The sequence below is a fragment of the Xiphias gladius genome, chromosome 10 (assembly GCF_016859285.1).
Source record: "Xiphias gladius isolate SHS-SW01 ecotype Sanya breed wild chromosome 10, ASM1685928v1, whole genome shotgun sequence".
NCBI classification, from domain to species: Eukaryota; Metazoa; Chordata; class Actinopteri; order Istiophoriformes; family Xiphiidae; genus Xiphias; species Xiphias gladius.
The window spans coordinates 8,620,166-8,692,254 of record NC_053409.1 but is presented as its reverse complement, the minus strand read 5'-3'; positions in this window follow the sequence as shown (position 1 = coordinate 8,692,254).

Genomic DNA, 72,089 nt, shown 5'->3' with positions numbered 1-72,089 from the left:
TCGTCCAGTAGGGTCTTAAATCCTAGGTTATTGGGCTAGACTTTCATGCAAGGATGATTGCATCCCACTGCAGATGTGCAATTAACATTAACAGTCATTGTAGTTGCCTAACCTTAACCATACTTTAACTCTAGTTGAGTTGCCATAATCAAAAAATATTTCTAAACTTAACCATAGTTGCAGATTTTGTAGAGCGTGAGAATTCGTAAAATGTTGACAATTTATTTATTCTGGGGTTTTGTAGAATCATTCAGTATTGATGCTCATGTTTAGAGAAATGATTGGCTTAGATGCTAACCTGATTCTCCCCATTCCTATGCTGATTCTCCTCTACAACTTTTGTTATCACACAATTATATAACCTTTAAGCATCACATTTACATAAAAGTTACATCATTAGATGTTTGTCAGTGTACCTCCTTGTCACTGGCCATTATTTTGCAAAACTCAAACTAAAAAACTAGAAAAAAAAAAGACTGACACCAGACAAACAGGAGCCTGCTAGGTTTACAGTGAGTAAGTCATTGTAATTTAAACTCGAAGGCCCACACTCAGACTGTTTGTTGGTTCCACCTGTCCATGCTCCTTTCTTGTTTACAGACAACTCTGGTTTCCCTCTTAGGGTGTACCCTGCCCGAGGATAACGTTGTTCATATGACGTAGCCTTGAGGGTGCTCTAACAGGCTTTTGTCATATGTCCCCAAGGATATGTAACGAAAACCTGTCAGACATACAGTCCCCATTTGTTTTGCATGTTAATGCTTAGGGATAATATCTTTCAGCAGCATAAAAAACACTGTTGATCATCAATCAGCCTGACATGACAAAAACTGTAACCTCATTAGTTATTTGCAGTTAGGATCTAATTGTACTTTATGCCAAACGGGAACTAAACAAATGCCCAAACTATGGCCTGCTGTGTTTTCCTGTGGCACAGCTGTATATTTGCATGTGTGAACATTTACTGAGCAACATTTGCAAAGAATCCTGAAAATAATGTATACAATTCCTGTATACAATACAATTGTAGAGTACCACCTGTATATTCGGGTGCATATACTGTATATCTTTACAACATGTTTAAAGTGTGTTTGCATGTAGTGCAGAGACAGCTGCCTGTGTCTGGGAAACTGTAAGAAAGCGACACATTTTCCGCTGGATTTAGTGTGATAGAAGCTGAGCGATTTAATCCTACAGTGCGTAGAATTAATTTGGTGTTCCTTGACTCCCTGGCTCAGACCGTAGGGCCATATGGCACGGTTGGCCACTGTGGGCCACTGGAAGACACAGCTTCAAGCCAGAAGTTAAGCAGAGTAGAGAACATGGTGACCACTGTAACACCCCTGCTACAATTTGAATTACTCAAAACTATTAGTCTGGAAAGCAGGAGCGACACTTTGCCTCTGAGGAATGCCCCAGCCATTTCTCTTGCAACACTCTGGCATTTTTGATTGACACTCGTCAATGCTGCCGCTCCCCTTGTGTCTAACTTATTGCAGTTGTCACCGTTCTCATATCACAGAACCACTGGCTATTCAGAAATTTGTGTTTGTGTGGGCGCCCTGGTATGACAAGTCCTGCCTCTTTTGAACACACTGTGACTCACACATAGTGGATGAACATTTGACACCTGACCCCGGGGCTGGAGGGAAATGGTACTGACATTCTGGTGCCTCTGCTGCTCCACTCTGGGCATTACACGATCCGCTTTATACTGGCGCTGCAGAAAACTCAGCTGTCAAAGCACTTTGACCAGCGCTGTTGGAGTTTACTTAGCAGTAATGAGTGGAAATAGGCTGTTTTTGGATTCTATCATCCCACTGTTTTTTTTTTACAACGAAGAGTGACTGAGTGGTTGTTGATTGTATCGCCACTATCTCATGCACCAGAAGTGACTGAATGGTCCTCCTGCCGAAGTGAGTATTATAAAGAGACACGTTTCATTCTGGGATAACAAGTTGACGTGCTACAGAGACACATCGGAGTGTCACTACAACACGACCCTCCCACCATCCTCCTGCGGTTGCTCCTGGCAACAGAATTTTCCTGAATGTCAGGAGAGTGCGAGATGGGGCCGGGTGTCTGACTACGACGGAGCGAACAGGCTACATGCCTAGAAACAATGCAATTATCTCCTGCGTCATCTCAACCCGCAAGAAGGCGTGAGGATAGGAAATCGAGTGTGTTATACGTATGTTATGTCATGCATTAGTCCGATTGATAACGGTGGCTTTTTTAATACGCTGTCAGGTTTGCATACGAATGGAAAGTTGAGAGACAGTATGTTGTGCCATCGCATTTATCAATCTATTTCTTCTCTTCGTATGTTTCTCTTGGGCCATTTAATAATTTGATGCATTTTCCTCTGTTGTCTTCAAAACCAAGTCTTTTTTTCTTATGTACAACATAAAACATCTCATTAAGACATCTTTTGTTGCAAATGACACCTCCCTCTGTCTGATCCTCATTCTCTCAATTCTCTCTTTTTATCTCATTCTCCTCTGGAAACCATCTAAAGCGCTCCTCTGGGATATTGGCTTTGCTGTAATTCAGGAGTAGATTAAGAGAAGATATGGTATCTGAAGGCAGCAGGCCTGAGAGAGACAGCACTTGATAGACAAAGACAGGGAGAGAATGAGAGAGAAGAGAAAGACAAAGACAGAAACAGAGAGGCAGAGACTCGTGGTATAGTAAGCAGAAGCGGATCAGATTAAAAAAAGGAAGAGGGACACAAAAAGAAAAGAGAGACACAGACATCGATAGACTCAGGCAGACAGGCTTGGTTATTGGCCCATAGGGACAAAGTTACACCAGAGCCACTCAATTCCTCTTAGTCTTAAAGACTCTCTGTTAGTCAGACGACTTCATACAGTTTCTCCTGGAGGAGCTTCCAGATGCTCGGCCCAAGGCTTGCACATCACAAGCTCCACATTGTCACACAGGACATAAGGATTAGGACCATAGAAGCACCAAACATCATATGATAACAGTGAATATCACAGATAAGACAAACATCTATAAAAAATTACTTGTCCGGAAATAAACTGCTATTTTGCTTCATTTAAGGGACTCAGATGACGATTGGGTGTCGAGGATCAAGCCAACATATTGAAAAGACAAGACACAGAGGCCCCTACAAGGTCAGGAGTTATGGGCAGAGAATTTCCCTGTGAGGATCAGTTAAGTAAGCCTGGTTCCTGACCACTGAATCATGTTGTGCTGGCAAAAAATGAGCAAACTAATCTTTCACGTCTTGGTATTTGCCGTCTCTGCAGGTTCTCGTCTTCTCCTGCCTACTTGGCTTTTATATGTTACCACAATAACTGCCAGTGATCCAAACTAGAACATAACAACCTTAAACAGTGTTAGAAACTCACATGAGTGGTGTGTTAGCTTTAAGCGGTGTGGTGAGTTTGAAGAGGCTCACTGCTTCAGTTTGGTTGATAGTTAGAATACTTACACTGCCCATTAGTGTTAATAATTGTTTGCACAATAAATGAAACACTTTTAACATATCCAGTTCAATTCTTACTTTTGCTGCTTTTATGTTACAACATATAAGCTAGTTGGTAGATTTTGGTGTATTTAATGGAAAAACAATACACACGCAGCATGTAACACAATTATCACAATATGTAAAAACGTCATAAGTTATAAGTTATAGTACAAGTTGTCAACTTAATATTTTGGGAGGATAATAAAACAAAAATTGCTTTACGTCCACTTGATACCTGTACATCCTGTTAATATGTCCCACACTCTCATGGCCTGAAAGGTGCGTCTAACACTGTCTAACATTTCCTGGCACTAGAATCACAGTCTACATCGCCTGTTGTTTCAGCGAATCAAATGCTCAGTGCCGACTGTTTTCCTGAATGGAAAACAACCAACCAATCGGGGTTTTGTAGGTGGAATTAAAGCTCAAGTTATACCTTTGTCATCCACCCATGCCCCCGAATGACTGTACATGCCAAAGAATATGTCTGAAGATGTGCATGTATGCAGACACCCAGTATAATATAAACAGAACTGCCTGCACATCTGAGTCCATTTGTAGAGTTTGAATGTCATTTCAAAATGGGGATGTCATCGTCCTTTGCCAGAACCAGGAAAACATATACATCCATGAAAAACAGGGACTGAAAAAAGGCCATTAAGGGGACAATAAGTATGGAAAGGACTGACAAAGCTTTACAGATTGTTGAAAGTTGATGTGCAGAGATAAAAAGTTTGACATCTGCTTATTTCTTCTTCCTGCTACTGATCCGTTAGGGCAAAAGAAAACAAAATAACCTCCCTCAAACAGAAATCAACTGAATAATGAACTGAAACTAAATGGAAATTCAACCTAATTATCAGGCTACAGTCATGAATGACATTACTGTTAAATCAGCAAGGTGCACCCACTGAGTTTGTTCAGGTGCATTAGTTTTGCCAGCAGGCTCCCGCTGCTCCACCTGCAGCCTCATTAAACAACCACGACACCTCAACCTGCACAGCTCGGAGCGGCTCGCTCCGGTTTCTCTCCCGCTGGCCCATGAAGCATGGTGTCCCACTGAGCGCCACCATCACTCTCACTTCGTAGCTCTGTGTGTCTCCAGCGGCTGGGACACAGGAACAGTTGAGGAAAGGGGTCTCCTGGCCACATCCCAGCGCACTGCGGCCAGGCATGGCATCCTGGGGCAAAGATGAGAAGCCGTCAGATTGTTGAACCGGACATCAGTAGCAGTAATACCAGCAGCTTGTTTGCTGTGGTCACGATCAACATCCACCATTAGACATGCTGTGCTGCAGTGACTGGAGCTGAGGTGGGAAAAATGCACAGAAACTGACTTCATTTTCCACATTGTGGTTGATATCTGCATGTGACTCTTACATGTTGGTAAACTGATTTACAACTTTGATACAATGCAGTATCTGTCTCGTATTGATATGCACAACACATCAGGGCTACATTCAGCTAGCATCTGAACTGGATCGATACTGCATGCTGGGTAAAACAAAAGAGAAGATCTTCAATTTAAAATTTCTCTGATATTAGAAATACGAAGAAGTACTTTCGCTGTGAAAATGTCAATATTCAGTATAAACCCCAGTAATGTGTTATGGCTCCGTCTGCCCTCACACTGTGTAACACGCTGTCCAAAAATCACCATAACATGATACCACAGTCTGCCCCAACAGGCGGCACCCTCTCTCCTCCACTCTCTCTGTCTCCCTGTTTTTCATGGGGGGTGGGGGGGCCCACACCCCAGTAACAGGTTTGATTGGAAAGCATCTAGCCCCCAGCAACCAATCCCCCTGCAGTACCGCACACACTGATACACACACGAACACACACACACACACACACAGAGTTTCCGTGGCAACTGTAGTGCAGGGGGTAGACAGAATGATTTGGTCTATGGCGTGAGCCAGACTATGATGATGAGGGGACGAGGCCTCCACCAGAGAGCGAGGGGGGGGGGGCATGGTCGAGAGAAAACAGACAGAGGGAGACAGAGGAGACAACTTAGGCTCAGTAAGGGAATGATTTGTTTAAATGTGAGAATGCATTCACAATACCTTCTGAATTCAGTTTTTTAGGCTCATGAGGTCCAAAATGTTAAATAAGATCTAAAATGGGGATTTTAATAGTGGTTAAATGATGGGGGAGTAAACAACTCACGGAGCAAATCCGTCTGCAAAGTTTTTATCTCGCATTTATTTTTCAGCATCTCCTCTCTGCGTTTGTTTCACAAACTGTTGGCTGTTTGTTATAACACTGCTCTTTCCTTTAATTTAGAACAGGCGATTTTCAAAACAGGGCTGTAATGGCCAACTATCTGGCTCTCTGGCCTGTTCTACTTGGAGCCGGATGTCATGCAGCTTCCAAAAACTGGGCTTTTTGGAGATTACCGACTCTGAACCAGTTCTCTCTGGTTACTGGAATGGGATTAACTGTTGCTGCTGCTGTGTTTGAGTGTGTCTCTCTGTGTGTGTGTGTGTGTGTGTGTGTGTGTGTGTGTGTGTGTGTGTGTGTGTGTGTGTGTGTGTGTGTGTGCGCCTTCGGTATGTATGTTAATGAATCCATGCACATATGTGCATGTGTGAAAAAATGGGAGAATGAGTTAAAGAGATCAAGAGAGAAAACGTGTGTGTTTGTGCTTTCCCAGCATCCTTTGTTGTCTGGCCTGATAAATGTGGCTTAGCCCAGAATCGTCTGTTTAATCTTGCCGCCATTTTGTCGTCTGGTGGTGTCTATGGCTCTTCTCTATCTCTCTCATGGCAGCCATAGTGGCAGGCTTAACTTCCCAGAATGGTTACCATAGCAACACCGACAGAGGTCTATCAGTGGCTATGGCGACAGCTGATGCACTGAGATGTGGCTCGCCATGGTTTTGGGTTGCAGGGGGGGAAATGGGGGGAGTGAGAGGGGATTGCAGGGAAGGAGGACTGCTAATGGCAGCCACACCTTGACGAGGAAGATGGTGAACGGAGCGTGATCCAAGATCCAAGTTGTGAAATTAAAACCCTTTTTTTTTTTCTTCATTTACCACAAAGTCACCAGCACACCAGTCTGTGCCTGGTTTATTTCCAAACAGCAGCCGGGGCATGCAAGCATGAGTGGAGGGGATTTTTTTTGTGTTTCTCTGGCTGTGTGTCAGACAAGCTCATATGTGTGTTTATATATGTGTGAGACAGATTGGCTGTGCAGTGACTAGTGCTGTCTGGTCTTAAGAGACTCAAATATTGCCTCTCCACTGAGGTGAGAATTCTCAAATCAATTTCTCTACCATTTTCCCTCCACCTCCAATGGATTGGATTTTTTTCTCTCTCTATCTCTCTCTCCTCCACTGCAGCCAAATAGTAATTTGAAAAGCGTTTGGTGTAAATACTGCTATTGTTGGAGGCGTAATCAAACATTCATGAGGGAGAGGGATCTAGGGAGAAGCAGAGAATCTAGGTCACGGATGCGCTGGCAAGTCTCTGAGATGGCTGCCTCGCTGAGTACGCCGCTCTCTCTTTCTAAACCTCTCCTTCACTCTGTATTCTCCTCTTTGTCTTCTCAGCTATCTCTCCTGTTCCTCCACTCCCTCACTCTCTCTTCCCCCCTCTTCTCTTTCTCTCATCTCGTTCTCGTCATCTCCCCTTCTCCCTCATTGCCCCCCCTCTCATTTGTATTCCTCTACTCCCTCTCTCCTCTCATCTTCTGCCCTCTCATCTTTCCATAGCTCCTCTGCCTCTACTCTCTTCTTTACCTTGTCTTGCTCATCCCTATAAGCATATTTTTCCCCTTTTTGCCATGCATCTTGTATGATTTTGACCAGTTTTTGAGACATTACCACATCAGTCTTAGGGAATCCAAAAGCACATCTGCATCCACATACAATCACGGTGTAACGCCTGCAGACAGGTGAGCCAGTAGCTCATATTTCTGGCCCTCTTCACCATCATTAGTCAAGGAGAAGGTCATGTTGTCAGTGCTTTCACAATCATCACTAAGCCCACTGTGGCGCACTGAGCAACACATTAGCAGAGTCTGACCTTGTAAGTGTGTCCACAGTGTCAGCGAGCATAAGACAGATGCTGCAGGAGAAGCATTAAGAAGAGGGAGACATGCTCCAAAAGGAGGAAACCAGCTCTTTATCTGCCTGAATAGCAAAGTTGAGAGCCGAAGGGAAACCTTAACTTCCAGGCTCTGTTGACATTTGAAATAGTGTAAAAAAAAATGACGAACAAAATTCAGCCTTGAAATATAACTTTACTCAACAGGGCAGGGCAGTTAAGTACATTTGTCTTGACAGTGGTGATACTTTGTCATAAAAACAAATTAATATTGTTGTTAATATTCTTGTTCATTTAGTATTAAATCTTTTAAGGGCCTTTACTGAACACCATGTCCCATAAACCCTAAATCATGCGGGTTAATGACACATGATGTTTGTGATTTGTGAGAGTTCATGTCTTCAGACAACTTAAGACATATAATTAAAGAGTTGGCCATGTGAGGGTTAATATAACACTAAATCCATTCAACATTGGTTTAATGATCTTGCATGGCAGACTCTGGCCACCATGAGGCTCATCAGCTCGCCTCAGCAGTGGGGTGACAGGAGAGAGACGGCTGAGCGGTTTCGATGTTTAGACATCAGAGATTAGCTAACAAGTTGACAAAAATGACGTCAGAGGGGAGAGTTGGTGGATGTCACGGATATGGAAGAAACCAAGTTACACTGACGAATGTGCCTGCGCTGGAGCGCTCGCACGTTCATCACGGGAGCTCAGTCGCTGTACAGTATACGTGACAATGGTTATGGTTACAAAAGACAATTTACTGTTCACCTTCAATCTCCCTTCCCAAATAACTTACGAACCTGAAAGCCTTTCTTAAAACACATATGACTGTCTAACTGCTCGTGTTTATCATGTTTCAATATCTCATTAATTAACTTGTTGTCATAACCAGTAGGACTGTTTTCCTCTGAGGGCATGTTGATTTTAATTCTGGCATCACCATATTCCAGCTGATCAAGAACCTAAATCCCTGGATCTGTCCATCATCCACCCCTCCCTTCCGTCCACTCCCCCTGAGGTATTAGAGGGTCCGAGCCCACCTGCCACTCCAAAACCCAACAGATCCACTAGCATTGAACCTTCTCCAGCTAATCCATTTGTGTATTTTCAATTACATATCGGGGGCTGCGGAGCAAGTGGACAGTAAGCTCTCGCCCTATGTCCTGGAAAACGCTGTCCCCTCATGACCTAAATATCAAGCTAAAGAAGAGGGGGGGGGGGACGCTCACAAACTGAAAAAAATAGGTCACAAATTTTCGCAGTTCCACACCATAGAATTGGATTGCGCTGAGGAGAAATAATCATGGTCATGTTTGAATGTGACAGGCAGATTGCCGGACGGCCATTCCTCCTGGTCATCTAGGACAAGCCAACTGACTGAAGGGATGACTCAGTTTTCTGCGGTGAGTGTCGGTGGAGTCACACACTCCGTCTTGGCTTGAGTGTAACCCCAGACGGCAGAAAATCAGAGGGATGTAGCCCACATTCTTCAACTTCAACTTGTGGAATTTGTGTGGTGGTACAAAAAGGAGTTTGCACATAAAAATAAATGGCATGAATAGAAAAAAAATCCATGGTTACATGGTTGAGATGTCCAGAGAATTAAAATCAGCTGTGCCACATTAAAGCATATGACCAGTAGCTGCCACATCAGTTTTTATCTCAGATATTTTCAAATCTCTCAACTCCATTATTATTTTCTCATTTTAATCTCACTCCTCCTTCTCTCACTCCTTCTTTTAGTCTAGTTTTCTGTCTGGCTTCCACTCCTCTGTTCCTTTTCCTCCACTTCTCTGTCTCTGTTCATTATTCGCAGCTATCGGGGAAAACGCTTTCAGGCTCAGCAGACCTCAAGCCGAACCCGTCCTCTCACCCCACCCCTCCCTCTTCCAAACTCCATCCCTTTCTTGCCTCGGCCCCCAACTCCTCTAGCTTCCCACAACCTGATGAAGAGCAGCCTTGACAGGCTCATCAATAACGCAAAGATGCTTAAACACACCTCCACATCCAGCGCCGAGCCTTTTATATTTAAGAATTAGATGCTGATATCTCTTTTCCACACTATTTCAGTCTTATTATCTTTAAGCCTTCACTCCTCTTTTTCTCTTTCCTCCTCTTGGGTGCCAGATCCATTTCCGACACCACTGCTTCTCCCTTTTTCTTTGTCAAGCCTTCCTCTTCCTCTTCCCTCTGGAAACACAAGAAAAGATTGACCGGACGACCACCTTCCATCTTTACTCCCTACCTCCTCCTCCCCCTGCTTCCTTTTACCATCGTTCCTTCCATCAACCAGTCCTGAAGGCTGGACTTCAATAAATGTCACATCACATTCAGCAGAGCAGGATCTGTGGAGCAGACAGACGCCAAAGGAAAGGGAGAAAGAGAGAACAGAGGGGGCAGACAAAGTGTCCCCTGCCTCCCCTAACCCTTGATATAAAGCAACGTCAGAGGGGTGGAAAGCGAGGAGAACAGAATGACAGTGCGATTGAGTTCCCTTCCTCTTTGGCTTTTCCCATGTTAACCTCATTCTTTCTGCCATATCCCTGTGCAGCGCCCATGACCTTTTCACCTCTGTCTCTAATTCAAAAGTGCTCTGTTCATGTGTTACACCAACAAACCAACATGGTTCTTTGTGTCTGCCTCATAGTCTCCCTTCTCTTTTTTGAAGAGGCGTGTGATGATACAAAGCAAATGATTGTGGAGGAGGTGAGACCTTGAATGTCCCCACGAAGATGCAGAGTGAGAGTTTTTTTTTTTTTCAGTATTGTAAAAGGGTGATGAATGAAGGAGGAAGAGAGAGAGTGAAAACAAAGAGTAACAAGAATATACATGCAGGTCTCTAGGGTGTTTATGTACATTAAATTCAAACGTGAATGCTTCGTATACATCAGCATAATAAGTATGTTTTCATGTTTGCATTCCTTCCAACACTGGAATGTACGTTTGACTGCTGGCATGTAAGCGCATGTCGCAGCGTTTACACAAAGCTGACTGGGTGCCAGAGTCAGCCCCTACTTCCTGTGCCTCATCAGGCCAACCCAAAAACAGAGGCGAGTTTACCTCCACACGCATCAGTGCCTCTGCATCGAGTGCGCTCCACCGAGCAGGGGAAAGTTTTTCATGTTTGGCATTATTTCAAAGTGCTCCTTTAGAAATGACTCATGCATCAGTAATTGGCAGTCCTCTGAGTGCGGCTCTACAGAAGCAGCTAGTTTGACCGTCCGTGCCCCATATAATGTAGTGTCTGACGACGGGGAATCACGGCTAGACGCGCTTCAGGCTTTTAAAAAACAAAGCTCGGATGCTAAGTAGAGGGGGCTCTGCTGCCTCGCTGGTGTGTCTGAATGAAGAGTTCCCGTTCAGAGAGGGATAATATTTGTCCGACAATCATAGCACTCAAACTCTGGTCTACACTCAACATGACAACATGACAGTGTTACACCAAAGTTTAGTCTTCATCATAACGAAATGTAAAACTTTCTTTAAGGCCTACTTTGAGCATGTTGTATTCCATTGCTGGTGAATTAATCATTTCAAATCCTTTATAGATCAGTGATAAGTCTTTCATTTTTGGTTGGTTGAATTCGGGTTGCCAAGTTGCGAAAAATCAAGAAACTCCTGACATTTTATTTATGAAATGCTCCCTTTATATAATATTTATTAATAAATTCTGCAGTTATAAATATCAGTTAGTTAAAGCGTCATGGATCTCTCACTTTCATTCATCTTAATAGCTCTGAATAGGCCACGAAGATGAATGAAACAGCTATATAAAAGTTATACAACCTGGCAACCGGAATGTTGTTGTTAATGACTTATTAGTCATTTATAAAGCATTCAAAATAATGTATTTCCATTAATAAATTAAATATAACTTAAAAAGCCTTTATAAAATGTGTCTTATAAAAAAGTGGTATCAGTAATGTCAGTAATGCACCAATAATAATCCATCTACCTGACTGTGACCATACTGAATATCAATAAGGCAGACTGTGAGGGACAGAAGATCCTTGCAAGATCTTTTAATTCTTGATGAGGTGTCCACAGGGAACAGGTGGGTGGGTCTGTGCTCTGTCTCTCAGGTGGTGTCGGGGGGGGGGGGTTGTTCTGGCTGGACGCTGCTTCTAATTAGGCTGTCTCAGTGACAATTGTATCCACAGCTTTCCCTGGCCACGCCACACACTTCCGGGCTTAACCGAGCAAGTAATGGGCGCCCAGAGGGAGCAACGTGACCTCACAGCCCCTCCCCTCCGAGTACGTGGCAAATTGGATGAACGCTGGGTAATAACAGTCTTTGTTTATCTCTGTGTGCAATAGATAGAGTGCTTACATTCATACGAGTGTGTGTGTGTGTGTGTGTGTGTGTGTGTGTGTGTGTGTGTGTGTGTGTGTGTGTGTGTGTGTGCGTGTGTGTGTGTGTGTGTGTGTATTTGTGTGTATGTGTTTGTAGGTTCACACTGATGGAGGCCAAGCACTTGCCACCTGCTCAGGAAACATTTTTAGGGCAGCATGTGTCAAATGATGACATTAGCACTTCTAATGGATACACATGTCCGGCCTTAGGTCTACTGTTGGAGTGTATGAGCCAGCTTTGTCAGCTAAATCAAATTTGTCATGCTCCATGGATCCTCTATTAGAACAGGCTATTTCAATAAAACCCAAATACCTCCCACTTTGACCATTTTGGAAACACCAATGCTTATGTTGACTGAAAATAAGTCACATATGCCCATAGGTTTGCTCCTGGGTGGGAGACTAGTGGAACATATACACATTCACACACACACACGCATGCACACACAAAGGCACCCCTCGGCAGCTAAGTAGCTAAGCAGGGCGCTTAGCAGAACCAACAGCAAGGGAAGGGAAAACAAACACAGGGGCCACCAGTAAATCACCTCCATCCGCAGCAGCTCACCAGGGATTGGATGGCACTGGGAGGCCCTGTGAGAAACAGCAACCAGGGAGGAGGACTGGGACCTGGGAGGTGACGGAGGGGGACCCACAGTCCGGGCGACCAGGCCGAGGAAACTTTAGTCGGTGGTTGATGCTGCCGGGAGATCAAGAGGCAGAAAGAGGATACTCACAATACACAAAAGCTCACCCTGGCTAATTTTTCCATGCAGGAGAAAAGAAAACGAAGAGGGCAGGGTGGGAGGAGAAGAGAGAAAGACAGGGGCATGGTCACAGCTGCAACCCTCCCTCTCACGCCCCCGACTCTCCTTCTCCTTCACGCTCCTCCTGTCCCATCATCCGGAGTGGCAGGAAGTGGGGTGTTTGCCCTTTGACCTGTCAGGAATGTTTTTCTCCTCTATCCCGGCCAGCAGCAGCAGCAGCAGCAGAAGCAGCAGCAGCAGCAGCAACAGCAGCAGAAGCAGAGCTCCCTGCCCGTCACAAACTGCACTGCCCATCCACTCACATCCACATCTATACATGTGGATGAATGTGCAGAAAGCGTCGCTTTTATCCCCGCTTTTCTAAATCTACGAGATAATCACATAACTCACAGTCTGTGTCATTCCACAAAGTGTGAATGAATGTCAGAGAGATGATGCCTCTGATATGGTGTGACAGGTAGTCTGGCAGGCTCACATCGGAGCCTATCTGTCCTCATGGCACACTGCCAGCCACCGAGTGAGGTATTGCACCATGGTCCTGGTTGAAGTGACTTTGGTAATGACTGTGAATGGGCTCTATCTATGGGCCATTACTCTATGGACTCAGCTGAAGCAGCAGGGTAATGCTTACTAATGGAGATGAACTCTTTGAGTGATGAATAGTGTAGCCCACTGATGAGGCTGTGTAGTGGCCACCATCCCTGTTTCCTCGCACTTTCCAAAGTAATGACCATTAAAAAGGAAAATTGGTTGGCATGGAGCTGTAGATAACTTGTTGCTGAATGGAACGGGAGTGTTCATTCTTGCTGGCTGTTAAACAGTGAATCTATTAGAGAGTGTAAACGAGACAGCAAATTAATTTGGAGCTGTACTTTACTCACTCTGGTGGGGCAGCGGTATTGTTTTTCCTGCCGTACTCTCTTTCTTTATGAGATGAGCTGAGGGCGATACTGCACATATCTCCAGATATATGAGCTGACAATACACTTGATTACCAATTGTTGAAGGGCGTCAGAGTGTGATGTTAAAAAGGAATGCCCTCTTAATACCTCATACAGTAACATATCAGGCATACATCAATGTTATAAAAGTGACCTCCTGCTTACCCCCTGCCCTCCTTCGCTGACCACTTCTGGCATGAGACCCTCAGGCACTTTTCAGGCTGCCTCAGTTTCCTCTTATCACCTATTAGATCCAGATGAGACCCAAGCCTCCTCCTCCTTCCTGACCACAACCCTGTCTCAACTGTTCACAATTCAAAGCAGATGGCAGCTAACACCAGCCAAAGCCGCCCGCTGAAGCTGCTGCGGTGCGCCTGTGCCAGGACAAGACGGGGGCCATGTTTGCTAACTCACAAAGTCTCTTCCATTAAAGGGAGTGTGATTGAATGTCAGGGGCTGTTAAGCTGAGCTGAGGCTCATGTACTGGCATAATAGTTTGATTTAAAAACATGGATATTAACTGCTGTTTTCCTGTCAGTCATGCAGTTTGGCTGACGCGTGATCTCATAAAGGTTCGTGGGTAATATGAAAAAGAAGATTGAGAAGACGCCTCCTATGCCCTCCTATCGGGCACATCATTTTGAGGCTGCGTGATACTGTCACACCCTCCTAATGGCTCATTTATATGTGTGTAATATTTGCTCTGAAGTTGCCCTGAAGCCTTTTCCTTACATTCTGATATATTTGACACACCTTTGTAAAAAAAACAGTGTATGTGCAGACAATCTCGTGCCAAAAATTCCAGAAATTAATCTCAGCAGTAAGGGCCATCATGGAACATCATTCTAATAAAATTATTAAGTTTGGGTTAGCAGCTTTTTAAAGCAGGGTGAAGCTGTTTTTTATTACCGGTTTTTCAGACGGAAACCCCTAAAGATGTGAGTGAAATTATATCCTACATCATATTGTTGTGGGTAACTGTTAATTTTGGCATCTAATTGTTTAGTTTTAGTCTAGTCTTAAGATGAAAATGGATATTGGCTATAGTCTTTATTCCCATTTTCATGGGGCATTTCAAATTCTGATGTCTTCCAGGCATTCTGAGGCTGCAGCTGTCGCCATCTTTGATGTGTGCAGTTACAATGGTTGTAGGTGTTGTTCTCATCTGTCGCAAAGTTAATAATTAAGTCGACTTGTTTTTACCAGCTAACAAAGCCAGATATTATACTTCGGGATCTGGTGGAGACCAAAAGAAGGCCTTGGAGGAGAGTAAATGCTGGACTTATGTTTGGAGGTGGTTGGAAGAATGACTCAAAACAAATGCTAATGTTGCGCCTTATCTAGATAGACATTTAAACATAGTAGCTAAATGTGTAAATAACTGTTTTTTTGGCCAAAATATTACTTACTGGAGGACAAGAAACGTCTAGGAAGGGATTCACAGTCCCTAGCTTATTCAATTTTGCACTTGCAATTGCTACTACTATTCCTAGCCTGTAAACACAAAAAACAGCCAACTGCATATTATGTTAATGTTCATCCTCATCTATTGCCCTTCATTGCTGCTTCTTGTTTAATTTTAGTGGTGTTTAATGAATTGATTTAGTCTATAAATCTGGGAGGTTTTCCTTGTTGCAAACTGGTAATAATAGCTCACATTACTTGCAGAGAAACAACAGTGCTGAACTTCAAGATTCTGATCGTCAACAGTGAAATTAACACTGGTGTGGGATGACACACTCAGCCAAATTTCTGATTACGATTAAAAGACCAATATCAGCCCAAACCCAGCCAAATACTGACATTCCAGGCCCCTATTGCTGTCACATTGTCAGTGGCCACTCCTCTTCCCCTCACTGCTTGGAGGTCGATGTTGGTCTGGGTGCTGACATGCTGGGGGTCTCTGTCCCCTCTTTAATCTCTGTTTATGTTACTGTCTGTCCCGTGCATTCAACACCTAATCGGGATCGCCCCTGTGCCGGCCCCCATCATATCGTAAAACAGGGCTTCCTGTCTGACTTTTAGTGACTGGATGACCTTTGACCTTGTCTTTCCATATATGCATTCGCACGCATACACTACCATGCCTCCACATACACTACCATGCCTCCATATGTTATGCAGTCCAGGACGCAGCTGCACTCGTGCAAAAGAGGGAAAGAATGGAGCGATTGAGAACAGACGAGTTATTTGCTGCTTGTCTGGTTTTAACGGGGGATCTTCATATTTGATGTATTGTGTTTTCATCTCTCTGTCTATCTATCTGTCTCTTTACTCATCCTGCTCCTCCTCTTGTCTCCCTCTTTTTCTCTCATACCCCAATCTCGCCTACAGCAGTTTCCTATTAAGATTAGACCCCAGAATGGAGGACGGCCAAAGCTTTTACTCTAGTAATGTGATAAATGACTTAGAATTAATAGGATGTAATAAATAAATAGTAATGAGGCCAGTACAAAGATAGCGTATCACATGTTTCCATGCAGAGCTCTGGAACTCATCCTATGGGAACTGCAGTTTTTCTCCATTTAACCAATAATTTTCAAATCACTTGGGGACAATCATCTTTAGATAAGCCATCTCATATAAAATGGCTATGACCTTTATATTACCCAAGGTTTGGAAGTCCATGTGTGTGTATGTCTATGTTTTATAATAGTATGTAGGCTGTTTCCTACAAATTCATGCTGATAAATTCAGGCTCTGTGGCCTGATGAGCTGCAAATCACTATGATAATTGTTTTCATTTGCTGAGAAATGTGTGATTTCATCTCTTTATTTCCTTCGAAGGTTGGTCAATGACGACTTTCAAAACCTAAGAAATAAGGATAATATTCTTTTTTTGTTATGATTAATAGGCAGCAAAATAATTAGAGTTAGTGTTTTGGTGTGACATAAGCTAATGCTTTCGAATCAAATCACGTCAACAATGTACTTTCTATTTATTTTCTGAGCTCGCTCATTTCAGATACTGTAAATCTACAGAACTGCACCTTTCTAGCTTAAATTCTTCACCCGCAGAATGCACCCAGAAGAAAATCCCAGCTGCTGACTGTGTACTTAGCTGCAGCCGTTATAATTGTTTTTATATATTTTTTGTTCTTTTCTGACAAAAGGCCTTACACATTCAGGTACCTCATAATTTTGAAAATTGAAGGAGAACATTTTGCGGTGTGGCTATGAATGCACTTTTGATCATGCCTTTGAAAATGAATGTTGAATCATGGACTATTTTTTTCTCTCGTGGAGGGCCATTAATCTCAGTCCATTCTGATGCCACCAAACGTCAGCTTTGAAATCTGTTTTTCTTTTGTCCCCAGACAGTTTGGCTTTTGTTAGTGAACATGTTCTGCAGCTGCCTCTTCCATGCTATGAATTGGAAAATATTTTAATGAAACAGCCACAGGTTCATCTTCAGGGAATGATAGCAGATGTTCAAGTTCAAAACTGAGAGACTACACTGAAATATTAGCCACATTTTTTCTATATTCCATACAACATGTTTGTACAATTCATAACTTAATTGTCTTACCATAAAAAATCCTCTTTAATTTCTCTCTAATTTGCCTTCCTCCAAAAGGAAATACATTATTTAACTGCTTTTATCTCAACAGAGTGCCTACCACAGTATTGTACATTATACAGTAAAGATGGAAAACAACATCTGGACATTGTGTACAAGAGCATGGTATATCAATTTTAATACTTGCTACGCCACAGCATTACTGCGTTTCCTTGCTGTCCTTAAACAGGAGGAATCCTCTCAGGCAGGCGGCAAGGACGTCTCCGTGTAAAGAGACAGCAATATTCATTGGAGTGCCGACAGACCTATTCATTCCATTACACACAAGACAGAGCCTATTCAATATCTACTGTACGACAGGCCACGACAAAGGAGAAGCTTTAAGAGACGTTGCCAGAAGGAGGTCAGACGTATCTTGGCTGCTCATTTGCGTGTATGAACGCTTTGATGCACACGTGTTTTATTAGGTTGCACTGAGGCCATAATTAGGAGCGCCGAGGAGTGTTTTAGCTTTTGTGTGTATGTGTGAGAGTGTGTGCATGCGACAGTGTGTGTGTGCAGTGAATTGATTGCGCTGTAAGCCTGGCGGCCGGCGGTGAGGTAATGCCGAGCGCCATCTGAACCCTCTGACCTTTGCCGGCTTGACCGACAGATCAGGGAGAGGATCAGAGAGCAGCGGGTTAGCTGCACACTATACACCCCAAAGACAGCAAACAGCATCTCAGAGCTTATAGAGACAAGAGCCACAAACTTAATGCAATTGTTGTCTAACCACGAGATGGTTTTAATGATTTACGGTCACGCAGTAGACATGATGGCTGTGTGATCACATCTGGCTCCAACTACTCTCTCAGCTATCTCCACATCTCACCAGTGAAGACTCCCCACAATGCCACTACAATGGCCCTGTTAGCAGCTGCACACACCACAGGAGATTTAAGGTATGTCAAGTGTGTTGGGGATAAATCCAAAGCCAAGGAAACATTTTACACCGTAAAACACTAAAATGCTGATTAATTGTACATCTGCTGCAAATCCAATGAATTCTTTCAGAGGTTGTCCAGCTTCTTTTTTTTTTTACTGCATACATAGAAGGTTTTCCTTCCTCTGGGGACTATTGACAATACAGCTTTTCAAATCGCCAAGGCAAACACTCGCTATTCCAATCCTACTCCGCTGGTGCAGCCCATCTTGAAGGAAATGAGAGCACAACATTTAGTTTTTGCTGAGCTCAAGATTTTCTTACATTTTTAAAGAAAGAAACAACATCTCAAGGCAGGGGGGAAGTAATGACTGTGAAATTGTTCCAGAGTAAACTTTCTTTACTTGGGTCCGCTCCTGCAGTCCCAATCGAGTGGATTTCCTCACGTGTCGTTCATTTAGACTGTCCATGGGGATTGGTGTGAGGCGATGCAGCCTAGAGCAGCACACTTATCTTCTATTGCTCTACAGACTGCTATCATGTAGGGTTGCTCAGTTTAGAAATTTCAAGTCAAACTGAAATTTGAATTCTCACATTTTGTATGAAGAAATATAAGCTATAATGATATTGCATTAGCAATGGTGCATTAGCAATGGTTGAATGACTTTTGAGAGCCAGCATTCTTAGAAGACATGCTCCCGTCTTCTATGGTGTGCTACTGACTGGAGCACATCACACTGTACAGCCTATGAATACAGGACATTTTTTACATTCCACTGGTTATTTACCGTTTATCATTTTACAGCATTTAACATTTAGGAGGACCCATCGTGCTGTTATGTTTTTACTCCACCCGGAAAGTGCAAGCTAGCAAGTTAGGCTAAGGGTCGAGTTATGCTTCTTCAGAAGTGGTTCGTGTGACGTGTTGTCCGACCACTTCAGAAATCACTCCATTTGGCCACCAACTGTCATAGAGTGGGGGAATATGCAATATTGTAGAGAGCTTTATAGAGAACTTCAAACCGTGGTTGCTTTTTTTATCTCAACACAGCTGGAGATAAAATTCATGGGGTGAATTGTCAGACACAGCTCAGTCCGATTTCGGAAAGGTATGGCTATTTGACTATCCGATAAGGAGTCGGACTATAATAGCAGCTTAAGCCTCAAGCCATTGCGTGGCATTTGTCTTGGTAGTGGTTGACTGACATTTGACAGCGGTCAACTTCTGTGGTGTGCCACTGACTTAAGCGTGTCATTCTGTATATGCTACAAATCTTAATAAAGCCCACATAGCGTTAAATTGCTTGCTGGTACAGAAGGATTTAATTTTGACCACATAAATACATAGGTCAAAACAAACATCTAGATATATATACACTGATTTCTTAGCAAAAGTGAAATTTGTATTTCAGTTCAACTTTAAGGGAATCAGTGCTCTTGTGGTGCTCACATTCAGACTCCATTAACACCATGAAGACAACCGGTAATAACCACACATTTTGGCTATAGCAACTAAGTTGTTTATTTTTGTTATTATAGTCATTAAAATTTCATATCCATGGGAAGCAGAGGGCTGGACATTGGTATGTCAACACTTGCCAGAGATATCATTTCAAGTATTTCCTGCAGTTTATTTACATTCCGTCTGGTGGTGAAATTGAGTTTTTTTTCTGTATAATTACTAATCTACATGCAGTGAATTATTTTCTGTGATTAAAGGACTAATTAGGAAATGGAAAAAGCCAAGGATATGACAAAAAACAACGCTATTTTTTTTTTTTTTTTGAATGTACTCAGCTATGAATAAATTGTTTTCAGCCAGGTTTAAACAGCTGGGGGCAAGTACGTATGTGTGTCTACTTATTGCATATGCATTACTAGTTGAATGGAGCACTGATAGGAAGCTAAGTTTGACCTGCTCGTGTCCTTGCTTTTTTTTGTGTGACTCTGAGCAGTCACCGTTGTGTTTACAGCAGCACAGCAGCTCAGAGGCAGCAGAGGAGTTGCTGCCTGCTTCGGAGATCAAAACACACACACAAATAACCACTTGCTTACACACACAGAGAGACATGCAGCTGGAACTGAAGACCTGTAATGTTTGGGAATGCAAGTTATTGACCTAACATTTAGAGAAATGTACACACATACACCTGTGGATATGAATGAAGGTAGAGCAGGTACACATTTGTGAGATACGGAAGTGCAGGTTTAAAACACACACACACACACACACACACACACACACACACACACACACACACACACACACACACACACACAGTACACCCATAGCCTACCTTCACACTTTTTGTGAGATTCACACATGTGATGAGGCATCCTAAACAAATACTCAGCCAGCTCTGTGTATGTTCTTATAATAAGTGTAAGGTCAAGTACGAATACTTTACTGCTACGTGTACGATGTGGACATTTGGTTACAAACAAATACAAAATCCTAATCCAGGCTGATGGTTGCTTAAATCCATACATCAAATTTTTCAGAATAAGCATACAGAATATTCCCTGGGTTCATCTAAAGGTAAGTTCATTAAATAATTATTGTCACTCTTTGGTAAATTTAGAAAGACAATTATTATCAGAAAGTGATTTAAAAATCTCAATTCTGCGAAATGTGGTCAGGCGAGGTGGCTCGTTGACATCACTGATTGTCAGGAATCTCTTGAGTTGACCACAGTGAGCTGTCGCATAGCACAATGTGGTTTTGAAATCAACAGACAATATATAGTTGTCTATATATTGGGAGCTAAATATATGATCAAAAAACAGCAGATTAGTAAAAGGAGAAGGTCTTAAAATAAATAACCAATGGGACTTTTAGTCTAACAGACCAATGCAAATTTGGCATCAATTGATAGGGTACAGATGACGAAAACACTTGCTAATATTTCTACTTTTAATGATATTTTTGGTCATGCTCGTGGCCTGGCTCAGTGGATGGCAGTGTCTGTCTGTCAGGCGGTCCACCGCTTTGGTCCAGACTCTGTCGCAACATCTACAGAATGAATAGGCACAAAGTTTTGTAAGAACATTCATGGTCCCCAGAAGATGAATCCTAAAGACTTTGGTGATCCTCTTGTCTTTCCTTCTAGCTCCACCATGAGATTGATACTTGTGGGTTCAACTGAAATGTTTCAACAACTTTTGGATGGATTGCCAGGAAATATGGTACACACATTCATGGTGCTCAGAGGCTGACCTGTAATAAACTTGGCGATCCCTTTACTTTGCAACTGTCGCCACCATCAGGTCAAAGTTTCGATTTGTCCAGTAACTCAGGTCAGATTTATGATAAAATACCTGGAAAACAAATCACATTCCCAACAGCTGTAGCCATACTTTGCTTTTAGTGCTAATTTGTGAATGTAACCTAAGATGATGGCCATGGTACACATGTTAGCATATCAGCCTTGTTATTTTGTGCATGGTAACATGCCTACGTTGGCATTTAGTTCAAAACAGCACAGTGGCCAAGTGCATTCTCACAGAGTACTAGCATGGCTGAAAACTATTGTCGTATTGGGATTGACTAACACATCGACAGACCAAACTAAACTGTATTTTTACCCATGATAATGATTCATTTTTCACATGGAATTCTTGTTTATCAAAGTCAGAGAACCTTTAGTGAGAAAAAGCATTTAACTTCTTTTTCCATTTACCTATCTATGCACTGATCATAGGAGGAGGAATTAGTTTCAAAATTAAGTCAAATTGAAGTTTCTCTTTTTATCCACACCAGCTCAGCATTACACAGAAGCATCTTTCTTGGACTATACTAGAAGTGCTGACTTTAATAAAATATTTCTGTAGAATTCTCTGCAGCGTGTGCAGAGATAACGTCCTCTGAATAGATCATTGACGGGCAACCAATGTGCTTTTTACGCAATCATGTGTTTTATCCAAAGCCCCTTTCATCAGCAGCTTACACGTCTATTGAGAACACCATAGCATGTATAATAGATTTATCACTTGTGCTGGACGCTTTTGAAATAGACATTTGGACAAGAGAGTGGACAGTGTTTCACTCGGCTCTTTCCCCAGCTGACCCTCTGATGCGCCTAGTGATAAAAAAGATGATCATAAAGCATTTTATGTAAGAGGGAGATTGTCCGGGATTATGATGGTGGCGAATGTACACAGCCTTGCACATAAACACACCGTTAGCAATGGAAGACAGCAACAATGTAACAAGGCCACACATACAGATGTGATTTGGGTCAACCAGTAGTGGACTGAGGTTTAAATTCTGCTAATGACTAAAACCTGTCTGACTCTTCTCTGGCCTTTACGATGGCTTGGTTCTGCCAGAGGTCACAATCTGAGGACACACTTATCAGTTGGCTGCTAGTTTCTGCTGCTGCTTTGGCTCTGATAAAAAGAGAGATGAAAGGGAGGAGGCAAGGAGAGACAGAGTGTCTTGTTTCCTCTCCGCCAGTAGAGGAAATACTACTTGAGCAGGGGTGTGGGAACGCCAAAGCCAGCGGCTAGGGGCTCAGCAGGGCGCCGAAGGCCTCCTTGGCAGGATGCAAGCAAAGGGGATTGTGGGAAATTACACGGGATTAGAGCGGGCGTCTAATTCCCTCATCCAGCAGGACATTTTCATCAAGAAACAGGGCTGTTGGACAGGCACAAAGAGAGAGAGAGACAGAAACCTCAGCCTGCCCTTTTTTCCAGCTCCCCAGGATTAGACTATACAGAAACCCTCTTTCTTCTCCTTTGTGTTGCTTTTGCAAGCTGGCACTTCCTTGCGCAATTGTAAAGGCGCATAGAAAGGGGGGGGGGCATTAAAAAGGAGAAGCAGAGCAATGAGGATGCTGATGGCTGAAAGTCCTGCAGTTTCAGTTGTGATTGGGTTTGTGGGCCTTGGCTACAACTACACTTTCCTTTTACCTCCTCTTCCCACCACTCCACAGGGGGTTTGTAACTAGGTAACTCCTGAGATGTTAGAAGTTCCTAGTACTTCCACAGAACACTCTGAATAATGAGAGTTTAATCTCAGGCTCTGAAATCCTAGGGCATCTGTTTCTGGATTGGTGCTTCCTTCCTAAAACTACCAGCTCTTGTTGAGTTTATAAGGAGGAATAAAGGGAACTGAAAGAGCCAGACCAAGCACTTAATACCTAAATTAGAACCAGATACATTTTATCAGATATGTTGGTCAAATGCATATGAGCCTCTCTTGGTGACAACATATGTACTTGTGCTACACAGAGGTCATAGGGAGGTCAAAACAAATACCTCTAAATGCAACACTTTCTCACTCCCAACTCTTCTCCTATGGACTCTTCTCATATGTCAGGGCGCTTTTGGCTTCACTTTTTAACGCACTGGGTACCCTTTTAGTGTCATCTTTCAACATGCAGGGTATGCTACAGCATTAATGAAGCACTACATTTACCAGGAGGTGGTTGGGGTGGATGGTGGCGTACAAAGTGCACGACTGTCACATCAAAGACCAGGGTTTGCATCCAGAGTCCTGTCTGTGGTTAGGTTTACACAGCAAAAGCCCTTTGGTTATGGTTAGGGAAAGATCATGGTTCTGGCTGAATATAAATGGACATGTTGTGTCTGAAGTTACTGTGAACTTTTTCTGTTTTAAACCACATCACAATCTTTCCCTAATCTTAAAGAAGTGCTGTGGGAGTCTAAACATAACCATTAAAAAGTTTAATAATGCTGTTGTCACTACAAATGGATATTGCACTGCAAGATATTTGCGACTTGCCAAATACATTAATTTACATTTCGTAATGCAACAGTAAATATAAACATATTTACTGCAGCGTAGTTGTATAGAAACGTAATTTTTAGGAAACAGCTCTCCTATCGGACAGTGAAAAATTACGCCAAAGGGGCCTTGACCAAGCGTCCGTCTGTGACGACTTGGGAGTGAGAAAGTATTGTTGAATACTTGACAGCGAGTTTTGCGTCCTGCAAGTCAGTGGTGACATGTGAAGCATTTAACCAAGACCACTATTTTTGCCTAACATTAAAGGCCCTCAAAATGTATTTTCTCAATCAATTTCTTACAGTGACTTATAGGTTCCTACATTAACACATACTTTTCTGCTAAAGTTAAATCTGTTTTTGATATTTCACATGAGACATTCTTGTATTTCTGTATATATTTTTTTTCTGTGCTTATGTCACCGGTCTGAAGTGGGCAGGGCTCAGTTAGAAAAGGGTGATGTCACATGCCTTTTTGCACCAGTCAGGGTTCAGCAACATTTGAATCAGAATCTGATGACAGTTGTTGGACTGTCAACCTCTGATCAAACCACACCGACACAGTCCTAGTGAAGCAGCTTAGTGAGTGTTAAAATATTATATTACATAAATAATATGTAAAGGTTTTTTTTTTTTTTTTAAATCTTTGAGTATTACTTATTTAGTCAAAAATATTTAATGTTAGGGAAAGTTTTCAGGAAGCCAAGTTTTCAGGAACTTTAATCAAGTGCTCTGAGTTGCCTAAATATAATTAAAAAATTGTTAATCATTGCTTTAGTTGTCACGGGTAGATATTAAAAGAAAAGCCAATGAAATACACTTATGGTGTCAGTTTTCTTCAACTGAAGTGCTTCTAGGATCATCAAACAGCTTATGAAACCCCCTCTCTCCATATGTTTCCAACATCAGATTAGGGATCCAAAAATTTGAGTAACTCTCCGGAAATGACAAGCTGACAAGCACGCCCATTGCATGAAGGAATGGCCAGGTGTGTGGACCTGAGACAGTATGCAGGACTTTAACTTCTCTCTAAACCTTTCTTTTTCTTTACACAACTACATCCATGCTTGGCTCTGTAGTGAGATTGTCCAAAACTATCCCCATTTGGACAATTATTATGTCTTGCACCTCTATATGATGACAGGCTTTTTATTGCACCTTCAAATGCAACCACTCAAGACAGCTATAAACACTTGGCAATGTCATGAACACTGTCTTCAGATGTGTTCATGACATTTTGTACAAAATAGTTTGTTTCAAGTATGCCCCTGCCATCACAACACTTGGGTAAGTTAATTCAAATATTTCTCTAAAAAACGGATATGCTAGTGCAGATTGAAAGTATATAATCCTAATTTTCCGAAGACAGGATTATTAGTGGAGAACTTGTACTTCAGTAGCAGATTGGGACAGTCTCTGGCCATGATTGTTCCCTCTTCCCTGTACAATATGTGACCCTATAAGCGTGCATTATGAAAGAACCATCAATGGCTGCATGTCACTCAGTCAAAATGTACCACCGGTCAGTGCTAACTCCTCAGCTGAACCGTCATGTCTATGAGGTAAGGAAGTCCATAAAAGTGACAAAAAGCGCTCCATTCCTGCTGCTTTTAAAGACGGGCTGTAAAATCAGATGACTTTACTGCCACTTTACTCATCCTAATGATTCAGGACATTTTAACACACAGAGGAGTGAAAAACAGCAATCCTCGGCATACATTTCCTATGGTTGGCAAGGGTGGAAAAACAGGAAGCCGCTGTCTTTATAAGGCAAACTAAGACCTTAATGGCCTTTTTAATATTTGGGTTGCCAGGTGCTGCCTACTCTGGCATGCATTTTCCCCTTGACTTGCCTGGGCTTATTCTCTATGGGCCTCTGTTGAATGCTGTGGGAGAAGCCATTCACTAACCTTGTAGTAGTTTACATGCCCATTAAATCAGGCTTAAACAGTGCCTATATAGACATGACTGCTTTGTGTAATTAGTCATGGATGGATAATTGCAAGGTCACTGAGTGTTATTGTGTACAATCTGATTTAAAATCCTTAATTTCTGGCCAGCCGCTAAGTAATAAGATGTTAGACCTTGAGAAGTAATGGATTAATAAGGCTTTGTAAAGATATTCAACAAAACTTTCACACGTTTTGAAAAAAATGTCAAGTTTAAGGTTATTCACCCGACATCTTATAATTTAGCCATTGTTTTTAAATTTGATTTAAATCAGAAGTTCATATTATGCTCTTTGATGGCGGGTTTCTCTCTAATATTTGTTATGTATGCCATATTTCATAAACATACATATGTTTAAGATCCACAGCAGAACAAAGCAGTAAATCTAACTCCCAATGACTTCAAAGTCCCATTGAAATCTGAAACTCATGGGGATTTTCCTTTCAACTGATGCATTCCAATTATGCTTTAGCTCTCCTCTTTTTCATTTTCTTTTTCATTGTCTCTGTCTCTCTGTGCCTCTCTCTTTTTAAAAAAAATATAACTTAAAATTCAGTTTTTCATTATAAAAATTGTCATTTTTGCCCTTTCTACAACACTGTCCTGCTAACACCAGAATCCAAATGGCACTTGCCAACTGATAAAAGAGTCTGCTGTTATCTCAAAAACTTAAAGTCAAACTGAAAATTGAATGCTCCTTTGTGTTAAGAAATATAAACTACTGTATAATGATACTGTAGCTATTGTGCTTAATTTTCCATCTTCAAAAGAGTATAAAACCATCTTTTGGACGTATTTGTGGAAACAGTGTCTCAGCTTCAAGCTAGAAGAGCTTGCTAGAAAGTGAAAGCAAGCAGGCTAGGCTAACTAGCTTCCCCCTTCTGAGTGGAAGAGGTTATGTTTCATTCATGTAATTTACTGAATCATTGGTAGCTCCAACATACTCTGTGTTGTGTTGGTTCCACATGATAAAAAGGAGATGGTCTAGCTAGCATTAGCCAAGCAAGTTATGGAGTGCTCAAATCACAGATGGAACTAAGCAACGGCTAACATCAACATCAACTGTAGTATTAAGAGTAGTCTGCCATGCCAAAATGAGGGACACAACATGATTTCTCAGAAACGAAGTTAAAATAATTCAATCTGGTGGTCATAACATAAACATACGTGATTGTCAAATAAACTGGGAAAGTCCTGTTTCTCTGTTAAACAACACCAAGGATCAGGTTGAAAAATAAAAAAAGGCTTCCTAATAATAAAGCTTTTTTTTCTTTTTTAGTAATTACAATTTTAACTAGATAAGTTCATAAATCAATACAAAAACTAAGGATATACTGTATGTACTGATTTCTTCACAGAAATGAATATTAATCTCAGTTTGACTCGGAGCTGTTGAAATATATTAAATACGAATGCAGGACTAGTACCCTACCGTTTATTATACAAGCATTGAGGTACGTACAACACAACCTTTAAGCTGTACTTTTAACACCACAGAAAGCATGCTGAAATTGCCAACAAACACAAACTTGAGGTCACATGATTCTGGTTTACTAATGCTTCCAAGAATCAAAAATTGTAGGCGGCAGGACTTTCCAAAGCAGAACACCACTAATGTGGAATAGCCACAAATAAGGACAGGGTAGAGACAGTCTCAGTGTTCAAACCCAAAGACTGTGGTTCTCCTCTGTCTCCGCAGGGCGCATAGCCCCAGTCCAGCAGGGTCCTTCTCCTGCTCTACCTCACCCTGCTAGTCCCCCCTCTCCAGGAAGCTGCAAATCCTGTCCACAGTCAGAGCAAGCACTGATGACTAGCTTGTATTTTATGATGCATAACAAGAGTGATTAGTCAGAAAGCTAATTATTCCTTTTGAGAAGTGTGGGGAGAGACCGTGAGCTTTGTCAGGAAGCATTTTTCATTTGTTGTTTGAAGTTAACCTCAGTAACCCAAGGTGGGCAGGGAAAATAATGTGTAGTGGTTTCGTGTGTAGAGTTTTGTATTTGCCACAAATAACACATGGTTCTTCTATTTTGTTTAGGTATTTCCCTAAGCCCTCCTCTTTGTTTCTAGTTACACTAGTGACTTGGTTTCCCACCTCAAAACAAGTTTGTTTAGCCATTAGCCACACAGGGTTTCAAGTGTAAAGTAGCCATAAAATAAACAGTTAACTTGAGAAGTATTTTGCCTTGCCAGCTTCCCAGTGTCACTGACACAGTATCAGCAGTTTTAATCTTGAAGATACTTTGCTTCCAACACCTTCACCTCTGACATTAGGGGAGTTTCAAACATTCAACCCAAAACTATGTCACTTGTGCTGCTTTGCTTTGCTTTTGAGCAAGTGAGTCACATTTATGCAACATTCTCGAGACAGGAAGTGGCACACTCAGCAATGACTTTAAGGAGAACGAAGTTCATCGGTATTGTTATTATGAAAATCTGATTTTTGCTGCTTCAACTGGAAATGTTGAATCAGGATGTAAAAATATTTTTTTTTAAATGTCATTGTCATTTAAATGAGAAAAAAAAAGTCCTTAGATTCAATAAAGGAGAGTCCGAAAATTATCAATTCGTAGTAACCAGAACAAATGTTGGCACAGTAACTTCACACAGAGCCAGCAGTGAGTGCACTAAATATACAGCTTGTCCAGTGAAAAATCAACAGTGTCACAGCTGGCAAGCTGTTTGTACTGCCCCGACAACAGTCGAGCTCTATAAACAATGCTGCAGTACAGCCGCTGCCCCTGCAACTCACATACACATGCCCACAAACATGCGCACGCACACCACCGGGGCAAATGTTTGCATTCCCTGCTGCATGAAATCACCATTCGGGGTCAAAACCCCACAAACCGATTGGTTGGCCGCTGCAGAATTGCTGATCAGGTCCAAAGATCACAAAGTCGTGCCAAGAGGTGACATCAGCATGTGGAGCTTAGCTAATGGCCGAGAGATGCCTGGATGACTCTAAAGCAACATCCTATTTACACACACACACACACACACACACACACACACACACAAACACACACACACACACACACACACACACACACACACACACACACACACACTTGTTGACCGTTGTCACTTTTGGGGACAACGGTTGCATTCATTCCCTGAAGACTTAAGCTAACCCACACCATAACCACTACTTGCCTAACCCTAACCTTAACTACTGACCCAAAATCAGCTTTTTCCCAATTGGGGACATGGCTTTTGTCCCCAGTTTGACAAGCCATCCCCAATTAACTGGTCTTTAGTCGGAAATTTATCCCGAAGAGTAGCCTATGTCAGGATCACACACACACACACACACACACACACACACACACACACACACACACACACACATTCACACAAAGCAGACCAGCTCTCAGCAATGCGATGTGCGATGTGGCCCTCCATTCATCTGATATGCTGAAGAGGATGTGAAGCAGCTGAAAATGAGTTGTGTCGTAAATAAAAAATGTGCTGTGGTTGAGCTTTGAGTCTCTGTGTATTATTGACTCTCACTTCCAATATTTATGATGACTTGACAGTATGACAGAGTGGTGTGCTTTCAGCCCCAAAACACATGGCTGTTGTTTGTGTATGTGCCAGCATGCACATATTGTAGTGTAGTTACTGCTTTTATGCACATTAAATAAACGTGATGACTGTGAGTGATTATCTTAAAGCAGAAAAATATAGAATAGATAAGATAATTAACTCTCGTGTGTTACTACTCTGGTAACTCTTAACCCCACAACAGTTTAGTAACTGTGGACTTCAAATTCAGATCTGATATCAGTATCAGCTTTTCATCTCTACAGATGGGCCAAATTCAACACACTGGAGTTTTTAGTCTCATCAGCATTTTTCTTCTTGTAAATCATATCCTACTAATCTTTTTGTTGTTTAAATTTATTATTACCAGCATGTAAGTTTAACTGTTCTCATTTTTTACCATTTTTTAAATATCAAATAACCCTGAATTTTTAAAAGGAACAAACAGGTTTAAGCTAATTTTCCACACAGTTTTTATGTCCTCAAATATCTAGTAATTTAAAAATGTCGGAAAATCGCAAAGAATCTGATTATTCACCAGAATCAGCAGCTTTATTTTTTTTTTTAAAGACAACAAATGTTAAACAGTGTTTTGTAATTTTTTTGTATGTTTTTTTTCGAAACCCTATCAGTTGACCCTACCAATATTAGATTGCATGTTTTCTTCCCACAGTTTCCGACATAACTTGATGATTGGTGATTGACTCCACTTTAAGTAAAGCAATATGAGCTATATATGATGCTACAGCTAGCAGCCATTTAGCTTAGCTTAGCATAAAGAATGGAAACTGGGGGAAACAGCTAGCCTGACTCTGTCCAAAAGTAACAACTGGCTTACCAGCACCTCAAACGCTCACTAATTAACACTTGCTTGTTTATTTTGCACAAAAGCCAAGGTGTAAAGTGAAATATTGTGGTTTTTCAAGGTGTTATGTGCCAGACTACCTATTAGCTGAGCACAGTGACTTCTGTTTCCAGTCTTAATGCTAAGTTAGCTCACTGGCTGTGGGGGTAACTTCATAATTACTGTACACATCATTATAGTGGTAGCAATACCCTCATCTAATCTCAGAAAAGAGGCAAATTTTTTTTTTTTAAATTTAATTTTTTCAAAAAATGTCAACCTATTTCCTTAATGTACTCTTAAGAAGGGTATTCATGGGCAGGTTATCAGTTTTTTCAATAAGAAAATCTACATACATGGAGGGTGGGGGGAATACAGTGAATGTGTGTGTGAGTGTGTGTGCTTGTGCATATGAGTGAGTCACCTCTTGATGGGCAGCCCTCCTTTTAAGTTTTCGCCTCACAAGCCAGTTCCTGGAAGAAAACCTTTTATCAGCTCAAAGTGGATCTGTTTTCCATTCAATGCTATTTGGTTTTTCATTAGGAAAAGAAAACTCAGTCCCCCCTTAGCATGACATCGATGAATCATTTGTCTTTGAAATAGTGGTTAACAAACTTGGACTAACCAGACTCCTGGAGAGCTTTCCACAAAAACTCCCAGGGAACACAACAGGAGGCCACATTTACTGCTTTAGCGATGTGGATAAAAGCTGGTCCCAGCGGCCCCCGTAGGACTCCACAGAGACTCTTGGGGTTAAGCCTTCTCTTAACTTGACTGGAATAAAGGGGCTAGATGCTACTCAGCTATACTGTTTGGCCATTGGGTAACATAGCGTCTTTAAATTCTATTATCTAATGTCCACTGTATGAAGCTCAGACCTAAATTCAAACAGAGGATCATCATTTTTTTTCCATGCTTACGAATCTGTCCAAGTCAAAATCATGACCTGGTTGACCTGAAAGTGATGAAGTCGATAAGTCCTTCTCATGCAGGGACCATTTTGCTTTTGAAACAGGTTTTTCAAAAGTGGCATTTGGGATTTGGGGATTTAGGTAAGCCAGTGTATGCTTTCTGTCCCTGTCTGTCCCCTCCTCTGTTACAACAAAGAAAGATTAAATTGTCTGTAAACCACTGTTATTTTAGGGACTTTTTACTCCTACCCAAGTTTTTGTCACAATAAAGGCTGAAAAAGTAGGGGACTTCTGCAGCAACTATGCTCCTGTACCAAACTAGAAATGCAACCGTAGAGATGGATAAGAAACTCACTTCCTCTTTTTGCTTTCGGTTTTAATTTTAAAACAGCAAGCAAGTGAGCAATACAAACCTTAAAACAGAAAGAGAGTTTTTTTTTGTTTTTGGACTTTTTGCCCCACATTTTGCAAGAGCAGCCATTGTTGAGGGCTGAGGGAAACACAGTGTGTGGTAACTCAGTGATGGGTGAAAGACAGGGTTTAAGAGTAGGCTTCTGTTAGTCATTGTACATTACTGTTAACACGTCTGAATTCCTGGCACTGATTCCACTGCACAAGAAGGAGTGTGAAATCCCATCAGACAGTACAATCATGTGTACAAAACCCTCATATATAAACACAGCCCCCCCCCCTCAACAGCAGGCATCTACTAATGTCAATCAGATGGTGACAGCTCTGAAACAAGGGGTAGTGGTTATGTGCTAGTTTACTTGGGGTTTGTGTGGTTTACACCTCGAAAATCTAAAGATAGATTATATGAATAGATATGTTAATAGATATGCAAGGGTAAGAACTGATGAAGCAGTAAACACAGCTAGGAATGACTTCTTAAAAGAAGAGAAGAAAGGGGTTTATGTAGACGAGGTAAATGCTGCACATGACAAATTTCTAAACAGCTACTTATCACTTTATGATGAACACTGCCCAACTACACTGTATAAACAAAAATGTAGTTATAATCAGAAGCCTCGGATAACTAAGGGCTCAGAAACAAAGAACGGTGAAAGCAATGCAAGGTTTATGAAACTAAGTTGACAATTATAATGAGACAAGCCAAAAAAGAATGTTGTAAATTATTAAAAGAAAATAAAAATGATATCAAAGGTACGTGGAAAATTTTAAACAGTGTAATAGATATTAAACCTGTGTTCTCCCTAGTCATTTCATGAATGACAATAATAACGTTACAAAAAACATGACTGAAGTGGTACATTTTTTTTTTGCTAAATGTTGGGCCTAATCTTGCAGATTCTCTTAAAAACCATCATCAAATAGGGAGTAGCTGGAATGGGGGAAGTAAAGTGATCGAATCTATGTTTCTTGGAGAGGAGGATGAAATTAAAATGAGATCCATTGTAGCAAAATCCAAAAATAAGACATCAGCTGATAGTGATGGGAATGATATGATTTTAGTGAAAAGACTATTGACTTTATAATCAAACCTTTCACCTTTATTTTCAGTCATTCTTCTCATACAGATGTTTTTCCAGACAGAATGGAAATAGAAAAGATTATTCCACTATTTAAAATGGGAGACAAACACAGCTTTACTTACTACAGACCAGTGTCCTTGCTTTCACAGTTTCAAGAATTGAGATACTTTTATTGAAAAGGATAAATTGTTGAGTGAGAGTCAGTATGGCTTTCTGACAAATCGATCTACGGCTTTAGCATTAATCATAAGAGAAGAAATTATAACAGCAATAAAAAGTAAGAATTTTTATTTTTTTTTAAAAGCATTTCATACTATAGATCACACAATCTTAATGTCTAAATAACATACATATGGTGTGAGAGGAATAATTCTGAACTGGTTCAGCAGCTGTTTATTAACAGACAACAATACATACATCAGTACTATAGTTTCCAGACACAGCAGCCAGCTGTTTTCAGCAAAAAAAAAAAAACATCATAAAACCCACTGTACGCTACCTACCCAGCACCAAACAATGGACAGTAATAACCTAGTGAATGAAGTGGAGCATTTTGAGGCAGTTATTTTACTCAGGAGTTGCTAGACACATAAACAGAGCAAAAAGAGGACTCTGATTATACGACTTACATTCATCAATTGACCAGACACATGACTCCGTACAAATGCTAATGCTGCTCTATATCTGCTGGATCTGTAAATAAGCAACTGTTTGCCAACAAGTTAGCCATATCTAAAGTGATAATATGTCAATTTCGTGTTCACAACTGGTTTCCACTGCCCCTAAGTGGCCATATAATCAGTCATGAAGTTATCAAGGGGACAATACCACTGAATTTTTTCTGAAAGTTTATTATTATGTTTTTTTCAAAAGGTTCCACCAGTTTTAAGCAAATTTCAGAAATTTTGGGAAGATAACATGTTAATCTGTCCATTTCAACGATCTACCCTAAGCTGAATATTCAAGGATTTGACAAGATTCCTGTATATATTATCGGAGCACCAACACATATGATACATTGTGACATTTTATGTCTGCTTTCCTGCTAACATTTTATGAACTGTGTTGTTTTTATAAGCCTCTGCAGTGATAGAGGGGGATGACATGCAACACGAGTCCTCGTCTGGACTCAGACCGGGGATGTACAGTACATCCCCACTCTTCTGTATTCTGGATTTGAGAGAAGGCCTGTAACAGAGAGTGGCAGCATTACATGAATACTTAGCCTACAGTGGAAGAAGCAGAAGGATTAATCATAAATCCATCAAACTTTATCATATTTTTTTTTTTATTTCAATTTCCAAATCCGCCCAGTGTAAAAACTTTTTTGTGTATTATACATATCCTCCGTCTGTTATTCAAAGTTACATGGTTTTTACTGTGGTTTTTATGTGCATTATTGAAAATGCACATAAAAATAAAAGGGTGGAAACATGCATTACAAGAGTCTAAACCGAGGGCTGTATTTGGCACACTCAGCGTCTCACACAGACTTTTCTATTGCAAGTTCACCTTATATCCTGGAAATCATGGGCACCCATTCTTTTCAAAAATCAATTCAAACAGCTTGCAGAGGCATACTGCTACACTGATGAACATAATCCATCACTGTAGATGTGACAACTCAATTTGTTCCACACATTTTTTTCCAAATGTGACTTTATAAGACAACATTGATTGCTGTTATAATCCTGTCAACAGCAGTTTCATTCTGCCAGAAATGAATAAGAAGGGGTTACTGCAAATCTCCTGTCTTATCTGTCTTATCTTGTTGCCTCCTCACTGCCACCAAAAGTGTATGTACCAGTAGGCCCTACCTGAAAGTGAAAACTAGTTGTATTACGTGTGGTATTTAGCAGCTTAGGGAAGTCCTGGATGCCAAATAAACCTACAGAACAGACAGGAGTTAGTAGTTCTGATAAATACATGGTGGGTTTAGAAAAAAAAAAATTCCCTTCTTGGGTAGTTGCTAGTTGGAATGTATGAGTTGGAATGTAATGGTTTTCTAAGGCTTAGTCCTTATTGATAGTCATCTGAGCTCAAGTGTAGAACTTCACTTAAAACTTTTCTGGGAACGTGACATTTACCAAAACTTGTTTTTTCCTCAGTTAGAATACCTCCAGGCAACTCCATGGCCATTACGGTATAAAATGGTCAGTGCACCTGATGTTTTTGGCACCACATACAATAAACTTTTATCTGTTTGGTGATAAAAATCTCTGCCTTAATATGATTTTACCCACCATGATTAACTGTGCGCTAGAGCTGCACTGTAAAAAATTTATTAGAATACACTGCAGTCATCGCTCACCTCAAATGTTCTTAAAGTCATGAGAGTGATGAATGTTTCCCAGGGAGCTGGTTTTTACCAAGTACTAAGTGAAAAAGTCCTGCAGCTCTGCAGTGGGCTGTGGCAACTGCTCTGAGGCAAGGTTGGCTTTAAAAATCCAGCCTGTACATCAAGTCAGAGCTGTAAATATCATATTGGCAGTCAGCAGAGCAATCCCCATGAGTTTCAATGTGTTGCTGGACTCCTGCTGGCATGAATCTCTATATGACAGGATGGGTATGTGGTCCTTGTGTTTTAACAAAAGGCTTCCCAACTTTGAAACTATATCTAAGCCTAAAGTGATCTGGGGCTACATCTCAAAATCAGATCTCAGGATCAAATCTCTTTTCCTCTAGCTTCCTCTGGTCCAGTTAAACAAGACTAAGAGTCTACAGCATAGTGGCTGTGTGAAGCTATACTTAGACATGGCAGTACTTTCACATGGTAACGTCAGCATGCTAACATGCTCCAAATGACAATGCTAACACGTTTCTCAGGTGCAACGTTTGCCATGTGCACCATTTTTGGGGGCATTCAGACCGATAACATCCCTGCTTTAAAACATAAGGGACTATGATGATGGGGCTGTGAAAACGAGAACGAGATGTGAAATTCGATCCTAGAAGTCCAGTTTGAGTTACTGTGGGCTGATGGAAATGTCATTAGTTTTACAGTATCTGGACCAAAAGTACTCAACAAATTAAATTAGACCTGATGCAAGATGAAAACATGAATGTCTGTATCAAATTTTATGTTAATCCATCCAGTGGTTGTTGAAATACAGTACATTACTCCAAACCACAACTGTCAATCAAATGGCGGTGCTAGTTAAAAAGTCAGGAGATCACCAAAATCAGTCGGATTTATTCCTTGGTCACCATTGATATTTGTATCAAATTTCATTTCAACACATCCAACAATTGTCAAGACATGTGACTAAAAACCACAAATGTGAACCTCATGGTGGTGCTAGAGGAAAGGTCAGGGGACCAGTAGGTCTTTGGGATTCCTGGGGAACATGAATGTCTGTACAAAATTCCATGGCAATCTATCCAATAGTTTTTGAGCTCCTTCAGGAAACAAAAGGAAAGAGCAGTGTAACACTTAGTTCTCTGATCCACTGAGACATATTGAGCATTTTTGAGGTTTTCTTCCATTTTTGAAACTCAAAGCGAAAGTGACCTCAGCAGTTCCTCTACAGTTCTACTCTGTTCCTCTGTCTCACTTCGAAAAGTCTGGGGCAATAGTCGCAACAGAAATTGGGTGTTGTAGTGGGTCTGCACCTGAGAGACAAAGTGGAGAGAGATCTGTGGGTTTTCATCAGCCTTTATGTGACCCAGCCAGCTGTCAGGTTTCTTCAGTCTGTCTCAGTGGCCTCACTCACCTCTCAGAGGATTTGATGTCATTAGGCCATGAGCAAGCATTATGTCTGCGAGGGAGAGTGACAGCTTTTTTGAGCACTTATATTGTGAATATTTTATTTTAACACCAGTTGGCAGAGTCAAAACATAACTGCATGTTTTCCTGCATCACGCTGGAGTTCAAGATCAGATGCAAAGCATTTTTTGTTTCAGTGAGATTTGATATCGAGAAGCCAGGGCAGTGTTTTGACAGTTTTCATACTGTGATGGAGAGAAAAAAAGGGGGAGGGGGTGCAAAAGAAGAGAGACGGGAGAGGAAAAGGGAGTGGGGGGAAGGTGGGTGTGGCCGAGAAGGAATCCTGGGCTGCTCAATGTCACACTAGGGAGGACTGCAGGGAAAATAAAAGGATGGGGGGAGGTTAGAAGGACACTCTTATCAGTGTTTGTGAAGATAGAGGGGAGCAGACTGGCTGCCCGAACCACAACAGGATGGAGAAGTAATTCAAAGAGAAGAGATACACTGAGGACCTCGTGAAAAACACATGTACAGTATAATATGTACTGTACCTCCTACTCTCATACACACATGCTCACATTATGTCGAATAACACTGCTAAAATGCTCGGGGTGTATGGATATTTAATGAAACACCCCCACTCTCATCCTCCAGCAAATCTGCTCCCTAGCACGGGAGTCCGATGGAGGAGGAAGAGGAAAAGTAGGGCATGTCTGCAGATTTAATGAGGCAAAAAAGCGCTGTACGACAAGCTTGTTTTCTTCTCCAGCAGAGCTGCTCTCTTCAAAAGATAGACTCCATTCTCTTCTTCCATAGAGCCACAGAATTCATCTTTATTGAGGCCATCCCATATGATGTCTTTCAATTTTAAATGTGGATTTTTGTGGCAAGATGTCTCTGGGATGGAGGCCAGAGGGCAAACCAGCCCGAGGATCCGTGGTGCTTGTCCCTACATGGCTTTCTCCGATCCATCCACAGAGCTCTGAAAGACACTCTATTTTAGTAGAGGTGTGCTCAAGCAGATTTCACCTGGGGGGATTGTGGTTGCTAAAACAGGGACACACACTCATGCCGTCCCTTTGGTTGGGCTAGAGAACACACCCACATACAAATAGGCACTAAAGTTAATACTTCACAGCAAGTGCACATTCTCAAGAAGCAGTCCGTGCTGGGCCCAGTGAAGAACAAAAAAAATAGGAGTAGCCATGTATCCAGAAACCGCTGAATATGTGGCTAATTACATCTTGAGGTAGGTCGTATTTGAAACCTTGTTTATCTTTTGCAGCAGATTTTACACTAAGTCATTGTATCTATAATTGAGGACAGGGCTTGTTTTCGACAAGGTCACCGTGTTTTACTGACCCACCGTGCAGCGAGTGGCGACATTACTCGTATAATTGTTCAATAGGTGTCAGTGAGGCAGAATTTTCTGGACTGCCCGTCAATTTGTTTGTCCACATTCTTACTACAGGGAGTCATAGTGACATTATGGCTTTTGGTCAGGGTGACAGTTTCAAAAAAGATAAAAAGAAAAAAAAATCAAGTTTACTGACACTTTTCAAGGCAGACATGTTAGAAAATAAGACCCTGCTGTATGTAAGCTTATGAATATAATGTCACCATTTCTCACCATCTGCCTTAACGTTTATGATTGTTTTACTTCTTCTGTGTCTCAAATATCCCTGCTTGAAATGTAATGATAGCCAGAGACTGGCGCTGTTATGTGACAGCCCAGTGTTTTTTCTTCCATGTCTATGGCAAAAAAGGTCTTGTCAATATGCCCCCCCCCCCCAAAATCTGAGATGAAAAATGTGTCTCATCACATCAACTTTAAAAGTGTCTGTCCTTTTCACCCTTGGTGAGCTGCAGGAAGAGAGGGGGACACAGGTAGCCAGGCAGAAGGGAGAGAATGAAAGATGGATGCTGTTCAGAGTGTATTTGATTGCCGTCTGATTACAGCTGCTCCTGGTGGGATGGGTTCAGACTCTCCCTCTCACAGAAACGCACACGCTCATCACTGAGTTCATTAGAGGCCTGCTGAAATCAGATGGCTGGACCTACATCACCACCGTAGCTGGGACATGGTCACGAGCGCTCACACAGAATGTGCTCAAAAATCCACAGAGGCAAAAGAAACTGGAGACGTGTGTATGTCTGTGCTTTCCAAATAATAATGTTTTGATGTAACGTATTCACTGCCTCACGGGACTATACGTTGAAACAAGCTCCACTTTCTTATGCCTGCATATTCTATACCATGCAACTGGCTCCTTTTTTCGCCAGTGGTTTTATAATGGATTTCTGCTTTGCCTTTGGTGGACATGGATGGATCGAGCCTCTCTCATCGGGAGGAGATGGAGAAAGGAAGGATGTGTGTGCGTGTGTGTGTGTGTGTGTGTGTGTGTGTGTGTGTGTGTGTGTGTGTGTGTGTGTGTGTGTGTGTGTGTGTGTGTGTGTGTGTGGAAGAGAGAGTGCAGCCAAGCCAAGCGGGCCTCAAGGTGGAGGGGGTGTGGGGGATGAGTGGGTGGAGGTCTGAGGCCCCTTCCATGCCATCATATCCCCAGGCACCCCTCTAAAGTTACCCACTGTCTGTGGCCGCAGCCAGCGGGTCTCACATCACTACGTTCATTAAAGGCCCGCTGTAACCAGATAGCCCTAAGTGGACCCACATCGCCATCATATTTTGGTCGGCATGCATGTGGTTCACATACACGTATACTCTTTTCCTCCTCATGTGTCCTCTCCACCTCTTCTCCTTCAGCTCTTCTTACCACCTCTAATCCTCTTTCCCAGACCACAGTACAGGCCAGTTTATCACAGGTCCGGTGTGCTTAATGAGAGATGTGAGGTGCCAACAAGGTAAATCACTTATCACTAGCTTGAGCTGGCACAGTGACAACACCGCCAGTGCTGGCCTGTGTATCTGCTGGGCAGTGTACTTCAAAAGAAATTCACTAGCAAAGACAGAATAGAAGGGGGAGAAAGCAGATGAAGGGGAGTTAATTTTCTTTTGTTGGCATATGAGTCATACTGGGAGGCCTTGTTGCTTCCTGTATTTACACTCATGTTCAGAAACACAGGCATCAATGTCCTTCTATCATCTAAAACAAGAGTGAAATGTGGAAAGGGCTTTCAGTGTGCATGCCCTTGCTTCTATGTCTGTGATTAAATAGGGCCACACAGCGAGGAAATGAGAACACTGAGTAATGCTGTGGATGTATTGATTTTCTGTCGCTGTCTCCTTCTCTTTTCTCCTCTCCTCCACAACCCGCTCCCCATCAAGGAAGCCTCGCCTGAGCCTGCACGAGCCCCTGTACGTAAGGCGCTACTGGAGGCCGGAGCTGCCCAACTTCTCCACCCCACACCAGGGTAAGGGGGGTTACTGGTGGAGTCCCCAGAGGTACCAGGAGGTTGGGTCTACATGGAGGGACACGCGCAGACGCCGCGTGGTCTTCCCTGGAAACACTGGCTTCTCCGACGTGCCCTCAAGTCTGAACGCAGGCTACTGTTGCCTCCACCCCACCCTGGTGTGAGTGGCCTGCTACAGATAGGCTTTTGGGATTTACAAGCATGCCTCCCTACGTGTGTGTGTGTGTGTTGTCATTGTGCATTTTGACAGGTCTGCTTTTGACGAGCCACTTCTAAAGTAAAAGTTTGTTGTCAGCACTCTGCGAGAAGCAGACGACAGACAGGTTCGCACTCAATCAGCACTCCGCTGGCTTATCAGAGGCAAGACGTGGAGCCATAGTCAGGAGCTCGCCTCATGCTGTCACCCTGCTTGTATGTCACCAAGGCCACATCTTCACACAGGGGCCATTAGGCCTGTCAGAAAGCATATTCACATACAGGGTCACCTCCTCATCTCGGAGCATTCTGCCCATGTCCTGTCAATGCTATGGCTGTCACTGACCCCATAATATCTTCCAAACCAGAGAGCGATAATGGAAAAGGAAAGTGGACAGAAACACGGTAACAGGATGCTTTTATACCATGTACCTCAGAAAATAACTAAAAGAATTTCCACTATATCTATATCTATATACTCCACATCACAGCCCAGATGACACTGACCTAAATGGATGGGCAGAGTAATGGCCCAGAGCATCTTGTTGTCATGACAGCAGAATGGTTGGGACCGACTGGGTGTTTCCTCGCACTGATCTCATTTGTACTGATCCGTCGATTGAGGCGATTGGTATAGAAGCAGAGAAAGGAGGAGTGAGGTATAAAGAGGTGTGATGTACTAGTGGGTCCAAGGGAGGGAGATGAAACAAGTGAAGTGGCCACCCTATTAGGGAGAGCCACTTCACTGCAGCAGGCTGGGACAGAGACAGAGAGAAAGAGGAAAAGGCAGACAGAGGAAGTCTAAGAATACAGGAAAGAGAGAGAGAAATACAGCGATGTGAGGCTCCGGGGACTTCAGGAAGCAAAGGAGGAAGATAAAGAGAGACACTTAAAATTGGAAAAAAAAAAAAAAACTGGAAGGAGATAGGTTTGAGTGAAAGGGAGAAAGATTGATAGTCAAGGGGAAAAAAGAGAGTGAAAAAAGGAAAGAAGTGGAAAGAGAGAAAAAGCCAGGGGGCTAATGGGCTCGTGGCTAATCAATCCTGAGTGATGGCCACTTTAGAGTGGGCCAGGCTGACAGATGGAGACCATCCCTCTGCTTTAGCTCTCCCCTGACTCCCCGACTCCTAACTCAACACACCAGAGCACATCAGCACCCACCCCCCGACTACCCCCCCCCCCCAAAGAGGACATCTGACATCACAGACATGCAACACACACACACAGAGACACACTCGGCCCAACCAGCATCTGTCAGATCAGCCGATCCATTTATCATGTTAGAAACGGCCATATCAAGGGTCCACACTGTTATTCCTGACGTGGATGAGTTTGACTGAGTGCAGCATCAGTTGTAGATTGATTCTCCATAAGGATTGATTGTACTAAATGAGCGCTGGGATCGATTGCTGGAGATAGGAGGGGTTGAGGGTGAATGAGTTACTACTCAGACAACCGCGTGGTACTTTTGTACACTTGTTCTCGGTGAGTAGAAAGAGGGGGAACTGTTCCATTTACATGAGATTACTGTTTAAATCAGTGATGTACCACCACAGCAGGGAAGACAAACATTTTCCACATGGCTCCGTGCACCCTCAGCCTGTGGACAGAAATGGACCCGAGGATAATTAATGGGAAAAAAAGGGAAAATAGGTGCTACTTAAAGAGCCTTGTGATGGAGTGGTTCTTTTTAAGCACCCGTGGATGCTGGAAGTTCAATAATACTTTTCAATAATGCTTTAAACTTGTTTATAATATGATATAACCCAGGATGAAGCAGACTTTAGTCATAGTCACCTTGTACAAACACAGCAATTCACAACACAATTAACAATGTAATATCTCTATTTCATCCACAGCATCACAGCTATAGTCTGGACATTAGGGGTTGTTTACAGTCTTGCACTGAAACTAAGCCATGGTCCAAAGCGGAGCCAAACAAGAAAGCAGTGTCGTAAATTGCACTCTGCTGGCCCTGTTAAAAAAGATTAAAGGGAAGAAAGTGCAATCCACTGACAGGCTTCTTGGACACGGGTTGGATGGGCTGCTATCAGCTCCTAAAGGACAGCAGGAGGGAGGGGAGGAGGAGGAGGAGGACAGCGCGAAGGTCTCCACAGATAGATATTCAGCACTCGCTTTCTGCCCACACTATCAGCAGGGATGCTCCCACTGGGTCGTGCTCGCAGGCACACAAGCCTCTTATGCTGCAGCATCAACAGCTGCAAAACTCCAGTCGCTACTGTGTGCTTGTTTGCCTCTGCATGTCCGTTCATCTGCGCACACATGCATGTGTCACTCCGGTTTTCTTTACGTGCACTAAATCAGAGCTTCATACAATCCGGCGCATTGTCATTTTCTATCCTTCGCCAGTCGTCTTTCTGGGGAGCGACGCTGATTTCCTCACCCAGCTGTCACGTCAACAGTCATTCAGTCAGTCGGTAAGACACTGAGTCAGGCAGCAACGCAATTCTTCCCCTTAACCCCGCGAGGGCTTAGATCCTTCCCTTCCTGAGCCATGGAAAAGGGTCAAAGCACACACCACAGATGGCAGAACCCGGGCCGAGCTTTGGAGAAATCCAACTCCGCTCAGGGGTGGAGAGCTCGAAGGTTGAAAAGCCAGAGCGAGGGGAAAAAGAAATGGATCTGGCTGGAAATGAGGGAGGAAACTGAGCAGAGACGGGCCGTGTGTTTCCACAACTCAGCACACACACTGGAACACATCCATTAGGATTGGGCCAGGATCTGTACTGTTTTACAAATCACGAGGTATTCTTTCAAACTTTATTCATTTTCGTACCGGTCATAATTTCCAGGGTTAAGTATTAACAGTGCTGACTTTGCAGAGATGAATCCTGGTAAGATCACAAGCGCTCCTATATGTCTTCCTTAGCAATGAATAGCCCCTTTGCGGAACAGAGGCTTCTAATCCATGGACATTTTGAAAAGTAAAGTCTGGCCTCTCGGTGCTGTGAGAAAATCACCTGCTGAGCGTGGGAATTGAAAGGCACTGTTCTGCTATTATTATCCCCGTTCACCTCAGAGAGGCTGACATGCTCAATAATGAAGTCTTTGGTAATTAAGTTAGCTGATTAGGGACCTGATATATAATTACATTCACAGGGAATAGTCGTGAGGATTGTCTCTGTTTCACTGTTACCCCTTTTTCATCTTAGAGGAGATGACAAATCTGAAAATTTGTGGCCCTCAGTGTTAGGGAAGTTAGTTGAAAAATGTAATCAATGACTCATTACATATTAAAATTGAAACGCAATTACATTGTTTTACTAATTATTTGACAGTAAAAGTATTTAGTTACATTATTTGCTTCATTACTTTTTACTACACAGCACGGCTCCAGACTGGTGTGAGATTCTCTCTTAAATCAGATGTGCTTTTGTATCATCAAGTCCACACAGGGAGCTTTTAACAATTTTCCTCATGGGGTAGAACAGATACAATTTTACACCGAACAAATGATTCTGTCTGGGTGCTCCGAGACATGAGTTAGTCATTAAGGGCTGAAAATCAAATAAGTGAAGTGCCAATGCTTGACAAACACCCTTTTCGTCACACCCTCTCTGTCGATGCATGGAGCGTCCAGTGAAAGACGATGCCGGGTGGCAGAAGGCGGCGTGCTGAACAGGTGACAACATAGCCCCGTCCCTCCCTGAGACGGCCAGCCCGGCTCAGTTTACTGTAGAAAGTCACACAGCAGATGGTGCCCAAGGAAATGAATTAGCTCCGAGGGCCGTGTCCTCACGCACCAGATGGGGTTAGAGGAAGAGACAAAGAAACTTGGGGAGAAACAACAATGACATAAAGGCAAAATGGCCAAGGTGGCGAGGGGGTATGGGGCGCAGGGAGTGTGGCTTTGTAGGGGCTCATTTGTTTGTTTGCCTGTGTGTGTTTTTGTTTTTGTTGGCCCCATGCAAGCCTTGGCCAAGTTCATGGGCCTTACGACTGCGATTATACGCATTCATTGACTCCTTAATAGTCCACATCTCATGTGTAACGCTTCTCATTTTGATGATAATTTTACACGTGTTGTGCAAGGCAAAGCTGGTCAAACATGCTGAACTGTGTTTTGTTTTTCCGGTTGAAAAGGTGGCGGTATCGCTGGCAAAAACTGCGGGAGAGGGTGCCTCAAGTGCTGAAAGGAAGAGAGTAAGACAATGAAGCTTGTTTTCAAAGAATAAAAATCAGAGATGTATACCTCAACCAGTTTCTAATACGATGTTTTTCTCCTTTGGTCCTTTTTCTCTTCTAGTAACTTTCTTGTCCTATGAGGTTTCTTGACACTCTCAGAGCGAATGCAGCACCCCGACACTTGATACGTACATATTATACGGGTGACAAATTGCTCTTTTCGAAAACGTAAATGACTGCTACAATTTGTGTCGGAGTTGGGGGGAAAGAGCTGTGTTTTGGTGAAGGTAATCTCACAGTGTCAGTGGCTCAGGAATGGGCTCTGGAATGTTAATAAGGGGGATAAAAAGGGCAACACGACTTAAATGTCACACAGATGTGGCCTTATCGGTGATGCAATCTTGCAAGGAAATGAGTTGTAGCACTCTTAGACGCTCGGATACTGTTTTGGAAGCTATTAAATGTATGTATTGACTGTACTCCAGGCTTTGAATGGAAATGTCAGAATAAAGTTGTGCTGTAACCTAACTCTGAAAATGTCCCCGACTATCTTGTTTTTCAATCTCCCTCTCTGTCCACGCCCCTCCACAGCCCATCTGGCTGTGATTATTGGACATGGTCTAATCCAGCGCCGTGTCACTTTTGACACAATGGGGAGGGCCAACTCTCCGTTGTCTCACTCATCCTTTCTTCTCCCTCTACCCTTTTTCTTCTGTCTCTCTTTCTGTCATTCTTCCTCTTGCTCTTTCTCGCTTTCTTTTTCGATCCCTCTCTGTTTTAACTCTTGTTCCTTTTTCTCCTCTTTGCCTGTCTGCCGCTGCATCTGTCTCTAGCCGAGCGGCAAGCGCCTGTGTGGCACGCCGCCAGTGCTGACAGCTGGCAGAGAGAAAGAGAGAGAAAAAAATAAACGGAGGAGAGAGGGCAAAGAGAAAAGGGGGGGGTGAAGAGGGGGAGCGAGGGAGGGAGGGAGGGCGGTCGATAAATATCTGCACAAATCAAAAATTCCAATATCACCTTTCTGACTGCACACAACATTGCAGAAATAGCGAAGGAAATCAATGACAGTGTGACAGATAAACAACATAAAGGAGTGATGCAACAAATACAAACCCTGCATGAGGAAGCAGGTGGCAGGGCATCTTTTGTCTATTAACTCTGGAGCGATTACTCCTACTTCTCTGATTTTCCCTTTTTCAGAAAATTTGTTTCCCTTTGCCTCTGGTCATTTTGGAAGTGATCTGAAGAGATTTTAGGTTCCTCTCTCCCTTCTTTCTCTTTCTGTTGGCAGGCAGCCATGTTTCACAATAGGCAGTCCACTCAGGGAGAGAGCTCTCAGTCCACTGCTCTCTTTTATTGACCTCTGTTTGTTTACAGGAGGAAATAAATAATCAGCGGATGGATTTTGTGTCCAGCTGAGGGCCTGCGGAATGAGCCTTAATACTGAAACTCAGCTCATCATCACATAAACAAGTCTTTCAAATTAACAAAGCAGGCGACATGCTTTATTGCCAACCATGTAATCTGACACCACTGTGATTAAAGTGAAACTATGTAATTTTGGAAAGAAGAAATGACACGATCTTCTATTTACAAATGAAAAATACAATTTATGAGCAATAAAACATTCCCTTCCCTTTCACTTTTGCTGCCATAGCCTTACCTGGCATGGTATGACGAGTAGCTTATAGTAGCCAGCGTTAGCTAATGTTAGCAAACTTAAGGTAGATATTGCTTTGTAATTGACATTACTTGATCAGTTCACTCACTACATCGCTGTACTCTATTGGTGCTATTGTTATGGTATGTTTTAGCATGTCACGAATGAACATTTCAATGATTTTAATCACAAAAGTAGAACAAGAAACGAATACATTGTGCCGACTTGTGTGTTGTAATTGCCACTTGTGGCATCTGTTAGCGAAACTTTAACTGTTTTTCTTTAAGGTTTGGTTTTGTAGGGTTTAGGCATCAGTAATATCATGGTTTAGATTAAAAGAACTACTTGGTTAAAGTCAGGGAAACACTGTGGTTTTGGTTGAGTTAACTACCTCCTTAAGGTTAGGGGCAGGTTTTGTCGGGGTACAACGTAGGAGGGATAGGAAATGGGAAATGAAAAGTGGTGTCCCATGTTGAAAACCCCTGTTTTGTTGACCCATCCATCTGCCCTGACCTCGTTGTTATTGTAATTATGAGTTTCTGATTTGTTCATGTTCATGTCAACATCCAAGTTGTGATTACAACTGGGAAAGTCTCACTTTTCGGACAACACAGACTTTCTAATTTGGAGCTTAGTACGGAAGTGCCAGAAAATCAAGCAAATGTGGATACCTTATGTTTGCCACAGCCCGTCATTAAATACTTTTAAACCCAAATTTAATGGATATATTGTCATTTTTGTCACTGTAATTTTTAACCCTCATGCAAACACATCTGGGATCATGCAACCCTCCTGAGGTTTGGAATGGTCTGGAGTCTTTCCCATGTGGCATGAAGGCAGCATTAGGCCAGTTGTCATGTTGCTTTCCACAAAAAGGGGCAAAAAGTGGAGGTCTGATAGATACGTGTGACCAGGAGAAGTCCCAGGATGCATTGCCTCTCTCAACATGCTGCTGAAAGACAGAAGGCTCTCAACACTTTAGGGTGGTCTGAACTAAATTATCAGCTTAGACAGTATTAAAGTAGCCAAGCTTTGATGACGCTGAGCTATAATATGTTTACATTAGCTAATACTGCAAAGACAAAGTTGGTATTAAATCCTAACAACTATGTGAATGTACGAGACTCCGCTTCATACAAACCTACAGTGTTGTAAAGCAGGGGCCCAGCGTGCCAAGCCTTCAAAGGCGACAGATTAGTAAATCGCCCACTCTCCTGATGCAGCATCATTCTTGTGTTAGTATTTAATCCTGCGTGCGACGTCAAGTGAACGCTCTGGGCGACCCATCGTATAAATATCTGCACAGTGTTTATTTGGCACTAGTCTTTCTCTCCTCAGGCTGCAGTGCAAAAACAACAGTGGCATGTTTATACTATATACATACAAAATTTTGAGAGCTGTAGTGGAAAAATATTTCTGGATTTCGCAATCTGGAATTTTAGGAACCACGAGGGGCGTTAAGTCTGACAACAGAGAAAAGGACTGCAGAGGGGATGGGGGGGTAGAGAAGATTTGTTGTTGCACTTTTTACACTGTGTGATGACAGAATGTGTTACAATGAGAATAGCAAATGTGCTGCTGGAGGGACTAGAAGAGATTTATTGGAAAGCTAGGCAGCAGGTTGAAAAGAGAAGAGGAAACGTCCAGATTTGTTTCCAGTTTTTTCCTCCAACATACAAGACAAGCAATAACGCTCAAGAGAAATGAAGCTTTTCCTGTGCAGAATACATAATGGTTCAGTCACACTTAGGAATGAGCTGGTCGTAGTAAGTCTGATTAAACAGTAGTGGAGGTAGAGAGAGAGAGAACAGGAGTAACTCTCCATTTTTCCATCCGGAGAATGTATGTCAGTGTGCTGCGCTATCTGCCTGGCCCACATCTCTCTCTCTCACCTTCTTAGCCTTTGTGAGTGGCACTGATTCAGAGCAGTAAAGTACAGTAGTCTGTTGCCAATGCAGCCAATTCATATTCAGAGTGCGTACCGTACACTCTTGCACAGCACACACTGCAAACTCCCACTGCCTGGCTAATGGACAAATTGAGGGGGTCTATCCGGGCAGCACATGCTCAGTTCATTAGAGTCGCAGTTGCTTTACTGTAACATCTTTTTTCATACACTCAAACACCATAAGGGAATTGCCAAATGAGTGACTCATATTACCATGTCAATTAAGACTGCTCACATGAACACTTAAACGATGTGGCCAAAAGTATGTGGACACCAGACCCAACTATCTGGCCACCTAGATATGACACTCATATGAGATTGTTGATCATCTTATTCCAACATCATGGGCATGAATTGGCTGCTTTAACAGCCTTTTCTTTATATGTTTCGTCAATATTTTGGAACCTCGCTGCAGGGATTTGATCCCATTCAGCCACAAAAACATCAGTGAGGTCATGCATTTATGTTAGGGGTTAAGACCTATTGTTCCAAGTAGGCTGTTAAAGCAGCCAATTGATGCCCATGATTCCAAATCATCCCAGAAGTGCTGGATAGGGTCGAAGTCAGGATCCTGTGAAACGTAGTCAAGTTGTCTCCCACCAAATTTAGAAAAACATTTCTCTGTGGATGTCTCTTTGTGCATGGTGGCATTGTCACGTGCAGCAGGAAAGGGCCTTCCCCTGTTGTCTCAAAGTTGGAAGTACACTATTGTCTAAAAGATCATTGTAAGTTGTCGTATTAAGATCTCCCTTATTTAGAATTAAGGGGCCCAGTTCAAACCATCGAAAAAAATGCCAAAACAAAAGTATATGGACACCTGTGTCCTGTGTAACCCATGTGTGCATACTTTGGGCCATATAATTCATATCCTCAAATATGAAACATATGGAAATGAGGAACATATGGTATCATATGAAGGCAACAAAGAACATTTAAAGGAAAGGCTCAACATCTTGAGAAATGTGCTGTTTGCTTACTTGCCATGAGAAGACTGACACCACTCTCATGTCTGTGTGAAGCTACAGCCAGCAGCCAGTTGGCCCAGCTCAGCACCTCTAAAGATAAGAGCACAAACAAGCACATTTGCCAGAATGCTGGACAGTTCCCTTAATTTCACAAGGCAATTGCAGCTGAGCTCTATGAGCGGGTTTCAAAAAGGACATATTAAAAAAGAAATCGTTAGATGTTCGCTTGTCCATTGACACTGGAATCGGAGGGGACATTCACCCCCACTTCATCCAACATTAGCATGGATTCAGAGGTGCGATGAGATGGGATGCCACTCCTCGTTTGCTCAAATTATTTGACCGTCTGCACAATGAATAAGACCTTGGAATGTATTTGAGAAATACAGTGGGTAATTGAATTCCAAACTTTTTACATTATCAACATCTCTAGAGACTGTACTGAGGTAAAGATTCACCACCGCTTGTTTCCTTATCCTCCTCTAAGTTAAACAGACAGTGATCATGTCAGAGCAAAAGAGGAGCTTTGCTTATGCATCTGAGAACTTTGCTCACCCTCAGCTTCCTGTGTTGTGGTTTCAGTGCCAACAGCTGTAGGGGAAGTCACGGGGTGTCTGTAGGTTAGGCACTTGTTTGTGTTGTGTATATACATATATATATATATATATATAGGTGTGTGTGTGTGTGTGTGTGTGCGCGTGTGTGTTTGCATACACGGCCTGTGATTCTATCTCCCTGCTGGGGCTGTTCTTTTTCCTGGTTGCAGGTGCTACAGTGAGGTCACTTCCTGCCTGCTCCCCCCTGTGTGTGTGTATCCGTGGGCTCCGGCCGTTTCCTGTCCATGGGGAAGAGGAAACTATAGGAAACAGGATGAGCATCCCGGCTGGGAGGGGTCAGAGAGTGCTGGGAGAAGTGGAAGGGGGGGGGTTGATGACCCTGGAAATAGGAGAGGGAACCATGGATACACAGACGCACCATATCAGGGTGTGTTTTATCTACTCGTGTTGAGAGTAGATAGTAATGTCTTTTTTTAATATTAGACTCAACATTAGACACAAACAACAGTCATCATTTTAATTTCATTTCATTCGTTTTCAGATGGGAGTTTAAGGGGAAATCCCAAAATGTTTTTTCGGAAGTTCACCTTTATCTTGAATCAAATATCTACATTAATACGAAGATCACAAAACAGGACGACAGCACCACATATAATAATAAGAAGAAGAAGAAGAAGAAGAAAAAGAAGAAAAAGAATAGTAATAATAACTTTATTTATATAGCACTTTTTAAAAATAAGTTGCAGTTCCTTTAAAAAGACATAAAACCAAGAAATACCAGTTAAAAGTGTAATAAAAAATGAAAAAAAGTTCTATAAAGCCTCAAGTGATGACTTGAATCAGCGTCAGCTGGGGCTGAAGACTACAAGTTTGAAAATGAAAGAGAAGCGTCTGAAAGAGAAGTGCAATGCTAGATTTGTGGAGTGCTCCTGGACATGGGAATCAATGAGAGGCATGCTTTCGCTCCACAGCCCACAGACAGTGTTTAACCTTGACAGGATGAGCAAAGGTCAAAGGCCATGGTGATGATGTAGCAAACCCTCCTGCTTGTTTCCCGTCTTTAACTCTGTCATATTTCCTCTAAATGACAAGCAACCTCCCTCCCTACCTTGAAATTCACTGCCACCCGGAGGATCAGACAGCATCAGACAGATGTTATTGGCGTATACTCACAGGTAGTCACACATACTGTACACTCTGACACACACGGGCCCATTCATTACCCAAGACCACGGGCCGTGTGAAGGGCAAGCCCGGGCAGAAAAGTCTCTCTTCTGACATTTCCGCTCCACGTCTCGCTGTCTGTCTTACTATTCTCCCCTTCTGGGCTTTTTGTGGAAAACCTTTTGTGATGTCACCTTTTAAAGAGTATTTGAGTGTTGAAGGATGGAGCTTCAGAAGTTTTGAGAGGATATTTCTCCACTACCGAGGAAGGTTATGTTTTAATATCTGTCCTTTGATAGCTGGTCAGACTAGTCAAAATAAAATTGCTGTAGAGTTCCCGAACGTGCTATAACTTTGAAAAGGCCCTTGCTTTTTATTGTTATGATCAACTGCCCTGTGGGCACAGTAAAAATAGTTTCATCTTAGGGGTCACCTTAAAGATTTACTTTCACTGTGTGTAACAGAGAAAAAGGAACCTGAAGAGTTGAGCTATCAAGACCTGCATCTTTCCAGGAAATTCCTCTCCACTTAACAGCCTATATCAGCGCCATCTGAAGATGAGGAGGATTCATACGAAGTCAACGGATGATCCAGCTCCTATTTTCGTAAACCCCTAAAACCAGGCACACGGCTCCCAACTTAAACCCTGCTTTCAGTTGACCTCTGACCTTTTCATTTCCCGTCAGAAGTTACCATGTCTCTGACTGACACACAGAGCTTCATCTGCTCGGCGCACCAGCTACGCTTTGCACCCTTGTGTGTTTGTGTGTCAAGATTTATAAATCAACCAGCGGGCCGAGCCTGGCAGAGCTTCCTGACTTGATGGAGTGTGTGCGTCGGTGGAACTTCCTTTCAAAAGATGTGCGATTTCCTGTGCTCCCACAGCTGGGCTGTTATGCGCTTTGGGAAAACACCCTCTGCTACAGGGAATGCTTGGAGAAACACTGTGAGCTAAACATCCCAAACATACAGTAGAATATGACTGAGTTCTGAGTTGTACGTTCATGTTTTGAGACGATTATTGGGAAATGGAGAGAAATAAACCTCATCCGGTTAGTTTTATAGGAGTAAAAGTTCCCCTTTAGCAAATGTTTAGACCCCTCTGGTTTTTGTTGATTAAAGGCCCTCGGGTTCATGAGGAGTGAGACACATGGGAGTCTTTTAAACTGTCTAAGACAGCAATCCTATGGGCACGTGTCATCAGTCTACTCAAGAATGTCAGGAATGTAAAGAAAGACAGACGGTGAGAGACTAAAGATGAAGGATGGAGATGGTTTAAACAAGTCAGTCTTCAAAACAGCTCAATTCGGAGCTTAATGAAGCCACAAAAGCTTTGTTTTGCTTCTCTTGTGCCAATATCAGTAATTCAGCAGTTCAGCTGGATTGCTGCTGGATGGAAAAGTATGTTGTTCTGGGCCGTCAGCGTAACTTCGTCAAGCATTAATGTAAACAGTCCGCTGACCCGTCACCCTTTGCTTCAGAGGTTTGTCCTTAGGAAAGAGTGCAGCTCCCTCCGGGAGAAGTCAGATTAAGAAATAAAAAAAATCTAAACATTCATCTCAACTGAGCGGGGTATGTGTATTTGTGTGTGGTAAGATGACTAAAGCGATAGTCATGTTATTTTCATTGTGAAAGAATGCAGTCCAGTCATTTAAAGATCGCAGATAGCTGTTAAAAAAAGATTAGATATTATCTTGCTAATCAAAAACAAACTGGTGGTGGAGATCGTTCGGTTTGACACAAAGTCTACCTCACTACCCCCCCCAATCATCTATCATTTTAAATGTACCCCTTCTCCTTATTTATGAGGTCCTAATTGGTGGAGGCCTGCCTTTAGGAGGCAGCCTGGATGGGGCCACATTCGAGAAACTCACTCCTCTGATCTCTCCTGGGGGTGGGTTAATGGGGCAGGATCAGGCAAACAGGTCAGGGAGTTAGCCCCCAGGACGAGTGTGTCACAGGGCCATTAACACTTTAGCAAAAATGGCCGTTATATATGTGGTGTCAAATCTGGTGGGACGACACATTTTCGAACTGTAAAAAGGAAAACACATTTTACAGAAAGCTGCCAAATTGAGAAGCCGTGCTCCTTAAAGGTATTTTAGGTAACTCAGTGCATCAGCGAATTCAGGGTCTGGTGAGGACAGCTGATTAATCTGCCATCCAGGTATTAGACTGTACTGTGAGTCTCAAGTGGAGGCTCATTGGTTATGAAAGGATTTCCTCTTTCCTCCCAGGAGCAGTGGCCGGAAGCACTACGTCCAACTTTAACTGCAAATCCTCATCTTTCATATCTGCTACTTCATTGACTCCACTTATCTGGGTGGTGCATATCTTTTGTCACTGAGAATGAATGGCCTATTATCAGTGTTTGGTCTACAGAGTCTCATTACTTAGCTGACTGTGCTGACTTAACTACAGTGCAGCCACTATTACCCAATATCCTCCCTTCCTGGCTCCCGCAGATGTTGTAAATTCTTGGAACGTTTATCTGTCTTACACTCTGACTCTTCAAATCTCTCTCTGTCTCTACATCACAATTCTTCACACATGTGTCATCCCTTCATATATCTGGGAAAAACATGTGAGGGCACTTCCTCTTCCTGTGGGATGAGTGGCCCAGCATCCTGCAAATGCTCCGCTTCCCAGCAGGGGTACTGTCACTTCCTGTATGACCTGGGGGCCGAGAGGTTATTCGGGGGAGGTGGAAAAGGGAACCAAAAGAGGCTGATTGGTAAACCCATCATTGATTTCAGGTTTTGTGCTCGTCTGAATATAGATCTTCATTATGACACGATGAAGGGATCATTTAGAAAGCCCCGGAGAGGCTGAGACTGAAATTAATGAGTGTGCAGTGGCTTCACATTCACATACATGCGAGTCATTAGTAAGTTCATTTTCATGCAGCATCAGTTCCAAAGCTTTTGTCTCACTTTGTAGCTGCCATGGAGCTATTTTTAAAACTGAAAGAAAAGGGGTTCCAGCCGAACAAAATACACAGCTTGTAGAAACTACTAAATCCACTAAATTCTTAATAATGTAATAACTAGTCAAAATGAAATCTAATGTCCCTCTGAAAACCTTAAAAAAAAAGCCTCTTATTGTAGGACCTATAGGTGTGTGACAAGGGTTTCCCACTTCACGTTTCCGCTTTGTTTTATTTGTAGACATAATAATGTTTAAACAAGGATGTGGAGAAGATAGTTTCCTGAAATGACTTCAAGTTTTAATGCTAATTGCTGAAAAGTGTCATTTTGGCGACACTGAGTGAAAAATTAATTGAAATATTTGATCCGCTTCTGTTGTAGAAAATATGGCACGGTTGAGGAAGAGAGCACAACAAAGTTCACGGTAATAATTGTCTCTGAAAAAAGATCCCCAGCAAACTGACAGTGGCTCTTTCACAGTTAGGTGTTGTAACTTTCGATCATGGTGTTATTGACCTCATTGAAACTACATGTTGAGGAGAAAGTAAACACTTAAATAGACTAATAATCGCTTTAGCTACTGATTATGAGGCCCCATTCTAAGCTGGCTTTGCTTCTGCTATTTTTTTATGGGTGTAAGGTTTGCCCTAAAGTGTCTCTCGTTTCTACTGGGATCCCTCGACATGGCCGGGCGAACGCTTTGCTTGGATTGAGGAATCCACACCCAACTTGACTTGTTTATTAGAGGCAGGGCTTCCATCATTACAGGCTTTAGCGGGGATTCAGACTGAAAGCAGCCCTGCGTTAAAACAGCACAAGGGGCTGTGTTGGCAGGGTGTGTTGTTTAAGGTACTGATGCCGGGGAGATAATGAAATAAGATCCAGCCAGTCGTGTTGAACCAACAGATTGATTTTTTCTTTAAGGCTTATCAGACATCAGAACACTGCACAGTGGTTTGTGATACTCAGAGACATGATTTCTGGAACTATGGAAAGTTATCGCAGCTGTCATTAAGTTTTATCTTTCATCACGATGATTGCAAGGTGAACTGTAGAAATACAGCATTCACATTACAGAGTAATCCACCAGGAATGTTGGCTTGCATGCATTTGATTGGCCAACGCCGCACATTTGTATGAAGCTGTATTTTCTCATGCAGGGCTCAAGTCCGTCGTAGAGGCAGAGCTTCCATTAGCACATAGTTTAGTAAAAGAAAAAAAGCCGTGTTCTTACGTGGAATGAAGCATCGAAGCTCTGATGCGTATCCACTGGGTTACGTACTCAGATTGACGAAATATAAGAATCATGGACTCTCAGTCATGGACTCTCAACTGGTTCAAGTGAGGAGGTAACAAGTTGATTAACAGGATACAAGCAAAGTGGGGAAGCAAATACTAGACATACTGCACTAAACCTATCCTTAACTGGCCATCCACTTTAAACCACTGGTGGAGCCTGTATGGAATATTCTTTGACAATTACGTTTAAAAGGTTTAGACTTTCGACCTACAGGCTGCATTTTGAAGTGGGAAGCTGGAGTCGCACATGGCCTGAACATCGCCTGTGCTCATGCATACAGAATGACAGACATTAGCGCACTCACGAGATCCGAGTAAAATTTAAGCATTATTTAAATGATCTTAATTAACTGTTTAAAGACACAGATAATGGAGTCTTATAGTTACCAGTTATATTGCATGTTGGCCTGAAAATGTTGGAACATGACCATGTTTTTTAGTATTTTTATTCTTGTTGACAGAATTGTGTTGTATGTGGAATATTCTTTGGACCTAATATTTTTTTTTGGATCATATAATGTTATTTCATATGTTTGTGTGGAGATATTTGAGTCAATAAACTAACTAAACGACTAGTAAATTCCGCAATAGTTTGCTGAAATGACTTAGCAGCATCAAATGCAGGTGGATTTGAAGAAGTAATAATACATTAAGGACCAATACAATGATTCATAATGTAGTGAAATATGGTCACTAACAACATAATGATATCACATCAACTAGCAGTTGAGAATTTCCACTTGCAGAGCAGCTGACTTCACACCTTTTACTAGCTGTGAGTGCTGTCAGTGTTGTTTCGCTCAGGTGCTGTCTTCTGCTGGTCCAAAACAAAGAAAGAATGCACTTGCAACAGTGCAGTATAATTAGTATACAGTCAACAAGCATCCTCTCAGTTTTCCATTCTCGGGAAGTGCCACAAAAATGACACTTATTCTGTCAGAGACATGAAAAAGAAGGCCGTCCGGCATGCACATGCCTGCCGTGAAAATTGGTACCCCAAAGCTGGCAGATGGTTTGCACTACATTGTTATCAGTGTGTGTGTATACGTTGTGGTGTGTTGTGTGTGCGTTTTCATGCGTGCGTAAACAGTACCTAAACCCTAGTTTTCATAGCTCAGATTCCTCTGGTTGTCCATGTTTACAAATAGCAGAGAGATTTCCCTCGGCTTGTCTTCGCCCAGCTTGAGATGAGGCTGAAAGAATGCTGGGGTTTAGATAGTGAAGCGATTTAACCAGTTGACGCCAATGAATTTTTGTTTTCAATGATACTAAACGACTGACATTTTTCTCCAGGTGCTTGGTCCCGTTGAGGTGACAGTTTTACGCAGGAGTTGCGTTCCTACTCTTCATCTCCTTCTCAAACACATTCTCCCATCCCCACGTCTGTGTCTTCCTTCTCTTTTTACCTTTTTTTTTTCTCTGATTCCTTCTCAGTTCACATGAGAGGATGATAATACTTGAGCTGGAGCTCAGGGGATTCAGATAAAAAACACACAAAACAAAAAAGAATTCCACAGTGAGCCATGCTGTGTGCACAGTCCAAGATATACAGGAACTTCAAATATGAAACACTGACTTCTCAGCATCTGATATGTTGGTCAGGATCCCAGTCAGGGACTAGAGTGGGAAAAACAACAGGAAAAGAGTGAATTCAAAGGAGAGTCATTGATATTTAGTGCTGAAGGTGTCAGAATACTCATAAATATAACAGGATTTTTTTGGATCAAATTGACCATATTTGATCATCCCCACTGTACATTCAGTTCCTTACTGCATCTTTAGGAAAGTCGTCTCCACCACAGGATGCATTGCAGTGGTGCGGGACTTGACATGGCACACATAATGTACTTGCACAACACATGGGAGACGATCTGTGCTGAGAGGGAAAACATGGTGGAAACCTGATCGCACACATACATGAGATTGTATATATAGTTCCAGTGAAAAAGTCCAAACTGCTGGAATAGTCCAATATCTTGGTGTGGCGATAGGGGTTAGATGCATGCATGGGTAAGATCCATTAGCCTTGTAGCATACAGGTTCCTCCATTGTCTAGAAAACGCCTGACCCCATAGCAAACAATAATCAAACATGTTTTGCAGCTTCTAATTCTGCTTCCCAAAATGGCGGTTTTGTTTACAAGGCTGCGTTTGGCCTTCATGTTGATCCCTGTTTGGTTTTCAGTATTGACTCTTTTCATAGGCCGAAGTGAGGCTTAGAGCAGAGCCTGAGGGGGCTTTTGAAGAGGAGGGTGACGGTTGAGGACCATGTCAGGGCTTATTAAAAGCATCATATTCTCTTCTGAAGACCCGGGGGGCGGGATACTTCCTGTGGCCATGTGGCAAGCACCAAACCCTGCAAAGGCAAGACCCAACAGATGGACCCGACAGAGCTCAGGTAACTTAGTATTTCCTCTGAAACTGAAGCTGTTCTGCTTCTCTTCTCTGTCTGCTATCAAGGTTACTTTCTCTGGTTTCCTTCTTTATTCTTATACAAATATCTCTTTGGCTTTTCCTCCTTGTTTCAAGAGGCTCATTTGTTTTCTGCCTCACTCACTTGCATCCAATCCCCTCTGCCTTTTCCCTCTTCTCTTCCTCTCCACCTCAGCTATATTTTTCTTTAAAGCTCACACCTCATTTCCTTTGAACCTACTCCAAGTTCATCTCATACGTCTGCTCATGCTCTGTTGAGATACAGCATTCCCTCACAGCTCTGACAAGACATAGCCTTGCATCCCTTTGCTTTCCAAGATGAGACGGTCGTGGGACAGAGGTGTCAGATCTCTGACTATGAACATCTGGAGAATGTTAATGTAATCAGCACAAATCAGATTCCTCTAACAGTCATTGGCAGGAGTTCAGGGCTCAGGAGAGGGAGATAGGGGCTGGAGAGAAATGGAGCAAAACGAAATGGGAGTGAGTGCCAGTGACGCAAGGAAAGAGGACAAGGTTGCTGGTCTGTGTCTTAGAGATTTAAACAGACGTACTGTTAAAGAGGTGGCAGCTTCTTATTTCTTTCACCGATGTTTTGCTTATGCACACAGCCAGAGAAATTAGAGAGGAAAAACTTAGATGGTGAGAAAATGGGGCCCACTTCATTGCTGCAAATGAAATCCCAACCCGGGAGATGTATGATCATGTAGCGAAGAAGGAGAGAGGGGTTCAGGGTCACAGTTTATGTGTGTGTGTTTGTGTTTGTGTGTGTGTGTGTGTGTGTGTGTGTGTGTGTGTGTGTGTGTGTGTGTGTGTGTGTGTGTGTGTGTGTGTGTGTGTGTGTGTGTGCATGAGGTTGATTAGTGTGCCTGCTGAATGGCTGAACGTGAGAGTGAGCCATTTGTAATGGTAACCTTTGACCTCTCAGCTCAGGGCTGTCGTAGCTACGTTTCCTCTCCCCTGGGCAAGTGTGTGTATGTGCATGTGTGTGTCTGTGTGGGGATGTGCTGTCACAGGGGGAATCAGACGTATTTCCTGGTGCAGTCTCCCTGAGTCCCAGCATAGTGCCTGAGTGGGAAAAGAAATGATAATGCAGGAGCAGTGAGGTCGGCCTCTCTCGCTCTCTCTCACTCTCTCTCGCCCAACCGCAACTGACCCAGATTGCTGTAACGGCTCAAGCAGATTCTGATACCCCCCCAAACATCCCCTACCCCCATGGAGCGAGCGTTGCCTACGGCCCTGCGTGTCAGCCACACAATACTCGACCTCTGCTCATGCCCACAGGTTTTATCATTGTGGAACTGCCGTTGAAAACTACTATACTGTCCACGAGCAGCTACACATGCTGCCACAACCACTGATGGCATCCACACATGCTGCTAAAGTATCTTGTGCTCGGAGGTTGTCTGTTTTTGACCTGTGATGTGTGTGTTTTAGTATCCTAAAGGCAATATATATATATATATATATATGTATATGGCATGTTTATTATGTTTTGTCTAACCTCTTCCATGTTTTTCTCAATATAGAAAAAAAACAGACTTGACAGGAAGAGAGGCAGACGAAAGAAGAATCAAGCCAAGGGAAGGATGTGAAGGACAGGATGAGGTGAAGAAATATACTGGAGGAAAGCCTGTAAAAAGGTATTTATACCCTCCTATTCAGCCGACTGAAGGACAGACAGGGAGACTAACAACCTTACAGCCAATATCGAGGCTGAGGAATAAAGACAGGTGGCTGAACCAGACACTATGCAATCAAAAGTGAAGATGGAAAATCCAAGGGTGAAATTTTTGGATGGCTGAAGAAACCTTTGTGATGTGAACCAAAGCCAGAGATCATGTAACAAATTTCAGCAACACAGAGCTAATACATTCTGGAGGGACGAGGTGACAGTTAACACAGAGAGCTGTTATTTTAGCCTCTTTTAAACAGAGATTTCACTATATTGCCATAAAAAAAGACAAATGTCCTCTAAGCGTTTGTTTACACATTGTTCCTTTACAACGTTGAACCCTATCGGGCTGTTGTGCTGCATTCATTTCATGTTGTATTAACCGTAATTTCAAGCAGCCGAGTGGGAAAAACCATAATAAATTAGAATAACCGTAATATTAACACTGATACAATTGATTTAGCTAATTTTATAGCAGCTATACACTTGGTTCTGTGTTCACCCCACATTCCACAGGGGAGGAGGTCAAGCTAACTCTTTGGAATTTAAGTGGCGCCAATGAAATTACCAGTACCGACACTGCCAGTCGATACCACACATTAACACACCCTTGAAAACACTATTGTAGATGGGTGGTGTCACTGGAAAAAGATACATAAAATATAAAAATATAAATTTCTTCATTTTTGGCTAATGCATAAGTCAAAACAAACACCAAAGATATCTATATATCTATACTTATAGATATATCTATATCTATAGATATGCTGCATTGCAACAATATCTATAGATATAGATATAGATATAGATATAGATATAGATATAGATATAGATATAGATATATAGCCTAAGATCAAGATCAATGCCCTTCATACCAGTAGCTATACCTGTTCTGTCCCTGGAGGATTCTGAAAGAGGTCTGTACAAATGCTTATGCAGTCGTCGGACGACATATTGACAGTAGATGCATTACAAATAATTTTTGGCCTCAAAGATTTAAAATGAGTGATCACAGAAAGCTGACTTATTTACTTTGCTTGTTGCAATGCAGGCATACTCTGCAAAGGTTTGAAAACATATGTTACTGCAATTTTCCCTTTCTACAGAGTTTTTTTCATGTATTCCCTCCAGAGTGTTTCTGAAAAGCTCTGTTTTGGATGGTGGCAAAGGCCGGTTTAGTATAGATGGAGGCCAAAATGGAGAGAAAGAAAGAAAAAGATGCTGTTTCAAATTTATCTCAATTAGTGTGGACACGGCCTGAGAAGAGCCCAGAGGGTGGGGAGGGTCAAACGATCCTTTCTGCCTTTCAGTTCCCCCACAGCTGCCACCTCCACCCCAAACAATTACTGCAAAAAAAGCCCCTGCTACATACCACACACACTTTCTCAGTCACACACACACACATCAAACACACACCCAGACCAACAGCAAACGAGCGGGAAGTTGAGAGCTATTTCTCAGAAATCACCACATAACTTTTCAACTGCAGACTTTTACAACTCTCTTTCTTGGTAATCTGGGAGAGTTCTTGTGAGCCCCCCAAATACACCGAGGGACACTTGTGTGGCTCTTGTGGTGGGTCAGACAAATGCAGGCTTGCTGTGTGGCACAAGGCACTTAACCTACTTCCATGAAAGCATTAAGACCCAGTCCTGTTCAGAGTGTAAGCCAGGGGCCAGGAAAACATCAAGTGTTTGATTTGATGGCCTTGCCTGATGAAATTCAGCACTTCCATCTGTACAATAACATAATGTCAACAGTGTTTTCATAGATGAAAACAATGAGGTGCGATAAGACTTGACTGATGAGCAGAGGCCAATTGTAATGACCCATAAACTTAGCGGAGGGCGCAGTAATCAGCTTAGAAGTTCACAACCGCTCCTGAAAGTTAGATGGCAGGCCGCGCGGTAAAACTGCGATGCATTATGAAATAAAGAGCTCAAGGCAGCCCCTAACAGAGTAATGTTATTGAGTTATCCCTTAACTGGCTCAGCCAAATCCGCCTGCTGCACTTTGCTTAATGTACAACAGCTGGCGGCAGCTGGGGCCTGTGGCAGCCATGATGGATGTGATGTCATATCGCAACTCCCGCCCATCCTGACCTCCGGTGGCTCCAGGAGAGTGGGGAGTGTTGTAGAATAAGTGGTGAGTGCCTGTGTTATGCAAGTTGTGCAGGACTTCAAAACCTGTTTTGTTTTTCCCAGACAAGATGCGCCAGAGCTGTCATATTAAGACTCATATCCTTTTGCCAGAGTTAATCATATCTGTCCTGTATCAAGTTAAGCCACGGCGCTGCCTCCTAATCTCCCACCTACTCTGTTGAAACCATTCTTGTATCCCCAAGAATTATACCCATATTCAAGTATTCTGCAAGTCTCAATTTTTGTCCAGTGCTATGGCAGGAAGAAGTGCGCAGCATATGTCGCAGGGTGAAAAGTAAGCATATGGTGGCCAGGGTGTTGGGTGAGCATGAGTCCTACAGTGTTATAAGAGTGCAATGCTAAACCAGTGGAGTACTCTTTTAACAAAGTGTTTTAATTGCCTAACCTTAACTATACTTCAATCACAATATATTTGCCATAATCAAGATCTTCTCCTAATCTTAACCATACCATAGCTGCAACGTGCAGATATTGCAGATAGTAAGATTTTGAAACACGTTTAAAAAAAACAAAACAACATTAGCGTTGGAGATATTCTGGGGTTCCGTGGGATCGTCCAATACTTGTCTGGGCATAGGGTTGGTTTGAGCTTGCTCTAAGCTAGTCTTCCTATCAGTATGCAACACAGCAACTTAAATTGGGAACATGCTGACTTCGTCTTCCAGTGCCAATATAGCTGACTGTGTGTTCAGACGGTCGAACCAAATTCAATTTCAGCTTTGGGATAGTCGGTGGTTAGGTGACAGAGGTGCAATGTGTATTGCGCCTGTGTGTGTATTTATATATGTTTGCAGGGGGGTGATGGGGTGTACATTCTCACCCTCTACAGACAGATACCAGACGTGAGGTTCTTCAGGTTGAAACTCCCCGTGCCAAATGAATTCCATCACTGTTGTCATGGCATTGTCATGGCAACCACTTAGACCCCTGTCATTGATGCTGCTGCTCAGTCAACAGGCAGAGTGAGAGCCAGATAGAGTGCGAAAGACAGATTGAGAGAAAAGCAACATAAGGGCAGGAGGGGGTCGAAAGGAGAGGATGTGGAGTAAGAAAATAGCAGGAGGAGATTTACAGTGAATGCCAAGATGAGAGTAAATATTTCATGTGATCTGACCATTAAAACATTTTTAATAAAGGAGAGAAGCTGCAAGCACTGGCTGAAATAAATGCTACTAGTGACTGTGGGCTTTACACACATCCAGTTCAGTTGACAGGCACATCAAGTATGACTGTCCCCTCCCCTCTGTCCTGCAGGGATACTGGAAAAGAGCTGGGATGCACAGCAGGTACATGGTTTATTAATGGATCTGACTCTATTTTGGGACTTCATGTGAGGAAGAGTTGCCTGTAAGGGCAAAAATCGTACAGAACACATACTTGATCTTTACACAGCTCGGGGCATATAGACCGTACTCCTCTTTTTTAATCTGCATCACGACATGGAAACATAAAAGTGCAGAATATATGAAAATATATACATAACCACATGTTGAGTTTCATCATTCTTACACTCTTTCCTTATTCATACAGTCTCACAGTCAAACATAAACGGAATCCTTCTTCCTCCATCTGTTTTCCTCTTTCTGTCTCGTTTTTTGTTTCATTCTCTTACACACACACACACACACACACACACACACACACACACACACACACACACACACAAACACACACACACACACACACACACATGCATATTTCACTCTGCCCTGACACAAGCACACCACTCTACCCTCCCCTCAGACTAGGAGGTACAAGATTAATCCATTTGCACAGCAGCAGAGGGGAGAGAGGAGCGATCAGTGACCAACATGCAGAGGAAAGAGAAGGGAAAGACGACTGAAAAAGAAGTCACGTGCTGTTAGCTGTAATTTCACAGAGACATTACTGTATCTTTTACATTTAGAAAATGACAGTCAGAGTGTGTAGTCAAAGACAAAGAAGTCAGGGACCATCGGGTGTCACAGTACAATCTACTCGCAACAAACGTGCTTCTTATAAACACATTCATTATTAACGCACTCCACCAGGTAAACAATATTAGCACTGGCTGAAAACAAGATATTGTGACTTGTTTGTGTGTGAAAAGACTTGCAAGGCTGCAACTCTTTGATGTATCAGTAGATGATAAGTGACATGTAATGATGCAAGCTGATGAAAAAGTGAAAACGGGCTCAGCAAGGGAATGTGCTTCATGTCTGCAGAGAGCATGTCAGGGCTCATGAGCACTGTCTCAATCTATATGAGGATGTATCTGAGACTATGGGAAGGGGGGGAAACAAGAAAGAGGTATGCTGGCTGATTCCATTTTGAGAAAGATAACTGAGCTACTACCTCTCACAGTGGATTGTTTAAGGTTGTCTGTTTGCAAAACTCCACAAACTGTCTGTTTGAAATCCGACAACTCCTGGACTGGCTTTCATCACCGTTGTATCATTACTGTCTGTGCAACTGCTGGAGAGGCCCAGGCCAAAAAGCAGAGATGAGTATCTTTCCATTACAGTGCCCCCCTCTCATCTGTTGCCCTCATCTGAAAGGTGTGTCTTCCTATTGATTTCCTCCACCTGCCAAAAGCTTGGTGAACAGCTGCTTGGATGCACAGCCATATTACTCATCCTGGACATTTAGCAGATATCAATAATCAGCCGTTTCCCTGTTCTCTATTTGGAATAACAAGGCTATACATCAGGCCCAACAGTCACTAGCTTGCTGCCAAACTGCTTGAGGCTCCAAACTCTTTCAGCCCTTATAAGGCGACTCAGTCCGTGGTTGGACACGGGAAGCAGGAGATGGGTCTATAGGTTGGGACATTAGAAACAGTGTCAGTGACAGCTGCTGCTTTTCTGTGTCGTGTTTATGTCCAGCTCTGAATGGCGAGGGATTCAGCTCATTAAGCTTTATTTCTGCTTATAGCCAAGCCATTATTGCCCTGAAACAACCTCTTGTTAGACTGTGACACAGCACTTTGGGAACACACACACATGTGACATGCTATTGATCAAAATGAAGACTGTGTCCTTCAGCAACCTTGAGTGTGTCTGTGTGAGCGCACCGATGTGTGAGTGGCGTACACACAGGTGTGTAGTGGATTGTTGTGTCAACTCAGAGCCAAGCAGGACCCTCTGAGTTGTTTGATGATAACACAGGAGCCGAGATAAAGCCACTCAAAGCGTTTTGCCGCTGGTCGTTAATTACTCCGGATCACCCAGACCTTGAGGAGCCCAGGGTCACTCGGCCCATTAGGAGAGACAACTTGCCTCCACCTAGGCAAGTTTCCCATGACACCCTCATAAATCTCCCTAAAAGAAACCTCTGAATGCTCTGCAGAGAACATGAAAGCAGACAGCACAGTTTAATAATGTCCTTATAAGCAGTTTATTACCAACCCATCTTCCAAATCCTGCCTAGGAATGTTAGCTTGGGATAAAAGATTCTGGGAATTCTGGGAACTTTTCCTGTTTCTGTTCACTCTCAAACAGCGGGAACGTAACAGTATGACAGTTTTGGATACCTCCACACTTGCAAATTCGGGGAGAAAATTGGACACCCTGGAATGTTCAGGAATGAGCCCCTTTTGGGCAAATTCTTGAGCAAATGAAAAAGGAGCTGCCTCGTAACTAGCCACCTCGACATCCATCATACTCTTCAGGGACAAATCATGACACCAAATAGCCTTAATAGTTCAACAGTCTTTGCTTACAAGAATGAATCCACCTCTCTCCCCGAGAGCACTCTGCACTCGAAATCAGGCCACAATGGAAAGTGATCAAATTGCTGCTGTTTTGTGTCGGTCTGTCAGTCGGGTCATCTTCCTTTGACACGGGTTATGTGCTTATGTTACACATATATAGGCTGAAATCCCCTAACATCAATAAAGAACAAATTATGTCCCTATATATAGGGACATAATTTGATGAGATTGTCAGTTCTTTATTGATATAATGTATATATATATATATATATATACCATTACCATTTTCATTGGGTTCAAGCAGATTATCTCCCACACTGTCCTGAATGGGGCCTGATCGGCTTACATGTTGGGTATTTGAGGATGTTATGGAGGTCCGCCAGGAGCACCTGATCATATGGCGCACAACCTCCTGAGAGCTGCACCAAACGATGCCCTTGGCCCCATTACTGTACCTGCTGTCACCATTGTCCCTTCTGATGGCAAAAGCTCCATTGTGGATAAATACTGCTTTCCAATTGATCTCCAGTCCCAGTTCATCACTGACCCATGATAACCTTGTTAGTAAGCCCAAAGGGGAAGACACACAAAGGAAGCGTCTCCCTTTGGAGCTGACAAATGGCTTATACTTCCCTCTGCAGTTGTCGAAGCAGGTGTCTTTCATATTGTACCTGTCAGTGGGAGATATATTCATCCTGTTTTGTTTTTAATATATCTTTCTCTCAGGGCGGTATCTCAGGCTCTGACAAGGAATGAATGTACAAGAGAATAATACGGGCAGTAACAGTAAATCTTTGCCCAACCTGACTGCGCTCATTTCCTAATTAGACACAAACGTAAATAACTGCCCACAGTACCCACACACTTACCTCAATCCAACTCCCTCCCTATCCCCTGTTCCAACCAATCAATCCCAAATCAATCACTTGCAATCACTGTCAGACAGTAGCCACGGTGTTATGGGCTAACCAGGCCTAGGATTGCAGGAGATTAATACAGACTCAACTGGGCAGGTTGGTCAAGCTAGAATAGATCAGTGCTAGCTGTCTCAGCAGACCATTGGAGATGAGGTCAGTGCTGCACTTGCAAACACAGTTGAGCAGTTCTAGATCAAATTAAAGCCCTGATAAAATGGTAGTAAGCATGCTGGCAGAGTGGAAGAAAGGCAAGCTGGACTGCCAGAAGTCTATGTGAGTGCAATACTATTGACAGTGTGATGATAAAGTCGTGAAGCCTAGCTAGAGGTCAAAGCCAGCGCGCTGGGTGAGATTTTGACAAGCGGCAGCCATTGTCTTTGTAGACCCATAGTCGTTACTCTAATAAGGAGAGGGAGCTGTACATCATTAGACCCTTCAGGCTGGAGACTCCTATCCTCATTTGCATGACTGACATCTGACGTCTTCAGGCGATCGGCCAAACCCAGATACGGCAGACATTTAAAGACACAGTGAAACAAAAACAAAACAAACCAAAAAAAAAAAAAAAAACATTTTCCAAGTTCTAATCCTGTGTCACTGTGTCAATTGTTTGGTTATCTCTTGGTAGGTGCAAGATGTATGTAATAAGAAATATTTTTCTAGTGTTTTTGAATTAAAATGCCCCTCATTCTTCTTCATGTTAACTGTTACAATATTTTTTGAGACATATATTGAGCTTGGTAATGTATACATAATATTTAGCCAAAATCAAAATGTGACAACTAGTTAACCTGGCTCATCGTTTAAAAGGCAATTGACCATTAGCTTGTGGGTTTTGGTAGCTAGTAGAGCACTATCATAGCAGGATGTGTGTGTTTGGATCTCAGTTGGCAGAAACTTCCTCCTTCTGGTCTAATGCCGCATTAATGCATGTTGGCAGAATGGAAATAACACGAAAAATGCGTCTTATTCCGACTTTGGACTGTTCAGGTTTATTCTAAGATGGTTTGCCCAAGGGCTAACCTTGTAGTCACACCAGATAAGTAATCTAAATTCATTTTTCGGTGTGTGTTGTGTTACGTATTTGCAGCAGTTTGTTAACTAATGAAACCAGAGTATAACTCCCATAAAATGAGCTGAATCCATAGTATTAGTGTTAATATTGGATTTTATTTTAATGTAACCACCAGCCATGGTGCATTTGCAGCCAACAGTTTGTTGAACTCTCTGTAGTTCTTTTCAGAAACTCCTGATATCTCCAAATCAGATTACAAGTTGAGGGCTAAGGAGAACAGTTTTTCCCACTCAAAGACAAAAACGCTTCCAATTCATGGTGACGTTAAAACAGACAAATGCAGATGCACATGTGCAGACAACAGGAAAGTGTTAGCAAATATACCACCATTAGCTTGATAGCTACCGAGCCATTGGCTATCGAGTGAAATTTAAATAACCCAGCCTTAACACCTCACTCCGTCTCCTGAATGATTCAATAGCTCACAAAGATTTTCATGCCACAGTGACGGCCCAGCACTGGTTCAAAGGGAGTTGTTTTTATGTAAGCATGTTTTGATAAACTGGAGGAGGACAAGAGAGGGAATTGGGGGCAAGAGATAGAAAGGGTGGGTTATAAATAGGTCACTCACAAACAAGTGCAACACACTGCAGTGATGCTCCATGACAACCAAGCTGCAATGGCAGATGGATAAAATGGAAAAGTGGAGCAAAATGACAACCAGATAATGAATGACAAACAAAGCAGAGTGAAGAGACAAAACTGGTTGGAGTTGTGTCGCCTCTGCTGCCGCTTTTTGCCACTGAACCGTTCCTTGCTCTGCAACGGAATCTGCCCTCAGATCCTTGCAGGGGAGGCCCAGGAAATCAGAACAACTAATAATCTGATAATCATTATTATTAAAAATGCCTGTGTAAACAAGTTAACAGTGCTCTAATCCTAATTGAACCACACACAACAGTGTACACTACTTTGTTCTTGTGCATTTCGGTTTAATCAAACAGGGAATGAGGAGTCAGCAACAGAAGTGAGCTGGCTGCCTCTTTTTTAGCGCAATAAGAGGTTCAGAGCTAAAGAATCCATCTCACACACGGCTCATTACAACACAATGGCATAGTATCGACTCTAGACATTTATTTATTTTCCCTGCAGGCCTTTTGCTGCTCTCTACCATCTCTGCCCCCCATACTGGTGTGTGTGAGTGTGTTAGGTTGGATGGGAGGGGTGCATGGTGAGGGGAGGGCAGGCACTTGGTAAACAGTCAAGGTTTGACTTCTGGCCGCTGTGCTCGGAGAGAGAGAATGGATTACACTCCGACAGCTGCAACGAGTGTGGACATAGTTTAATCTGCAGACATAAGAACTAGACGGACACCGCATGCACACACACACACTGTGAATATACACATACTAATACACACCATGACACACTTGCAGAAAAACCCAAACTTAGTACAATGTCTCACACTGTACACTAGCCAAACACTCGGTATGGGCAACACAGTGAGATTGCGGTAATGGCTTTACTGCTTCCACAGAGATAAGTACACAGATTAATACACTGCTATTTGAAAATTATGATCACTATTCATTTTCCAGTTAGTTTGACATGGTATTAGTCTGAGACAGAGGGAACAACAACATGACCTCAGTGACATTAAGCTCATTATGTCTAGACAGAACAAAAAGCCATCAAACATCCTATTCTTCTCTGTTCCACTCCTGGATGAGATTACTGTTGAATGAAGATACAAGGGGCGTGTCTGCCATCTTTTATTTCAAGATGCGGCTGGGATGTTGATATCTGACGTCTGAGAAATGTATACAAGCTGGGGTGTAACCTCTCTCTTTCTCTCTCTCTTCTTTCTCTCTCTCTCTCTGGCTACCCTCCCCCCAGCCCACGCTGGACCGCCCGCTGAGGCACAGCGGGGCTGCCAGGTCATACTTAACACCAACCACAGCCTCTCCACTAACCTCCTCTCTCCCCATCCCCCACTCCCCTGCTCCCATCCCCCACTTGATCCTTAAATCTGCATTACAATGAAGATGGTAGAGGAGGAGGAGGAGGAGGAGGAGGAGGACAAGGAGGGGGGCAGGGGGTTTGAGGAGCCAGGAGAAAGGAAAAAAAAATGATGGGGGCTCAGAGAGAGTGAAGGTCTCACAGATTGGCAAAAAAAAAAAAAAAAGAAAAAGCAGATAACCCAGAACTGAGCTAATGAGTCTGTCTGTGTGTGCATATGTGTGTGGAGCGGTGGTGGTGATGGGGGGGGGGGGGGTTCATTTGCATGTGGTTGCACGCTAGTGGTTGTTGTATATACGTATGTCTTTGTGTATACTAAACAAACAACACTTATGCTGCCAGCTATTTCTGAGCAGCAGGGGAGATGTCTGTGTGGTCCTATATCACTCAGGCCTTTTCATAATAGGCAGGAATGCAAAGCAGTCAAGGAATATAGCCCATTATGTTTTATTGGTCTGCTTCTAACAGTGTGGAGTGTGTCAGACTATCTGTCCTTCTACTTCCAGACCATTAAACTGATTCCACAAGGGATAACTGACTTCTGTCTATCACAGGGCATCTGACATTTTGTGCTTTTTGACAGAAAGAGACATGGATTTGATAAATGGTTGTGATAATGACTTACTTCCCCTTTTGTTATTGGCAAGTCCTTCAAAGGTACTTCAACTCTTTTGTGCAGTTCCATTTTCTAATAAAGCTCATTTTATAAGCATTGCTAAGTGAATAATAAGGTGCAGTAGGTCTATTTTTGTGATAAAACCAATTCTGCAGTTAATAATGTCATTGATAAAGGGCCACAGGTTTGCATATTTATATCACTTTCCAAGCCATCAGCAGTGAAACAAAGGAGAAAGTATATATGTTTATTAGTGGGCTTTAGAGGCAAATCTTTTAAAACCATGAAGCCCCCCCCCCCCTGGCTTCCAGTCTCATTGCTAAGCTAAACTAAATGCTAACATATTCAGCACTGAACAGAAAATACAACTGACGTTGATGGGAAAATTTCACAGTAGTCCATAAAATAGTCGCTGAGATATTTCAGTGTTGCCCAAAGTGGTGGACCAACTGAGCAGCTGACACTGCCATTGGTAGAACTACATACGCCTCTAGCATGGCTAAAAATTAGCTAGCTGAGTGTTGACATTTTTTAAAGAGCTCATGAGAGTTCTAAAAGAGCTCTAAAAAGACATTGCAAGTATCGCGCTAAAGCCAGAGGGTATTTTTGTGATGGCTACCCAAAAGTTTTTCTCATTAATGACTTATTTGTCATCTATAAAGCATTTGTAAATTATTTATCAGCCATTAATAAAACTATTAGTTATAACTTCTGGGATAAACCATTTGTAAATAAAATTCAGTAAATGGCCGAGGATGACGTTAGCTGCATGTGAACTCAGAATCAAAACACACAGACCGGCTCCGTCTGAGTCAGTTTGCATTTATTCATTCTGTCTATAAAAACTCGGTGGCTCTCCCATTTTGGTGTGTGTGAGGGAAGAAGAGAACAACTGCAAGAAAGCGTGGGAGGCATGAAAAAGCAGAGCGGAGGAGGAAGAGAAAGCTGTGATAATGATGAATGAGATGATGGCACACTGACCTAGTAATGCCGCAGCGCCGTTGCCAGTGGTGATGAGCTGCCCTACTACTGTACACCCCTACTGTACACACATACACGCACGTGCACACACACACACGACTCTGCCTAGGCCCTATCCTCTCCCTCCGCTTCACTCATCAACGCTTTCTGCACTTCTTAACCCCTCACTCTCTCCTTTTTTTTTTCGCCATCTGTTTCATCTCCTGCTTATCACTTTTTATTACCTGAACTAAATGTTGTGACATCAGATGGAAACAAGGCACCACTGGGTGAATTTGCCCATAATGACTCAAGCCTTGAATTCAGAGGCAACTACGCGGAGAGGGAGGGAGGAAATGTACAGTACATGAAACTGAAAGAAAGAATTTGTGACGAGGAGAAAAAAATACAGCCTGACAAGGAGGTGGTGGGGGAAAAGGTTAAGAGGAAACGACGCTTAATTTCTCAATGGTCACACAGAGGTTGAGAGTCTCAGCTGCATAAATTGTGGGAGCCAGAGTCATCTCAAATAAACAAGCCAGAGATGATAAGGCAAACAAAAACAATGCCAAAGTCATATCCTCCTCCATTCTCCCCCTTGACTGGGTTCCCACCAAATCTGGTCCCTCTGTAACATCAGCCAAAGACGTCGATGGAGGCAGCGGTTGCCGCGGTAACCGGCTCTGTAACCCCGCACGCACGCAGAAATGTCTGCCACCTTAGGCATAGAGAGAGACGGACACGGAGAGTGGCGGGATGTGAGGGAAATCTACACACATCAGCATGATTGCTGCTGGTTTCCCTCCATTTTTAGAGGTTGCGTTTCCAAGCTCCCCTGTGACGTGAATGATTATTTCATCAGTGAGGCCTGTCGAACATGCAAGCCTGCCTGAGCGTTGGACATCCCAGCTAGCATCCCTTTCCTCCTCCTTCTCCTCCTCTGAGAGCCACTGCCAGAGCCCCGACAGACAGACACAACTGCACAAGCCCCCGGCCAAGATGGCTGCCATGTGCAGCTTTGTTGGTTGCCTGCTGGTGAGGTCCTTTTTGCAGTCAATAAGCCAGTTGATCGAATTAATTAGCATTACAAAGGGCTTTCTTTTAAGTCTACGCGCCCTTTTTCATGCCAGTGAAGAGGCCTGTGCACCTGATTCTCCTTGTAATTAAGTGCTTGGCAATGCAAATGTTCTGTTTATGCCAGACTAAATCAGACATATGAAATCAAATTTACATCTCAGCATACAAACAAAGCTGCTTAGATATCACTTATGACTAAAATTCATCGCTGCATTTGCATTTAAAATGTTTTTATTTGAAACTGTGTTGTCGCTATATTTAGTCCACTTTCTGGCTAAGTTTTTCCCTCACATTATTTCCTATTATAAGCCTATTTTATAAAAGTGCCTCATAGGAAAACATTGCTTCAGGTGTTGATATAGACCATTAGCTTCCCCCAACAACTTCCTCAGCATCGGTGTGTCACAAAACCATAGGACAGCACACAGGAAACAGCCTACACTCTTGTTTTTGCAATTGTGTATGCATGAATTGCTGATGAACAGAGGAACCATGGGAAATTACATATTCATCACGCTGATATGCCCAAGTAATCTGTTCAAGGTGACTGTCATAAAGATAACTTTGCTCCTCCCTGAAGCAAAACGAACCCCAGAGACATATTTTTGATTCTTCTTCCTTCGCTCGAGTCCTCCTCTCTCTTCTGTCCTTTTCTCTCGCTGTCTCTTTTCCTCTTTTTCTACTTGTGATGCTCATCAGTTTGGCTAGCCGAGAGAGAGAGCGAGAGAGAGAGAGAGAGAGAGAGACAATGGAGGCTTTTAGCTGGATTTGAGAGCTCATCCTGTGTCAGGCATGAAAAATGGGCAACTGCACAAACAGGGGCATTGATAAGCTCAGAGGGAAAAAAAAAAAATTGTGTGAAGAGGAGAAGAAGCATCGTGTTAAGCTTGACATATAAAATAAGTAGGCAGGTCGAGGCCAGAGGAAGTCCTCCAGTAATAGTCTCATTTTTGTCAAGGAAATCCGGCCTTGTCACCATCACAATGTGAGTAGTACAAGTGTGTGTGTGTCCATAGAAAATAAAAGGTAAAGCTTTCATTGTC